At 41.0% G+C, this 72,089-nt stretch overlaps 2 protein-coding genes, 1 long non-coding RNA gene and 2 pseudogenes across 7 annotated transcripts; 4 read left to right on the top strand and 1 right to left on the bottom strand.

The window, feature by feature from the left end:
• Window positions 1–12,425, top strand: part of LOC134221743 (uncharacterized) — a 14,218-nt pseudogene extending 1,793 nt beyond the window's left edge.
• Window positions 1,884–9,533, bottom strand: LOC134221742 (T-complex protein 1 subunit theta-like; annotated as a pseudogene).
• A 932-nt stretch (window positions 12,426–13,357) lies between the features above and the next one.
• Window positions 13,358–14,891, top strand: LOC134228135 (uncharacterized). Its single transcript, XR_009983845.1, has 4 exons — window positions 13,358–13,614; window positions 13,709–14,310; window positions 14,371–14,511; window positions 14,598–14,891. It is a non-coding gene; the product is annotated as an uncharacterized LOC134228135 (long non-coding RNA).
• Window positions 14,892–25,621: 10,730 nt separating this feature from the next.
• On the top strand, window positions 25,622–45,547 carry LOC134224675 (hypoxia up-regulated protein 1). 2 transcript variants are annotated; one of them, XM_062704164.1, is made up of 3 exons: window positions 25,622–25,960; window positions 26,023–26,376; window positions 42,604–45,547. In XM_062704164.1, exons 2-3 carry the CDS (start codon window positions 26,030–26,032, stop codon window positions 45,062–45,064), a joined length of 2,808 nt encoding a protein of 935 aa, XP_062560148.1. In that variant the 5' UTR covers window positions 25,622–25,960; window positions 26,023–26,029; the 3' UTR covers window positions 45,065–45,547. The 2 variants fall into 2 exon arrangements, with proteins under 2 accessions (XP_062560148.1, XP_062560147.1); XM_062704163.1 differs by having other exon boundaries at window positions 25,622–25,964.
• A 12,609-nt stretch (window positions 45,548–58,156) lies between these two features.
• LOC134219420 (uncharacterized) lies at window positions 58,157–63,391 on the top strand. Of its 4 annotated transcripts, XM_062698145.1 has the most exons (3): window positions 58,828–59,229; window positions 59,303–59,663; window positions 59,721–63,391. In XM_062698145.1, exons 2-3 carry the CDS (start codon window positions 59,308–59,310, stop codon window positions 62,899–62,901), a joined length of 3,537 nt encoding a protein of 1,178 aa, XP_062554129.1. In that variant the 5' UTR covers window positions 58,828–59,229; window positions 59,303–59,307; the 3' UTR covers window positions 62,902–63,391. The 4 variants fall into 4 exon arrangements, with proteins under 4 accessions (XP_062554128.1, XP_062554127.1, XP_062554129.1 ...); XM_062698144.1 differs by lacking the exon at window positions 58,828–59,229 and adding an exon at window positions 58,157–58,223 and having other exon boundaries at window positions 59,303–63,391; XM_062698143.1 differs by lacking the exon at window positions 58,828–59,229 and adding an exon at window positions 58,177–58,306 and having other exon boundaries at window positions 59,303–63,391.
• The last annotated feature ends 8,698 nt before the right edge of the window (window positions 63,392–72,089 follow it).

The following is a 72,089-nucleotide window of genomic DNA, read 5'->3' as shown; positions in this document are numbered from 1 at the left end:
CTGTTTGATCGTAATAATGATATTCACTACATGTTTCTTATTTCAGCGTCTCTCGCCACGACAATAAGGAGAATAATCAACTATAATTGGTGAAGCGCGTCAATGAGAACACCCCTCCCCACCAGCAACGATATAACACCAATCGGAATAACCACATGTGCTAGCAGTACCATGATGCTGAAGGATCATCCTCGTCGTCATTCTATCACGACAGCAGCAGCAATAGCAATTAGCTGCAAATACCATAGCAACAGATTCCGCCACAGCAGCACCACCGCCACTCATCTTCATCGTCATCATCGCAGCAGCAGCTGGCACAGTCGCATTTGAAACATATCAGCAGCCGTGGTAGTGGAAATCACAACCATCATCACTACCAGCAGATCGATTCCGGATCGATGGGTGGTGGCAGAGGAAGCGGCTTGAGCGGATTGAACACTACAAATTCACAATTCGTATTCGTCGTACGGGGGCAATGTCAGTAATAGCCGAGGTAATAGCAGCATGATGATGAACAGTGACAGCATAGCGATCACAATCGCGGCGGCGGCAGCGAAAGTCACATACCTACACCTGCTATCATAGCAAACACGATACCATCTTGGATAGTGATGACGAGACTATGGAAGTTAAACATTCCACAAGCAGTTTCAAATGGCAGCAGCACCAATCTACCACCATCACCACATGCGAGGCACCCATCGGCAAGTATCAGTTCCTCATCCACCAACCAGTGTTGTGGAAATATGGGCACTTCGACAGCATGAGTTACCATTAAATACAGCGATGGGAATGATCGGCGTAATACTCCCAAACATAAAAGAGTAAGTTTGATATTTGACCCTTGAGTTTAATTTAGTTGTAATCAATGTCTTATTTTCATTCTAATTGCAGCCATAAAATACGATCACCACGTTGGTCAGTAACAGAAGAAGTGTTTGCTTGCGATGCGAATGTCTCATGTCATCGTCCATGAACCAGTTGCACGTGCCGAAGCAGGAACCTATCGAATTCGTTACGATTCGTACGAGTATCCCCAGGAAGACAAACGTTCGTCGTGTGCTCCACCGGGTTCTTCGTTGCACTACTGGCTTCTTAGACACCAGAGCGTCAGCAGCATTGGTCACGGGAATCGTTCGCCTATATGCCATCGTCAACGTCCCATGTTCCAGTTCAACGAGTTACTTACAACTAAACCTAGACTAGGCTGGAAGTAGCAGTATGTGCAGCGGAGAAGGAAACAGCAGTCAGTCGGGATCCGAGGGGGCAGCGCAAGGGCACAGCAGTGGCGTCCACTTTGACAACATGTGAGTAACACATTAGAGTAAGTTTTACATTTAACTCTAACGTTTGTATTCAATGTTTTATTTTTATTTTTATTGTAGCCATAAAATACGAGCACCACGCTAGTCCGTCACAGTAGAAGCATTTGCTTGCGATGGCCCATCGTTCATGAATGAGTTGCACTTGCCGAAACAGGAACCTATCAAATTCGTTGGGTACGAGTGTCCCCAGGTGGATAAATGTTCGTAGTAAACTTTCGCCAGCTCCTTCGCATTCCGAGATAAATCTTCCAAGTCACACATCTTCAGTGATGGCCTCTAACTCTGCGTCTTAGGCTCGAACGTCTAATTAAAAATTTTCGTGTCGAATAAATTCTCCTGCTGATAACGAGTAACCTCGAGCAGTAACGCAGATTTGTTGGCTTTATAATTACCGTGTCAGGGCCCTTGATAGCCTCATCCCGCTGCTCCTGGAAGTTCTTCAGTGAGCTTTGCGAAATTAACCATGAGTTGGCGAACCATATGAGCGGGTTTTTCGAGTGCTACGCTATTTGTTGTAAATTTTCCAAGGAGACACTAGACGGGAGCTCATATCGAGGTTCATGCCTGGTTGCGGTCGAAAACGTCTGCAAAAGAAAGAATACGGGTTAAAATCCCACCAAAATAATTCGAAGGATTCAGTTATTCCGGAAATCTCTTTAGGAACTCTTTCGTGGATTGCTCTGAAAATTCCTTCATGAATTCCTCTGAAAATTACCCTGGGAATATCTGTAGCTTTTAACTTTTATAGGGCTCGGCAAATGTTGGGTAAAGCGTATCATTGGTGCTTCGCGTACCTGAAGGAATAAAATAGACTCCACTTCGCGATCCTTCCTCTTACAAAGCAGCTCCTATCCCTACCTCCTCGTGACGCTGGTCGGGATACGAGGAACCTTAGAAAAGATCGGGTAAACTACCCCGGGGGGAACTATGCACAATGGTCCCAGAGTCGAATCTAGCAAGACAAAAATGTTTGCGCCAAAACTATTAGTTTTAGATATATAGTGTCTTTGGGAAAAAAAAATCATATTTTTTGACGATTTTTTTCCATGTAGTGAAATTAGGGTGGTACCTATATTTCAGAAGTTCATAATATCAACTTTTTAATTTTTCGGTAAAGACTTGTGCAATGTTCCACAAAGTTGTAGAGCAATTAATTTTGAGCAACTTTGCCGAAGAAACCATTTTTCTATCACTTATGGTTCACAAGTTATGAGCTTTTTCAATAAATACGTTAGGGCGATCCCTAAAAATCGGTATTCTTCACATAACTTTTCATACATTCATTTCTCGCATAAACTTTGTTCCGAGCACTTTCAGGACTTTTGAAGACGCACATTTTTGTTAAAGTACCATGGATCTATCTCTTATAACAAAAAAGTTATTCGAGTTTTTGTATGAAAAACATGTTTTTTTCATATGCGTATATTTCAAAATGGAGCAAACCGATTTTCAATCTATTGGTTCTATTCGAAAGCTCGCACTTTTCTGCGTTTATGGTGGAAAAACTGAGAGAGCGTTTTTTGTTTAAAGCGTTTTATTTCATTTTGAAAAAAAAAAATGTTTTTATCGAAAAACGGCTATAACTTGATAAATAGGTCCATGGGTCTTCAACAAAAAGATGTGCCTTTAGAAGTTCTAAATGTGGTCCATACAAATTAGCCCTCAAAAATCAATACATAAAAATATATTTAAAAAAACGGCTTTCTTAAGGAAATAAACGTTGGATCGGTCGAAGTCGGCTGGTCGACAGAGCGTATGATTTGTTTTCTACGTTATTGTGCCTTGCAACAAAATTACAACTTTCGTGATAATTTTCCAAAGCTCTCATAGATGTGAAAAATTTCTCCGCAGTACAAATAGCACGTGCTATCCAAGCATTGCTATTAAAGCATCCTAGCACTACGTGGCGGCCAAATTTTAAAAATTATCGAAGTATTTTTTTTAACTGGAGGTATGTTTTTCTTAGGCGAGTATCTGGCGCGTATTTCCGTTGCAACCAATATATGGTTCTAGTTTTCTTAAACTTATGGAAGAATGCAGTATTTTTATAATAATTGTTATAGCAGATTTTATATTCTTTCTGAATACTAAGTTCGTTAATATTTTTCTCACTTTATTTAAAAATATCTGATGAGCAATAAATCACGCATTTTTAAATCCATTATTGTGTTAATCATTATTGTTTCGATTTGGTTTGGATTTGGTTTCATGTGTTAATATTCATGTGTTTTTATAAAACTACGATTTAGAAGACCAAAAAAGTTGCCCCCCCCCCCTTCTCGAAATCCTGGCTACGCCCATGCTTGTCAGTTAAAGGAGTTCCTGAACAGTACCACCAAAAGCTGGACGAGCGGATAGGAGATGACACCGGATCTGGCAACGTCAAAAATATTGTGGGAAAATATCCGCGAAGCTGTGACTCAACAACGTAGGAACTGCACAGCGACGCCAATGAAATGGTTGTTTTGATGAGGAGTGCCAGCGAGTGACGGACGAGAAAAATGTTGCTCAAATGCTAGTGCCTCGTACCCGTTCCAATAGAGAGCGGTACAGCGTAGCAAGGGCAGAAGAGAAACGAATACACCGCAGAAAAAAGACAACACGAAGAGAGTGTGATAGCTGAAGCGTAGGAGAACATGGATAGAAATGATATGTGGAGGTTTTACGCAACTGTCAATGGCGCGCGGCATAAGAATGCGCCAGTGACCCCCATGTGCAATAACCGAGAGGGGAATTTGCTGACAGACAAGACTATGGTAGCAGTCAGGTGGAAGGATCACTTCAAAGATTTGTTGAACGGTGAAAATGAAGGTGTATTAGGAAGCAGAATGGACATAGTCGGCGACGATCAAGCTGTGGAAGCACCAACGCTGGACGAGGTAAAGAAGGCTCTAAACGAGCTGAAAAACAGTAAAACGATATCCTGGTCGAGCTTCTCAAACACGGAAGTGAGCAGCTGCATCAATCAATCCACCACATTATCCAGAAAATATGGGAGGATGAAGAACTGCCTGCTGGCTGGTCAGATGGGCTCATATGCCCAATCTATAAGAAAAGGCACAGACTAGAGTGTGCCAATTACATAGGGATCACTCTTCTGAACTCGGCGTACAAAATTCTGTCGCGTACCTGTCGCAGGGCCGCTGTCGCACGGTCGTATATGCTCCGGGATTTGCGGACGGCATCGACCTCATTGGAATCGATCGCAGAGCAGTAGTGGGAACTGAAGAGAGAGACGGCGAGGATAGGCTTAGCCATTAACTATACCAAAACAAAGGACATCGAGGCAGGTAGAGTTAGAGGAAAACCTAGTGGTGTTGGTGCTGAGGTAGTGCTTGATGGGGATGTATTTGAAGTTGTTGAAGAATTTATTTACCTTGAAACGCTTGTGACATGTGACAATGACGTTTCCTGTGAAGTGAAAAGACGTATTGCTGCTGCGAATAAATCAGCTTAGGTACCGCAACATGCACACGGAAACGAAATTTGCTCTATACAAAACTCTAATTCTACTAGTTACCCTGTATGGACATGAAGCATAAACGTTAAAAGCGGCGGACCGGAGAGCTTTTGGGGTTTTTGAGCTAAAAGTGCTGCGTACAATACTCTGAGGAAAATTAGAAAATGGTATGTGGCGCAGACTTATGAATCATGAGCTGTATCAAGTATACAAAGAAAAAAATATTGTAATCGTATAAAATACGACAGACTCCAGTGGGCTGGTCACTTAGTGTGAATGTCGGAAAAAATAATAGCAAAAACAATATTCAACAGAGAACCAGATAGAAGCCGGCGACTTCGTGGAAGGCCACGAACACCCTGGCTGCACGCGGTGGAATCGGACCTGGCGACCCTAAACGTTCGGGAAAACTGGAGGAACATCACCAAAAACTAACGATTATGGAGCTCTACAATATGCCAGGCATAGGTATATCGACGCTGTAGCCACCAGGTATCCAGGTAGGTTAACTTTCTTCGTGAACTATACTGGGAATTCTTCTAGAAATTGCTATGGGATTTTCTCTTAAATATAAAATTCCGGTAGAAATTCCCGTAGGAATTTGCGGAGGATTTTCGGGCGTTTTCCGGGATAAAGAAATTCTTCGAGAAGAAGTTCCAGGAGAAATTCCAGTAGGAATTCGCAGATGACTTCCCATAGGAATACCTGGAGGGATTTTCAGATGAATTCTCGGATGGATTTCCAGAGAAATTATCGGAGGGATTCTCAGAGGGATTTCGTTAAAATTACCGGAGGCCATTTGTGAGAAACCATGATGAAAGAGCTGTTGCATGTCACGTTTTGGCGTAAAAAGGGAAATGTCCCCAACGGCAGGTTCCCCCTCTGTGATTTTCTGGAGATGACCAATCAGGTCAATTTGTCCTCTGCAGTCACTTCAAAAGATCATTTGTGAGAAACCATGATGAAAGAGCGGTCGCATGACATGTTTTGGTATAAAAGTTATGTTCTGGAAATGGACAATGAGGTCGATTGTCTCTCACAAACTCATCAAAAGATCATTTGCAAGAAACCATGAAGAAACCAAGAGCTATTGCATGACACGTGTGGGTATGAAAAAATGAAATGTCCCTTTCTACAGGTTCCACATGGGCACTTCGTGGTGTTGTGGAGACGACCAATGAGGTCAATTGTCTTTTACAGACTCATTAGATCATTTGTGAGAAAACATGAAGAGCTTTCGCATAACACGTTTTAGTCTAAAAAGGAAAGTGTCTCCTCCAACAGGTTCCACGTCACTTCGTGATGTTCCGTGGCCAATGAATTCTTTTGCACTTTACAGGCTTATCAAATTATGTTTTGTGAAAAATTCAGAAGGTAGCGCCGTCGCATGACGTATTTTGGAATAGATACTAAAATGCGCTTTCCTATAATATACTGCTTTCTCGGGTCATCATATAGACGCTCACAACCACGTCAAAAATTATTCTCCACAAAATGTAATAGTATAAAATTCGGAAGACATTTTTGATAATCCGAATAAAAAAGACTCACCCTTGTCCTGCAGAGCCACCGTTCCGAGTTCTGAAACGCTGCGCTTGGTCTTCAAACTTCTACATGATGGATTCGTTTCTGTGATGGTCCCTCCAGAGAGCTTTCCAACAATGGTAACAATTCTGCTATCCGATCCTTCCGAGCGGAAAATGCACACTGAGGTATCTCCAAGTTCATTTACGAACACATTGTCGCAATAGCTCTTCGGAACTTGTTGGAGTCAAACAGGGTAGTATAGTTCCATTAACGGCCTTGTTCAATCGACGTAATCTTGGAATTCAAACGCATCGCCATCACCGCCATCATATTTGTTCATGTAATGCAGAGCCATGTCGCTGAACTTTCCTCCGGCAACGATGACCTTAGTCCCGGTATCAGCAATAGCCTTAATTTGCGATTCCAATAGATTTTCCTCTCCCTAGCTGAAGTTCTTTAACTCATCAGCACTCTTGATCAGAACAGTTCCATTGGTTTCCGTCTTAATAATATCCACCGGACAGGATAACATAGGGATTTTAGCATTCTTGGCCGAAGTGATCTCGCTTTCCAGGAACCGCTTGAACACCATTTCATGAACCACCTCGGACGTATGCAACCCACTTCCCAAAATCTTGCACACTCTAATGTTTTCCACATTGAAGGAGGGCTTTTCCGGCAGAATCGAAGCACATGCCTTTGTTATCAATTCTCAAATGAAGTCCTCGTTACCCAACTGTTTGGACATAATCGAAACCTTCCATACTACCTTGACCTGTTCCTGATTTTGATAATCCTTTACTTCGTGGCAAACCAGGCTTCGCAGAGGTTGCAAAGCCAGATCCAGGGCTTTTTCATACCCTTCAGCAATATCGTTTGTTGTCACTCCCAATCGAAGCAGCTCTTAAGCGACCTCCAGCAACGCCCCGCAAAACACCTCCACGAAGATGGAACACATCTCCCATTTCGGCATCCTGCATCTGGCTGACCTGGATCATCAGTTTGGCCGCCGGATGTTCGACATCTGTCTCATGATGGTGCCCGCATCGGAAGTGTCAAACTGATTCTCGATGTGATTGATCATTATTTTTTTTTGTTTATTCCGGGCGCACCGACCCGGCAAACTCCTTACAGACGTTGATGTTTCGGTGTACTGCTCCTCCTGGCCGGAATAAGCCTACGAGAAAAAAAAAACTCACGAGAGTCATCGCCATCCGTCCGGAAATAAACAATTTTGACTGGAATCCTCCTTCGGACCCAGCAATTTATACTTACATGAGCATCTCCTTTAACATGGAAGCAAATTCAAGTGCTTTCGGGACGTGAAGGACCATTTTGTGCACAGATTTTCTTACACCGCAAGCTCAAACTCGTTATTTATATGGATGAGAGACGAACCGACGTAAATATTTACTAATTTTCTCGTGTGAGGCGAGCGCCAAAAACTCACAGCAAAAAAGTCTACACTTGACATAACACTTTCAAATAAATTTACCCTAAATGTGAGTAAACTACACTAGCGCCTCTGGCGGTGCTGGTCTCGTCAGCTCTTTTGAGGTTGCATGATTTTTTAATCGGTTCTTCGGGAGATCGACGTCCCGGTTATTAGTTCCTGGCGTAATGCCTCATATTTTCTATCGCATCATCAACAACAAAACCAATGAGCCTTGGTGGAAAATGGATTAACGGACGCATGATAACATCTGCCGCCTTATTTGCTATTGCATGTAAATGATGCAACAAAATCAAAGTATAGTAAGTAAGCTTATCTAATCCGTATGCTCCAGAGCTGGAAAAAAATCTTGCTGGGCTGGCCAATTCACGGCAGCGATATCTTTGGCCGGAATTGACGAGGCGTGCTCAAGCAAAGTTCGGATACATAACTTCCCAGTTCTGCATATAAGTTCTTGGTATTATTTTCCACCACCACCACCACCAAGTCCACCATTTTTGCAGCGCAGCTAGCATTTTGCTAATCAGGATTTTTCAAAGGTTAATTTGTAATAAAATATGTGTTTCTGTTTTCTGAAGTATTGTTTATTATGATTTCATTACAGATTCATTTGAAACAGGCGTCGGTAAACCGGAATCACCGACTTAAAAGGAGTTCTTTGTGCCGTCATGATCCAATGGAAGAAGCGACAATCTGATGCAATCATCCAGACCGTTCTGTACCGAACAGGTCCCCAGCCGTGCAACGACGGTTTATGCCGGTTGCAAAAAGTCAAGATTCTCCAGGATGCGAAAAAAAAGTGGTATTCTACTGATTGTGTCAAGCTGCATCCACCGGTGGCTTGCTCCTCTGACTGCTACAAGGACCCATTCGCATCCCCTTGACTTGACAATCAACTTATAAGGTAATAATTGATATTCTTTGCTTTTTGTTATTTATACTTCTACTCAACTACATTTTTCAGATGTTGAAAACATTACACTCTCGGAGAAACGTAGCACAAAATTCTCATCCGCAACTATACCCCAGAATTTGATCAACCACGTAAGCGTACTACTCACCTCTACATCTGCGGGTCGACGGCTCCTAAAATCGGTTAGACATTATTTTTTAAAGCTAGTCCGGAATTTGTGCGTTCACAGATCGGAAGAATTGTAACACATTTGGGTGGAGGACATTGTATAGCAAATTGACCGATCTGTAGATGAACGTAACCAAAAAACTCTTGCAAAACCAGAGCAAATGCTGAACTCCCATCTGAAGAATGTCGATATGTAAGCTTGTACAGCCAAAAAATACAGACCAAGTGTTATACGGTAGAAAGTTTTGGACGAAGCCGATATGCTTCTGAATGTTAACTTCCAGCACTTCTGCATTTGATGAAACGCTTCCCATTTCACGGGAATAAATTATATGCAAAACAATATTTAAGAACCCACGGAACCCATCTCATCGAGGTTGCTAGTCTCGTTGCTGATTGTGGTCGGTAGGGCGTGTCGAAAGCCGATTATATGATTTCGAGCGAAGCGGAAAATGAAGCCATTCGGCGAACTTTGGATGAAAATTCTTGACGTAGTGCAGCAGAATCGACAATTTGACGCCACAATACACGGTTCGAGGCCGCATCTCTCCATCCTCGAATGCGCCCCAAGCTCGCCAAGTCGCTTTGCATCTGGTCTGCCCACCTCGTTCGCTATGTCAAGGCACGCCGTCTCGTACCTGCCGGATCCGAAGCGAACACCATCTTTGCCGGGTTGCTGGTCGGCATTCTTTCAACATGCCCTGCCCATCGTACCCTCCCGGCTTTAGCTACCTTCTGGATACCGTAGAGCTGGGTGAGCTCGTTATTCATGGTGAGTAAAGTAAATTCAAGTGATAATAGTTTATCATTTTTATCACAATCAAATCGAAGAATAATTCTACGAGAAACCGATGTTTAAACTATGTATACCATTGGTGAGCACAACTGTTGTGTATGACTACCGTAGAGTACGTTTTTCGCTTAATCGGATTCACTGAGCTGCTTAAGCTAAAAACGTACTACTGGTACCTACTGATGATTCTGGGAACCTCGTGAGGACCATTTGACAGACATAAATGGGCATGTGCGATTGATGAATTCGAGATGCAAAAAGAAAATGACATGCGATGGTAAGAAACAACAAAATCGTTCATGGTAAAGTGTACGGCGGTGATTTCGAAATGCCCGTATTAAATTTTAAACGAATTCTATAATTAAAAACTAATCAATGGATAGCACTTTCGTTTTGGAAGAATGTGTTCTAAATGTACCTTTCCATTTTTCTCGCACTTTACATTTATTAGTTTTTAATTAGAATTCGTTTTGAATTTTGTACAGGCATTTTAAAATCACTGCCGTATACTTTGTCATGAACGGTTTTGTTGTTTCTCACAGTTTCTCACCATCGTCATTTTCTTTTTGCCTCTCAAATTCGTCAATTCATTCAAATCCTTTTCGATTTTAAATTTTTTTATGGAACTTTATAGGAAACCTCCGAAAGGAATCAATTTGGGATTCCTCAGGAAGTCATTTTGGGATTCCGAAGGGAATCCTTTATGTCTGCCAAATGGTCCTCACGAGGTTCCCAGAATCATCAGTAGGTACCCAAGTAATCAAAAATTCCTTTAAGAGTACGTTTTTAGCTTAAGCAGCTCAGTGAATCCGATTAAGCGAAAAACGTACTCTTAAAGGAACTTTTGGTAGTCATACACAACAGTTGTGCTCACCAAATTATTCTTCGATTTGATTCCGAAGGGAATCCTTCTGGGATTCCGAAGGGAATTCTTCTGGGACCCCGAAGGGAATCCTCCTGGGACTCCGAAGAAAATCCTTCTGGGATTCCGCAGGAAATCCTTCTGGTATTCCGAAGGGAATCCTTCTGGGTTTCCAAAGGGATGTGTTTGGCGTTCCAACGAGAAAGAAATCTATTTGGAATTCCGAAAGGAATCTATTCTGAAGCTGAGTTTCGGGAGAGAATCCTTTTGGGATTCCAAGGGCAATCGTGATTCCGAAGTGAATTCTTTTGTTATTCTGAAGGAAATCCTTTTGGGATACTGAATGGAATCCTTTTAGAATTCCGTCGGAACCCTTTTGGGGTTAAGACAGGATTCATTTTGAGATTTTGACGGGAATCCTTTTGCGATTCCGAAGGAAATCCTTTTGGGATTTCGAAGGAAAGCCTTTTGGGATTCAATAAATAAAAATTAATAAATAAACCGAAAATTCCCCCTTTTGAAAATTAATATTTTTGACAATTTTACATCACATTCAATTACATCGTTTCGATTACATCGTCTTATTTAGTACATCGAAAGAAATTACATCGCTCTTGTTTATTACACAGCAAGGCTTCGAGTACGTCGTGCAGTGTAATATTCAACAAGCGATGGATTGAACTGGTTGCAGCGATTTCGATGTAATATTCAACAACTTTTTTGCTACTATATCATACTTTTTAATATTGCATTGTGAGTATGAACTAACTGATTTTTTTTATATGCTTGACCAGGCAGGATTCGCATGACCATCAACGAATAATCCCTTAGCCACCATCAGCTAAACGGATTCCGCATCTACGAACCTACGAGTCAGAAAATGGACCCTTGGCTAAACGAAGAGTATCAGCCCTGTAGAACTGCGGTAGACATGGTCGCTCCATTTGTAAAGATTGTCAAAAGATGTAACGGAAACCTCATTAAACCAACCATCATACGGCTCGGAGGAATCGATTTGTGCTTAGTAGAGCATCGATAGGAGCAACATAGAACATACAGTTCAAAAAAGGATTTCATGGTACTTGGATATCGAGGCTCATCCGTCAGCTCGATATGCTAATGAAAACTGGTCTCTGTGGTTGAGATAACGTACGAGTACGTGAAAATATTACAAAGATCGAGGTCCTCTACGATTTTCTGATTTAAAATTGGCCTACAGGAGTAATTCGAATGGGTATAAAGGTGTTACAAGAACCAGGAATAGGCTAAAACAAGAACTCTACTACATATTCCGTGCCTAGTTCTAAAAGCACAAATAGTGATTTATGTGAACACGGCAACACCCATATGCAGAAGTCTAAACGCTGTTGGAAACGAACACTGACATCAAAACCATAAAGAGGGAAGGCGTCACGGATCGTCCTGCAGCCCATCTAGTTCCCTACTATAAATATGTCGTCACTCTGAATTCAATCATATACCAATCAGTCAATCTTTGACTAATCAATCAATCAAACAATCATTAACCAATCAATCAAGCAGAGATCAATTATTCCTTTATAGACAAATCAATCAATCATAGATCAATAAATCAATCAGACAATCATAGATTAATCAACAAAAAAATCATAGACCAATCAATTAACCAAACACAGTTCAATCAACTTATCATCGGTCAATCAACCAATCATCGGCCAATCGATCAATTATAGACCAATAAATATAGATTGATTCAATTTGATCAATCAAAATCAAATTGATCAATCGATCAATAATAGACTGACAAATCAATCAATCATAGATCAATTCTAGACCAACATTTGAAAAGGGCGTAACAACCAAAATTTATTCTTTCTGATTCTTCGTCTACATACACGCCCGTTTCAAATCACTCAGAGACTGAGTGAAATTGTATTGCCGTCTCTTTTTTTCTCACGGAAATCTTACTCAATTTTCGTAAAAAGTGGAACTACTCAAATTTTGAGTAGTTCCACTTTTTATGAAAATTGAGAAACTTTTCCGTGGGAAAAAAAAGAGACGGCAATACAATTTCACTCAGTCTCTGAGTGATTTGAAACGGGTGTGTATAAAGCTATATATGTACACGGAGAACTTTGAAAAAGCTAGTTAGCTTATTGTTTATCCCTTTTGAAGCTTTTTAAAATTTTAATCTTTTTGATGCTTAAAAAATAATCATGATTTTATGCATTGCAATGATTTCTTAAAATTTATTCCTTGTATAGCTTTTTAAGTACTAATTTGAAGTCCTGAAACTTGTCAGAATTATTTTTGCTTCGGATAGCTTGGTCCGCGTTAAATAAGTAAATTTTCCACGGATAGGAAAAGTATGGCCATGGCCAATCAACTTGAAGCGGATAGTATACTCTCCTCAGCTCGCTCTTCAGGTAACGCATCAATTTATTTTGTCGCATAGAGAATTTATCTCATTATTAATATTCATCATAACCTCTAACCCAGGATATAAACTTGAAGTCTGCTTTCCGGTAACCAAACATGGTAAAGCATCATTTCGAGCTGATCGCCAACGGATTGCTACACGGATTTTTGTAGTTCCCGCAAAATTATCGTGCACGGTTCTAAAGAAGTGTATCTACTCCCCAAACACAGTCACATTGCGGATACCAAACTTTTCGCATAGTTGGCTCATGGATTTACTCGCAAAACTCGAAGCAGGAAAAGATTGCGCATGCGGCGGCACAATTGATGCCGAACATACCATTCCACTGCCATAACTCTGTATTAACACTTATTTAATGATTAATGTGAAAAAGTGATATTCGTCTTTGAAAATGTACACGCTTAGTTTGGTTCACCTATTTATGGGTACTTGTTCTACGCACATATGGGTAAATTTCATTTGACCTATTTTATTGGTAAAATTTACCTAGAAAATCAGTAATATTTACTCATATTCTGAACAAACCGACTTTACCCATATTTGAGTAATTTCATTTACCCATATTTGGTTGAAAAAATAAACATAAACAAATCCGGTTTATGGCTGCCGTGTCGCTGTCGAAAAAAGTTTTCACTCTTTCAACGTGATTGCGATTACAAACAAAGATGTAGTTCGTAAACAAAAGGAAAATGAGGTAACTATAATGTTATTAACTGTTTTTATTCGCTAATATTGGGTTTTATCCTTCATGCGTTGAATCTTCTAAACGATAATCCACTTGTTTTCAGTTCTGACAATCGGTAGCAGCAGATTGACCTGCTTGCAAACGGCCTCGTCGATGGGACAGTAGATTGCCTGAACAGGAAACAATTTCCGAATCATCGTTATCGTTCCATCATCGTTAATTCCTGGGAACATCGGATTCAACTATAGTATTGTGTATCCGGAATAAATTTATACCGCTTTTTATACCGAAGTTGGATTTTTCTCCAGATACAAGAAACTTTCCCAACTTCGGAAGTAGTGCGCTGGATTCGCCTAAAGATGCGCTAAACAACGCATCAATTAGTTTGACAAAAAAAACTTCGGAAGAAAGTTCGGTTCGGAAGTCCCGACTTCCGAATTCTAACTTGGTGCTACGCCGACAATACATTGTGCTGTCGTCATTGCACCTGGTTGATATTGATCTGATCCGAAGGTCATCGCATAGCCACAAATAAGACGATCTTTCTACGCCATCGCTCCCCATGATAACCACAAAGGCCATCGTTTTCCGCCTTCATTAGTGGGAGGCATTGAAGCTTTTACCAATATCTTCCGTTGTCCGTGCACAAACGACAGCTACTACTATTCCGGAAATCTTTTATATGAATTGAATCGTGAAATTATCGTAAGTAGTTAAAATTTATTATCCTTTTTATAGTTATTAGAGCTTTCATCTCTTCCATAGTTGGTTGACAAGGTGGTGCAAACATGTGCAGAGCCATGGTTAAAGTGCTCTTCAAAATCTACGAGAGTAGCGGACCAACGGTCCTAGGGGCACGGGCCCATAGAATGCAGAAACTCGCCAAATCAACAGCGATCACTACCGGTAAATATTGTTAAATGAGGCCTCTAGGCACTGTCCGTCTTCTCCCTCGAAACAGTTTTTTTTAATATAAATTCGTGTTTCAACAGGCCGCCCGCTTTACCGTGTTCACCACCATACGAATTATAGAAATCTGTTCTGGTTACATGCTGCAAGCAGGAATCAACACTTCATGATGCCATTAGGATATTTTGATTGCAGAGGAATGGCACTTTCATCGCTTGAACCGGGAATCGACCACATTGGATTGATCAATAAGCATAAATTCAAGTCCCCGGGATAGGGAGACAGCGCTGCGAGACCGTAGATTTTTTTTTGAATAGGCAATGAATTTTCAGATGGTTGATGAATATTCAAATAAATTTGCTATTGTTTTTCTTCAGAAGTTCAATTACTTTATTCATTTATTTTATAAGAATAGCATTTGCAATGTCTCAAACAGAAAGACGAGAAAATCACCCAAATATGGGTAAAATTTACCAATAAATCATCACTTCTTTAACTACCTATATATGGGTAACCTCAAGGGTAACATTGGTTTACTCATATTTAGGTAAAAGTCAATTCACCCAAATCTAGGTATGTGCACTTTTTGGCGATTTTAGGTACTCTTCACCCATATTTGGGTGGACTGAACTAAGCGTGTATGCATTTAATAAAATGATAAAAATGATATTCGAGCTGTATATTTTTTAAAACAATGTTTTCCTCTTGATCATAATAAATAAAAACATGAACGTCATCGGAATAAAATCCATTCCCTGTAATAAACGCAGTTTAATCATCGATACATTATTTGAAAATTATTCATTCCAAGGATTAACTGAAATTTATTTAATAAGAGCTTAATCTCGAAATAATCTTTTCGATGAGTGGATAGACCGAATATGCATTTAGATTTAAATTTAAGCTAACTAACTTATTTATTTTTATCCGTGTAGACAAAGAATCAGATGGAATAAATTTTGGCTGTTACGCCCTTTTCAAATGTTGGTCTAGAATTATTCAATTTTAGACCAATTCATCAATCGGAATCAATTGTAGAGCAATCAATAAATTATATATCAATTAATCAATCATATGGGCAAATCAATCAATCATATATCAACCCGAAAAATGCCCAGGACGAACGAACATGGAGGTTTTTAGAGGTTTTTATTCAGAATTTTCACTAGAATCAAGGGAAATAGTTATACTTTCATGTACATGCAAACCCTCCCCTCCGCACCCTCCCCCTTTTATAATTCTGAAAACTAGGTGGCCCAAAAGTGGAATTTTAGGCAATTATGTATAGAACTGGCCATATTTGACGACTTAATGATTCGTTTATTAGCCCGTATGAACAGGCCTCTTCAATATAATTCGATTGTATGAGATTTGTGCAAATAATGTAACAAGAACTTTCATGAGGCGTCCAATACCTCTGGAAGGTGGTGGTGAAATTGATCTAAATAAATGAAAATTTTGTTTGAACCTGCAGTAATCCAACATATCCAAATAAGTCCGTAGAGCCCTTGCGAATGCTTTACCAGTTAAATAAGTCCAATGCAGATGTTCTAGGGTCTCCAAATTGTACGGGAGCTGAGTTCAATTGATTTACCAGGTCAACTACGCCTGGTATCAAACTGATAGCAACCCAGCGTGTCAGCGTGCAAGGACTTTAGGGATTCGCTGGGTTGCTATAAGTTTGATGCCAGACGTAGTCGAGAAGTAGATCAAATGAATTCAACTCTCGGACAACTGGAATACTCTAGAACAATTGCGTTGGACTAATTTGAATGCATTCACATAAGCTTTGCTATCGGTCGTAGTTGACCTGGTAGATCAATTGAACTCAACTCCAGGACAATTTGGAGACCCTAGAACATCTGCGTTGGACTTATGTGAATTACATTATTTGCACAAATCTCATACAATCGAATTATATTGAAGAGCCCTGTTCATACGGGCTGATAAACGAATCATTAAATCGTCAAATATGACCAGTTCTGTATATAATTGCCTAAAATTGCACTTTTAGGCCACCTAGTTTTCAGAACCATAAAAAGGGGGAGGGTGCGGAGGGGAGGGTTTGCATGTACATGAAAGTATAACTATTTCCCTTAATTCTAGTAAAAATACTGAATTAAAACCTCTAAAAAAAACTCCGCGATACATGGTTTTCTGAGCATTTACGGGTTAATCAAATCATAGACCGAACAATCAATAAATCATAGATCGACCAATCAATCAATCATAGACCGAACAATCAATCATAGAACTATCAATCAATCATTGACAAATCAGAGTTTTTTTTATTATTTTCATTTTAATTATACCATTGTCAGGTGGTTATATTTTGCTATGCGCGTGCTGAGTCTTTTCAACGTTGCAAGCAAAGGTGTAGAATTGCCAATTCTTTTCAGAGGATTACTAGTTAAGATTATAAAATATCTTAAATATGTAAAATCAAAGAGCAGAATTTTAAAGACGGCGTTACTGTCAAGGTGGAAATACGTATCTGTATTTACAATCAAGTGGTGGAATTAAATGGGATAGTACAAACTCGTTTTATGACAAGTATGAAGAAATATTTGTGATATGGAGCGACAAAATTTCTTTTTTTTTCAATAATATACAATGATTTCCAATAATGACAAATAACAGTATGCTCGATTGATTGGTCAATCTATGATTAATTGATTGGTTCATGATCAATTGATTGATTGGTCGGTCTATGATTGAATGGCCTGTGATTGATTTAATGATTCATAATTGATTGATTGGTTGGTCTATGATTGTTATATAATTATGTATATTTAATTATATTTATTTATTATTTAGTTATGGAGCAATCAATCAATCATAGATCAATTAATCGGCCATAGGCAAATCAATCAATCATAGATCAATTAATTAAATCATAGACAGAACAATCAATCAATAATAGATCGACTAATCAATCAATCATAGACCGACCAATCAATCATAGAACTATCAATCAACCATAGATCAATCAATGAATCATAGACAAATCAATTAATCATAGATCAGGAAATCAATTATGGAGCAATCAATCAATCATAGATCAATTCTAGACCAACATTTGAAAAGGGCGTAACAGCCAAAAATTATTCCTTTTGTTTCTTCGTCTACATATATAGCTATATATGTGGGCGAAGAATCAGAAGGAATAAATTTTTGGCTGTTATGCCCTTTTCAAATGTTGATCTAGAATTAATCAGTCATAGACAAAACAATCAATCATAGATCAATTTATCAGTCAGTCATAGACCAATCAAGCAATCATTATAGATTATAGATCAACCAACAAATCATAGACCAAACAATATATCAACCAAAGATCGACCAATAAATCTATCATAGATTAATCAAGCAATCACAAACAAATCAATAAATCAATCATAGACCAATCAATCAATCATTTAGATAGACCATCTTATCAATTAATAGTAGATCAATCAATCAATCATAGAACGACGAATCAATCAATCATAAACCAATATAACAAACATAGACCAACCATTCAATTATGAATCATTAAATCAATCACAGGGCATTCAATCAATCATGGACCGACCTATCATTCAAGCATAGATCAGTCAGCGAATCCTGAACTACTCGAATCGATTTCTCTAAGTAAGTTAACTTAAAATCGTTATTGAAATTTCTTTATTAACAAGAATCAATTATTTTTTTAATACTATTATTTGTCATTATTGGAAATCATTGTATATTATTGAAAAAAGCAATTATGTTACGTGTTTACTCCATATCACAAATATTTCTTTAAACTTGTCATAAAACGTGTTCGTACTATCCCATTTAATTCCACCACTTGATTGTAAATACAGATACGTATTTCCCTTTTGACAGTAAGGCCGTCTTCAAAATTCTGATCTTTGATTTTGCATATCTAAAAGATTTTATAATCTTAACTAAGTGCAACTAATATTTGAAATTCCTAAATGTCATGTCAAACTATCAAAAAATGCACGCCAGAGCTACAGGAGCGTAGGCACTGAAAATACACCGCAGTGTTTTCACTGGAGTGCATTTCCGGGGCGCGTGCTTCTCTGGCGAGCGTTTTTTTAAGTTTGACGTGAATATAGCAAATTCAAATATCTCCCCATTAGTGGTACTTACTTAGTTAAGATTATAAAATCATTTATTTTGAGTAAAATCATAGAGCATATTTTTTTCACAGTGTGTAGGACAACACTCTTGTTAAGGTCGAAATACGTATCTGTATTTAAGTAGTGAATTTAAATGGGATAGTACGGGCTTGCCTTATGACAATTGAAGACATTCCGTAATTGAAGCTCAAAATAATTTCTAATATTTCCTTACAATTAACTACAGTTTTCTTCTATTTTATTTGTAACCATTTTTAATGAATCGTCTGCTTTGAGCGTGCTTACAGCGGCACACTAGGAGTTAACTTTCTGAAATCAGTATGGCGAAGGGCATCTAAGGTTCGATTTCTCAAAATTAAGCACTTTCATCAAAAAAATATTTGGTAGGCATGGTAGCGGACACCTTCCTACATAATCGGTAACAAATAGTTTTTCATGCAAAGTTTCTTATTTTGAGAAAACGCGCGTTAGATATCTTTCGCCATACAAATTTCTGGCGGTTAACTCTTGCTGGCTATTTTGCGCATATACTATACTGCCGTTCTACACATAATTGTCCCATGTACATAGTACAGTGACTATAATAACAGTGTCGTCAAGTGTCAGAATTGGAACAGAATCGTCTGTCAGTTCCATACAAATGCGCGTTCCAAACGAGCAGGAGACCTGTCAAACGTGGCACATGACGTTACTCTTCTTATAGGACTCTAGTACATAGGAAATCCCAGCAAACATGGAACAAATATGCGTATGACGGCAGTATAGCGCCTGGAAGTGACAGCGGCGGGTAGAAAATCAGCCACTGCCAATAATTCATTGGTTTGTTCGTTAGCATGAAGCAAGTTTTATTTTTTCCTAAATTACAATTGGATTGCAATACTAAATCAATAGTTATCTTGCTTGCAACGCTGAAAATACCCAATCAGCACGCGCATAGCAACATCTTTCCATGTGAGTCAGGTGACCTGACCACGGTTTAATGAAAATGAAAATAAAAAAACTTCGGTTCATCCGACCTCAACTCGAGCAGACCAATCCTTGGAACGTTTTGGGTCGAGATACAATAAGAATAATTCGTCATCAAAGCCAGCCAAGTTAAAGAACTCGAGTAGCCCGAGTAACGGAAACAATATGTTTGACACCATGAAAGCCAAAGACCACATGCTAATTCCATTGATCGGAATAAAGTAAATAATTATTCTCTTCAACTTCAATATGCCAATTAGAATGCCTGAATTTATTCATACGTTAGTCTCATACAATTCTCATAAACCTTCCAATAATGTTCATCGTTGAACCATAGGTTGCCTCTTCCTTATCAAATCTGTTCGACAATTTCGGCCAGCATTGATTTAAGCTTGTATTGTAATTATATAGCATTTGGACTCAAGACACTGATTTCCTTCTAGAATTGCTGCTTGCCATGCATTTTTTTCGACTTTTCCGACATCCGATGTTTCAAACTGTCGTCGCCGAAGTATGAACTTTCTTGCTCCGCTTCTGATTATTTCGTTTTTGTGCCTGGAACCCTGTCATACATAGCAAATGTAATTATCGCACTAATGAAAATATATTAAGTGTATCTTACCATTTTAATTTGTTTCGGCATTATTTCAGATAAGGATTTTCATTTCCAACCGTTGTCAAAGACACTGTTGAGTTGTAGGAATTTGTTGTGGCACACATTATGGTCGATTCCGGAGACCTTTATTCTGTCGTACACGTACTCGATTGTCCCGAGATTCCTTTTTCATCTTGTACGGTTCCACTTTTGGAACAGAAAAAATCAGAAACGTAAAACTCTGCTTACCAACATTGGCTAAGATGGAACTGGATTGAAGATTTTTTTATTTTGATTGTCGAAGAAGCACCAAAAGTAAACAAAAATTGATGAATAAGAACTACTGTCAAAACGATGTGACTAAAATTGAGGGGCTTCCCAATGGTCAAGTGACTGTAATAACTGTTAGAAATACTAGAATAAGAGATCGGCGAAGACGCCATCTTGTTTCCAATCGAACCGTCAAAAACGGTTCCAAATCGACTTGTTTACTTTTTGCTTCCATAAGAAGCAAGCAAAAAGTTCAAGTGCTGCCAGTATAATTTAAACGATTTCATGCATTTTCATACGTTGCCATTTCGTCAGTTTTTCACTCCGCCGGTCTCTGGTTATAGGGTTGCTAATAACTGTAATCGGTCACTCCCCAGGGGTACTAAGTGGTGCCCGGAAAAATGGCCACCCCTCCGTCTATGTATTCGTCAATGCTGAAAGCGGCCTTACTGCTGAGGTCTAATTACGGTTTTGTAAAGTTACAATCAAGTGGTGGCATTTATTGGAATAGCACTAACTCATCTTATGACAAGTGAAGACATGCTATAAAAATACTCAAAATAATTTTCTACATAATATTTTCTATATTAATCAATATTCTATTTCTATATCAAAATGTTTTTCACGTATCAATAAAAATGGTAATACATAAAACTGTATTGTATTTCTATTGTAGTATTGGAGCAAAATGTATTTTATATCATATTGTACTTCTACAGTAAAACAATAAAAAAAGTAATAGAAAACATTTAAAACACATTGTTTTCTATTGTTTTGTTCTTCGAAATCGTCTCATTAAAGAACCGTAAAATCAATTGTTTTGCTCTGAATTTTGTATGGACAATTTTCAAATATTTTATTGTAAAGATACATAACAACCCCTATTTTTTATTGTAAAAGTTCCATTTACCATTAATTTTATCGTGGAAAACCATTGTTTCTTATGTGATTTAATTGTCAAAATTCCATTACATTCAATGGTAATTACTATGTTTTGAATGGTGTTGTAACCGTAAAATTCATGGTATTTCAATGATATTTTTTATCCGGGAAGCGATCTTTATACCCTTCTTAGGGTGTAAGAAGGGTAAAAACGATCACGGTAACATTGCTTTTTCATTTCAAGAGGGGAGTGAAAGTTATACCAGTAGAATCCCACCGCCGGAGATACCACCAAGAGCTATTCAAACTCGAATCCATGCGCCAGTGAAATTTGCGCCACCAGGTTCCGGCTGGGCATTGCACAATTGGGAGCATCTGCCAATTTAATTACCCAGTGGTTGACTCAATCCTGTAAACGACGCCACCGACATTTCCGGTGCACAGAGATACGGTTATCTTCCCGAAGACGGTTTTGATCAGCAAGCACCTATTATTATCTACCAGTATATTCCAGCGAAAAGATTATCGTAGCCATTCCTTTAATTAAGTTCCTGCTATCCGGCACCAGCCGGGAGGTTACCCATACATGCTGCTCCGAAAGTGAAATTTGTATATCTACGATGTGTTTAATCAATTAATAAATTTAAAATGAATTTGATCACGTTTTTTTTTGTGAAGTAAACGTCAGTCGATGATTAATGTTTTTGCCCTCTTTATTTGTCGGAAGGACTGATGCGAGGACACCCTAAAAACCAAGAAATATTTAACCTTATTCTATGTTTGTACATGCTATATAAATTGTCTTGTTTGTTCGATTACTTCTAAAAATTGTTTGGTCCGTTAAATGTTCGCCAGAAGCAAGTGAGAGTTGACCTTTTTGTAGGTTCCCTTTTTGTGGTCCCAAGTAACAACGGTAAAATTAGAATTTTATCATAAAGGTACCTTTTACTTTGATTTATTCCAATACTCGAAAAGATGTGACGTTTAGCATTTCATTTTGTTTTCATTGTTTTGTAAGCAACGATGAGCTTATACGCGTTGATATGGAAGCAACGGTGCGCCTCAAAGCGTCGATATGTGTCGATATGAAGGCAACGATGCGTTGCCAAGCGTTGCTGTGATAAAATAGTTCGACCGCCATCCGTTGTAGCGCTTGAGTCGTGTTCGCCTGTTTTTACCAAGAGTGGACTATATTGTTAATATATAATATTTGGTGGTAGGGTGGCTCTCTCAATGGACGATTTTGGATGGCGTCCCTAATAACATTTTGGTTTTATGCTGGTTTTATAACAATATTGAAGCGTAAATTATGGAGCGTGATAAAACTTAAAATGTTATTTGGGTTATGCGATGCTTAGTGAACACCACTCTTACTGCTTGTTCTAACGCTTCCAAGTCAGTCTTGGTCCACTTCACCACCCCGAAACTGTACATGTCAATAAGGGCACGGCAACCGTGTCTATCGCTTTCACCTTGTTGTCGGCCGACAAGAAGCTCTTCAAAATACCGTTGACACGATGCAAGAACTTTTCCTGCAGCTCTTTCTTGCTCATCGTTTGGCGATCTTCCTTCAGTTGCAGGAAACCTAGGAACTTGTACGTTTCGCTTTCAACCATGTTTCGAATATCTTCCTGTTCGTTGACGCGGAAACTGTCGGCATCCACCAGTTGACCCCGGCGTAGATGCATGGATCGACATTTATCGATTCCAAACTCTATCCGCATGTCGTTACTGAATACCATTACAAGAGAAATTGGTGCAGCTTCTCCACAGCTTCCGCAAACAACTTCAAATCGTCCATAAAGAAGGTGTGGGTAATGTTTGAACTCCTTTCCCCACTCTTGAAATGATAGCCATTGTTGTGTTGGTTGAGTGTTCTGCTAAGAGGGTTCATGGCAAGGCAAGGCAAAACCATAGAGGACTAAAGGTATTGCCTTGGAATATGCCCCTCCTGATGCTGAGAGTCCTGGTCAGTAACACCTTTCCTCCATCGGTAATGTGTAGTGATGTGTTCCTTATCTCCAGAGCGTGCTGCATCAGCCAGATGACGTTACCGTCTATCTTCACGGATACAAATTTCATCCATTTGCTTCAAAAATATACTTGTTTATTTCCAAAATGGTAATATGTTTGAATCAAACATATTCATTTTTAAAACCAAATTAAATCCCTGTTTGTTTTATACATACACTAGTGGGCAGCACCTCGCTCGTTCTTGCAAAAGTAAACCAAAACTCGAGTTCGGATCGGATCTAGAGATGTCGTAAAATCCCGATTGATCGATTAATTACTAATCGATTAGTCTTGATTCTTGTCGATTATTGAATCGATTAATCATTGTATAGTAATCTAGTAATCGATTCAAAATTAATCGATTATCACAACGATGAATCGATTAATCGAAATAATCAATTAATTTTCGACATCCTTATGATGTCGTAAAATTCTGATTAATCGATTAGTAACTAATCGATTACTCACGATTCCTCTCGATTATTGAATCGATTAATCGTTGGGTAATAATCGATTCAAAATTAATCGATTATCACAACGACGAATCGATTAATCGAAGTAATCGATTAATTTGCGACATCTCTAATCGGATCCGATCAATACGATCGGAAGTCAGCAGAGGAGCAGGAGCAAGAGTGAAATCATATGTTTTTTTTGCTTCCAAATTGATGATAAGGATGTTTTTCAGGTACAGAAAGGTACACACTTAAAATAAATCGCCGAATTCGGTAAAATTTTACCGAAATCTCAACAGCAGAACTGTTCGGTAAATAATTTAACTGATTTTCGGTGATTTTGACAGTTGAGCAATGGAAAAAATTACAAAAAATCTGTAAAATAGATTACCGAACAGTTCAGCTGTTGAGATTTCGGTAAAATTTACCGAATACGGTGAAATGAGTTAAGTGTGTAAGTACATGAAATATGAACGTTTGGAATTGTGAAATCTGGTAGTCAAATGCTATGAAAATTGGTAGAATTGATAAGAAAGTATTATGAGTGGTCGAACCAAAACAATAATATCCATGTTTGCTTCAAACATTTAGCTGGTTGAAACTATACTTTGAGGTGATTATAGAATGAAGCCCGTGGTGAATTTCAAATTCACCACACGTTTATCTATATAAACTTCAAAAAGCCCAAATCTGGCGAAATAGTTTTCGTAAAGTGCCGAAACTCAAATTATGATTGTTCAGCATAACTAAGCAAACGATCTACCATTATTTCAGCCCCATATGCGTTATTGTTCTTTCATCTCGTGCGCTTGAAAAAAATATTGGAAAAGCACGTGGTTTACAAAATGGCCTATTTCTGGCTTCATTCTATAATCACCTTAAGGTGATTATAGAATGAATCCCGTGGTGAATTTCAAATTCACCACAAGTTTATCTGCATACATTTCCAAAAGCCCAAATCAGGCGTAATAGTTTTCGTACAGTGCCAAAACTCAAATCATGATTGTTCAGCATAACTAAGCAAACGATCTACCATTATTTCAGCCGCATACGCGTTATGGTTCTTTCATCTCGTGCTCTTGAAAAAAATATTGGAAAAGCACGTGGTTTACAAAATAGCCGATTTCTGGCTTCATTCTATAATCACCTTAAACGCACATTTGATTTAATAAAACGTTTTCGTTCGCTTTAAATGCAACAATATGTTTGATGCCAGAACAAACTGAATTTATGTTTGGATTTACCTAGAATATGTTTGTTTTTAACGTAGTTTTTTCTGCGTGTACGCAGAGATATTAGCATTTTACTGGAGTGTTGTAGGGGTGAATTTATTTCTTTTCAAAGGTAAAAGAAACGAAATTTGCTCAAACCCAAACTCAAACCCCAATCTCTAATCTTCTTGCGGTTTTCTGCATAACGTTCTATATTAAATTCTCCAAGATCTGAATAAGATCATAGTTCTTCATCGTAAGTTGTGTAGTCCAGCTGCAATTTACTGTTTTTGGATGTTTCTGCATACATTCTTCCATATAACCTTTGAACGAGTTTAGCAACGCCCAAACGTTGACCGATTTGTCTGAAATTTTGTCCAGAGCATCAGGGCATTGAATAGAACCGAATAAGAGGGCGGCCCATCAAAAAAAAAAATGAAATTTTTTTTTCCCATACTAATTTGAGCCACCCTAATGTCTATACTAAACTGGATCTTTTTTTTTTCCGTGTTGTGCAGATTCCTGAAAATTGTTATTGACATCCCTGTCGTGGTGTCGGAGTCGGACTCTTTGACAGCCCGGAGACTGACGGCTGGCCTGGCGGTGACCGCGAGCAAAAGCAAAAACGAAACACGTCAGTATTTCGGATCGGTGACCAAGCGGAGGATAAAAAGTGTTTCTTTTCGGAACCCTTTTGTGCCGTGTGTGCCATCTCCGTTAGTGCCCTCTACTTCTCTCATGGAGAATCGATAAATTAATTGCATTGCATCAGCGTGGTGGATAATCGATCCTGACAACGATCGACCGACAACAATCCTACGTGTCGTTTTCGTTCAAAGCAATTTCCGGGTGCGGGGGAAAGCCACCCCAGAAGTGAAAGTGCCGAAAATTGCTCTGTTTATAGTGGAAAAAGTTAATCGAAAGGCAGGTAAGTAATGGGTTTCTTTCATTAGGACACTTGTTCTAAAATAATTTTATTCCCAAAGCTGCTAAATGATGAAACAGCAAAATTGGTTTGGTGGAGGAAGCTCGGCTCTGCTGCTTTCTGCGGTTATGTTGGCCACATTCCTGAGTCCTAGTCATGGTGCCGCCGTTATGTCGGTTGATTTGGGCAGCGAGTGGATGAAGATTGGCGTCGTGTCGCCGGGCGTTCCGATGGAGATTGCCCTGAATAAGGAGTCCAAGCGGAAAACACCGACGGCGATTGCTTTCCGAAATGGGGACCGCCTCATCGGCGAAGACGCACAGACCCTAGGCGTTCGGTTTCCAGCCAACAACTATGGCTACCTGGTAGATTTACTGGGCAAGACAATCGATAACCCGATGGTGGAACTGTACAGGTTAGTGTAACTCTGCGTATTTGTTTTAGAGTGAAGCTTTATGGGTCAAATTGTTTAGGTTCTGAATAAGGCGTGCCGTATTTAGACTGAAGGGGCACTCGAATCTGTAAAAGAAGGTTGTTATGGATGGCAAATTTTGTTATGGCCCGGGTCTATGACCCCACTTCGGCCCATCACCAAAATGTGGTCCTGTGGGTAATTTTACGATATCATTTATTTATTTTCAACTTGAAGCCGAAATGACTTGCTTGATGTTTTCGATCATTTATTACCTAGGGTTAGTAGCGTCAATAACTCATTCTTGAGGCTGAATTTCAAAATGTGTTGTATGGTGGACCTTGAACCCAAATTACTACATGATCAAAAACATGCTCAGTAAGTTGTGCCGCATGCAAAAGATTTCTCCATTCTACTCAGCCCAAGAGTGTATGTAATTAAGAGTGGCGACATGTGCCGCATTTGACAGGTCTTCTGCTCGTTTGGAACATGATTTTGTATGGGAATGACAGATGAATTTTGGTCCAATTCTGACAATGTCGCCACTCTTAATTACATACACTCTGCTGAGCCCATGGCTGTGTGAACAATGCAACGATAGACTTATGTAGACGCAAATTTTGTGCGCAAATGTACAGTCATTCACAAACTCATACTCACCTACTTGTACCTGCGGGTCGGAAGCGAACATCATCATTGCAGGGTCGATGTCCGGCATTCTTTTAACATACCCTGCCCATCGTATTTTTCCAGCTTTAGCTCCTCTTGCACACCGCCAAAGATGTTCCTTAGCACCCGTTTCTCACATATGTACAGTACAAACTACGAATGCTTGCAAGTTCTCGAGCATGGTTCAAGTTTCATGTCCGTAGAGGACTACCGGCCTCATCAGCCTTTGTATCTTACGACTAACATTATTATCAGCCGTTAGCAAGTATCCAAGGTAGACGATTTCCTCGACTACCTCGAAAGTATCCCCGTCTATTGTAACATTACTTCCCAGGCGGGCCTTGTCGCATTCATTTCCGCTCACTCTCATGTACTTTGTCTTCGACGCATTCATCTCCAGTTAGGGTGACCACATGGAATCTTCCCAAAGGAGGACAGTCCATTAAAATCAGGGCAAAAAAGGAGTATGTAAATTTCGTTTCATTTTTCTTTATTTATCTGCTAATGCAGTTGTATTATTGCTATCCACTGTATTGTTATATGCTAAAGCAAAACTGTCGGCGAACAATTCAGCTTTACTTTACGGAGATGCGACTAGAACTTCACATTTAACGTGATGAACTTATAAATAATAAAAAATCACGATAATGAAGATTTAAAAATAAGATAAAAAATAAACTTCACCGTTCCGCAGAGGCGGAGTAAACTTGCTATCATTACAAAGTGCTCTGCTTGTTTTCCACAATTTATCTTCACCAGGAGCTAAGTTACTAATAACATCACCAAACTTATCGAAACGGGACTGCGCGCATTCTTCCCGAACTCTGTTGCTGCGTGCTTCAACAACAATCCTGTAGGTTGGGTCTTTTGATCATCCACTGGCGCCGGCGCACGTTACCGAGTCCATATTCGATTTTATGACGTAGGTATCAGAAAATCAAAGAATTCAATTTGCTTGCGATGAATGGATGTTCCATTCCAATTGGGCATTCTTAATTTTGCTTGATGAAGCATTACAGATGTATTTCAACTTCAGCTCCGATAAAGCTGTAAATTGTTCTTGCTTGTTTTTGCATGTTTGCAGACGGTGAAATACGCCATCGCGCCAGGCAATGAAATTTCGTTATTGAGAATAGGTTCGATTCCGTAGCCTCGTTCATCGGTTCGCTACTACCACGGGCCACTTCCGAGTAGAGAGGACGATCTTGGTTTGGCGATTGTAGGTGAATGTTGAGCGGCAGTAGAGTACTGATGTTTTTGTACTCGGGTAGACGAGACATGTACTGCCGTAATCGGGAAAAGTTACGTAACAGCCATTTGACAACATGCATGTTTTCCATTTTTCTGTTAAAGAGCTCGATGAGTAGTACTCGTTAACACCATTTTTGGAAAATGGCGTATACGGCACTTTTCCAGATTACGGCAGTGTAGCTTACGATTAGCACATGGACGTTCCTCAATCGATTTCATGTTCCAATCATCCAATGGTAGTTGTTTGTGGTATGTTCAAAATGTGTAAGGTACACCGGGGCAAGTTGAAATGCGAGGTAAGTTGAAACGGAAGCTGTAATTTGGATCGGCAATGACCCAATGCCCTGATTATTTTTTACAACAAACTACTACCCTGAACGCACCTTCTGACTGCCATTCCCGGAAGATTGCAGCTACAAAAACGCAATCCCTGTCCCTACTTTTTGACGTACCAATAAAACAGGTCTCTATAATAATGTTTGGAAGAGTGCTTTTCTCAAATTTTCACGGTAGGTAATCATTCAATGTTGACCAAACATAATGATTATGAAAAATCGATGGGAGATTCGTTTTAATTTTTGTATTTCGGTCGTTTGAAATTGCTCCGCAATTTAAACCCATCGGGGCAAATAGAAATGTGTGGTGCGGGGCAAGTTGAAACAACGATTCAAAACGTCTCCCTCGCATTTTTTTTTCTAAAATTCAGATAGGGGAACAGACGGCTTTGGCAGGTTTTGTTCTATTATTGGTAGGGGGTTGTTGTCGACCGAATTTTATGAAATTTGGCCACAATATTCTTTGATATGCAAAGATTTGAGCATAATCAGTCATAAATAAAACCCCTGACAATAATAGAACAAAACCTACCAAAGCCGTCATTACCCCTACTTGATAGTAAGCTTTTGGGGCACTGAAAAGGAAAGTAGGCTTTGAAATTAAAACAACAAAAAATCAAAAACAAGTCGCCACCCACCAAACGCGGAGTTTCTGCCGCCATTGTTCTACGGGTAGAGCATAATTGCACCAGAGGTAACTGTTTTTATTTGCTAATTGCGAATCATTACATAAGATAAGTGGACTACAAATCGAAAGGATCGCTTTTCAAGGTGCGTATTGAACTATTTACAATGGTAGTTTGTTTAATCAGTCTGCTCCAATTTAAATATTTAGTTTAAAAATACCTGTACGGATTATGATCCTTTGATTCAAAATCCGTGCGCGGTGGACGGATTTCGATTCAGGAGTAGTTGATTTAATTCATAATATTCTCATGTTTTTCGTAGTTTTTATGTGTAAATGTGAAACACTTTAAAAGTAGAAGCCTTCATGTTCCCTTGTCAATGACAAACGTTTCATTTGCATTCGATTTCTATAGTCTAGTCTAGAGTACGGATTCCGATGTCCCACGGTATATATTGATATGAGACAATTGAATGGATCATATTTAAGTTTATTTTTTGAATAAAAGAATATCAATATCTGGAATGTGACTTTTATGCGAGTAAATATCAAGATGAGGCGACACAATTTGGGATTTGGTTTTAAAATTTTGTTATCAGTTTTTCTTAAACAGGAGACAATTTTAGGCTAGTTTCTAGAAAGAAAATAAAAATCATCAAAAAATTACATGGGACTCTTATGCGAATTTAGTCACCTTTACAACCTCGTGCATCTTGAGTCTCACTGAGTGCATATATTGTGATTTTAATACGGAGAAAATAGCTTATCTCTGTATGTACCGCAGTGTTTCAACTTGCCCCGATACGCGGGGCAAGTTGAAACGATGTACATAAAAAAGTAATTTCAATATACAAAATATTTATAAAAAAGTTTGGTGAGGTTGCTTATTTTTTACGCAAACGGATTCAAAATTTATTAAAAAGCGATTTTTTTAAAGCAATTCGAAGTTCAACTTTGAAAAAACCGTTTCAACTTGCCCTGGTGTACCTTAGTATAGTAGGTGGTCTCGAATTTTGTTTAGAACATGTTCCACGATTGACGTTTACTCCTCAAACTGTCGTAAACAAGAACTTGTTTTTTAATTCGACCTATTTATTCACCAAACCACACTCACCGATCGATCCAAGTCTGATCATCTCAGACAAGGAGCTAGCAAAGAAGAGTAGGGATACCCATATTTACTAACTTACTTTTTACTTATGGGTTCTGTACATACCGAGTGGGGCAAAGCGCTTAAAAGACTTAAAAGATCTTCATCATAAGTGACGCCCAGCTTAACATGTTGCCAAAATATATTTCACTCGACTTTTTTTATTTCTTTATGGAGGCTACATTTCCATGAATCTCTGCTGTCCAGCTGGGTTCCGGATTAATGCTTGTTTACAGATTTCGTTTGTGACATGTGGCCAACCCAGCCAACTTTTGTTCCCGATTTACAATTGCTGTTGACCTCCAGTGGTGAAGCAGAGCTAGGACACGTGATTCACCGTATTGAAATCCGTTCCGAAAAAATCCGAAAAATGAACATTTCGCGGAATAACATTTGCAGGGCTGTTACAACAGTTGCGGATTTCGCGATTTTCGCGAATTTCGCGAATTTCTCGGATTTGTAGCGGATTTACGGATTTGTCGCGGATGTTAAATACAGTCGACTCTCCACATCTCGATGTTCTATATCTCGATATGTCTCCCTATGTCGATGGTATCCTCAGTCCCTTCAACCTACATACATTTGGGCTTTCTACATCTCGATAATCTCCCTATCTGGATGGGTTCTGTTCATATTTTGTTCAGGATTCACTCTCCCTATGTCGATATGGTCAAATTTTTAGGCTACTAGACCATCTTTGGACAATAAAAAACACATCAACAACAGGAAACGACATTTGTTTTGTTGTTCATTTTCATAGCAACGAGCTTTTTTGAATCTAGTACCCATTACAATTTTCCTTCCATTCCTTGATCTCTCTTTATCTCGATGGTCCCTTCAATATCGAGATGTGGAGAGGCGACTGTATATCATATTGCATTTCTGGATTACCGAAATTCCGAGAATCTAAGTAACATTTTTTTCATGAATTAATTTGAATAGCGCAATCAACAGACCAATATGAATGCTTTTGATTGCGGTACTGAAATTAATTCATGAAAAAAATGTTACTTAGGTCCTTTTGAAAAGTTAAGCGAGATTTGGTTACACGACGAAAGCTAACGTGCGTCGTGCGCGTCATTGACGATGTGTAGAGTAACAATGAAGACACTGCAACTCGTCACTACTGTGGCATTTCGTGCTATGACGATGACTATTGTCAGCCCTGGTTCAACACCAATGAAGAAAGGAATTAGAAAGATTAAGGACATAGTTGGAAGAGTACCACGATGGCAGTCAATATGGCACTGGACCTTCCACTGGTCAACCCCACACCTCCCGCACTCCTCTCCCACCAACATTTGAATGCATCGAACAGCATCGAACAAAACTTTAATATTTAAATTACTAACCTGTTCACAGCATATTTATTCACTTCCCGTGATAATAAACATGTTTCTTCACAGTCCTATGTATTTCGGCTCGAATAATATCATAAATCAGTAGTTTCGTGCCAATTTAATAGCCGTTTTCGATTTGGTGGGTTTATTACTGCACTTCATTTATCTCAAAGGGCATTGAAAAACTCAAGTTTTCACTCACTTCTCCGCACATGAGCAGCTTGAAATGTTGATGGAATGCAAATTAAACATCACTTTTTAAAATCAGTCACTTGTTTGAAGCGAAAACTCGATATAAACTGCTATTTTTGCCCGAAAACAACTATGAAAAACTGATCGCGGAGCAAATGTAAACACCGGCGACGATAGCAGCAAACTAATAATTAGGGTGGCTCAAAAATTAGTTTTCTCCGCCACGATCAGTAGATTATGTTTCATATTTTGGGTGTCGTTCTATGGTTTGGGCTGGTTTGAATAGGGGCTTACCGTGGACAGGTCGTTTCAGGTTTATATGACAGCTGATATAACGAGGTTGAATTTTACGTTATTCTGATTGGGGTACTGTTAGATTATACCACCTGCCGATAGAGTACGTCCCATCATTAACGACAACTTCACTTGACGCTGCGAGAGAAATCAACCGTGTACCTTTTTCGCCTTTATAAATGTATTTCCGTTTCCTTTATCGATCAATCGCGACTGTACAAAAACGAACTACAGATCATAATAAATACGCTCTTAGTGAATTCTCGTTTTTTATTAACTTACTGTTCGATTTTGCCCAACAGGTTATGGGCCCAGCGTCGCGAGTGCACGTATGAGTATCGCGGACGGTTTGGAGTAGTAATCGGGTTGAAGTGTATCGCGAAAAATTGTTTCTTCGGCGTGTCATCGTTTTTTTTTCATTGCAAAGCAACATGGCGGCGAACATGAGCTTGGGCGTAGATAAGTTGAACGACTTTAACTACGAGCTCTGGAAGTTCCGCATGGAGCTTGTCCTGCTGAAAGAAGGATTGAAAAATGTAATCGATGAGCTTCCGCCGCAAGCGCCAACTTCCTCTTGGCAGTATAAGGATGGCAAGGCTCGTGCTCTAATCGTCGTGCGAAAATGCCGGTGTTGGGAACGAACAAGCAATGAAGATGGAAGTGAGTGTATACAAACAAGAAAAGAAGAAGAAGGAAAAAGTGTGCCACTACTGCGGCAAAGAAGGACACCTTCGGAGAGAAATTGGTATATGATCGGAAGAAGAAAGAGAAGGAAAGTGCATGTGGCCAGAAGGCAAACGTAGTGATTGACGAAGAAGAAGCTGATGAAGTGTGTCTGGCCACGGGGTTACCCGGTGGCGAATCTGGCGACGTGGTGTGGTGCCTTGACTCGGGGGCAACATCGCATATGACCAGTGACGTATCGCTCCTGGAAAATGTCAAGCAAATTAGCACAACGATTGGCTTCGCTAATGGAAATAAGATCGCTGCAGTGGGAGTAGGTTTGAGCCGGTTCCGTTCGCTGGATGGATGTCGTAAGACTGTTCCTGTGGCAATCAAGCAGGTTTACCATGTACCGGCGTTGATCGGTAATCTACTGTCGGTAAGTAGGCTGACCGATGAAGGTTGTTCCGTGAAGTTTAGTCAAACTGACTGTGAAATAGTAAAGGAAGGTAACATCATACTCCGTGCTGAAAGATGTGGTAACTTGTATCGCCTGAAGACATCAGCACAGAAGGCATATTCGGCGGCTGTGGGTCACAATAATGATTGCATTCATGCATGGCATCGTCGTCTTGGTTATCGAGATGAACACGCGATTGAGAAAATCGTTCGGAATGACCTGGGGATTGGACTGAAATTAGAAAAGTGTTTGGTTAAATCCGAGTGCGTTGTGTGCTACGAAAATAAAATGGCTCGAGCACCGTTTCCTAAGAAGTCTGGATCAATATCGAATGCTGTGGGAGATCTCGTCCATACTGATTTATGTGGACCCTTGGAGGTGGCAACGCCACGCGGGAATCGTTACCTGATGACTATGGTGGATGATTACAGCCGGTATTGTGTTGTGTACCTGCTGACTAATAAATCGGAGGCTGCTGGAAAAATAGTAGAATATGCAAAAATGCTGCAAAATCAGTTCGGACGGCTGCCCAAGATTTTACGCTCGGATGGAGGAGGTGAATATTCTGGTACTTCTCTGAAGAAATTCTTGGCTGACAATGGAATTTTGTTGGAACAGACTGCGCCTTACAGCCCTCAACAAAATGGTACTGCGGAACGGAAGAATCGCACTTTGCAGGAAATGATGCGATGTCTTTTGTCGGAAGCCCGTTTGCCAAAACAGTATTGGGGAGAAGCTGTGACAACTGCAAATTTTCTTCTGAATATGTCACCGACTGCTGCGATTGATGTGACGCCGTTTGAACGCTGGTGGGGTAAGAAACCAAACTATTCGATCCTTCAAGTGTTCGGAGCCGAAGCGTACGTGCATATACCAGATGTAAAACGACAAAAGCTAGACCCCAAAGCAAGAAAAATGATATTTGTCGGATATGCCGAAGGAAGGAAAACGTATCGCTTCATTGACCTCGCAACAAACCGTATTACCGTGAGTAGGGATGCAAAATTCCTTGAGTATACGAGTGGTTGTAGTGAGGATTGTGACAAGCCTAATGACTCTGAAACTGGAAAAGTGAAGCATATTCAGCTGCCTGTGTCTGAAGAAGAAGAAAATGTTGAAGAACAAAGCGTGAATTTACCGGAAGTAGATTCGAATCCGGAGAATGAAATGGATGACAACGATCCGGATATCAACAATTCAGCAGAAGTAGGACAACTTCGTCGTTCGTCGCGCATCAATAAAGGTATTCCTCCACGGCGTCTCCTGGAAGAAATTTTTTAAGTTCGTGCTGCCGGTGACGAGGAACCACATACTTTGCAAGAAGCTCTGTCATGTCCCGACGAAGCAGAGTGGCGTGCCGCCATGGAGGAGGAGATCGAGTCCCACATCAAAAATGGACCATGGGAGCTATCGGAATTACCAAAGGGACGTAAAGCGGTTGGTTGTAGGTGGATCTACAAAATGAAACGTGGCGCATCGAACGAGATCGTAAAACATAAGGCTCGTTTAGTAGCTCAAGGCTACACTCAGAGGTACGGAATAGATTTTGAGGAAACATTTGCTCCCGTCATCAAACAAACAACGCTGCGAACATTGTTAGCTGTCGCATCCCAACGTAACCTTATTCTTCGCCATTTAGATGTTAAAACCGCATATCTTTTCGGTAATTTAAATGAGGAACTGTATATGAAACAGCCACCGGGTTTCATAACTGAGGGAAAGGAACATCTCGTCTGTAAGCTTCGACGAAGCATCTACGGCTTGAAGCAGTCGGCCAGATGCTGGAACCAACGCCTTCATACAGTGTTGCAGCAGCTGGGTTTTAGACGAAGTGATACTGATCAATGTCTTTATACCAAAGTCGTTGGAGGCCAGCGAATCTTTCTGCTTGTGTATGTTGACGACTTACTCGTCGCCTGTCAGAGTGCAATTGAAATCGATAAAATAGCAAAAGCGTTGAACACGCAGTTTGACATCACCGACTTGGGAGAACCGGGCTACTTTCTTGGACTAGAGATCAAACGCCTCGAAGGAAAATACAGTATCTCTTTAGAAAGTTACATTGATAAGATCGCAACATACTTCGGACTACAGGATGCAAAACCGACCAAAAGCCCAATGAACACAGGGTTTGTTTCGACTTCGGATAATAGTGCGCCATTTGTTGACAATTCTGCTTACCGGAGTCTCGTGGGTGCCCTATTATACATTGCGGTGTGTGCTCGACCGGATGTTAGTGTCAGTGCATCAATTCTTGGCAGAAAGGTGTGTTCACCAACAGAAAGTGACTGGAACGCAGCGAAAAGAGTGCTTCGTTACTTAAAATCAACCAAGGATATTCGATTGGAATACAGAAAAGAAACCGGTCTTATTGGTTTTTCTGACGCCGATTGGGCGGGTGACATAACTACTCGTCGCTCAACTACTGGATTTGTCTTCATGTATGCTGGGGGAGCCATTTCTTGGGGAATCAGACTCCAACATTGTGTTACACTTAGTTCAATGGAATCCGAGTACGTGGCATTAGGAGAAGCAGCCCAAGAAGTGATATGGTTGAGAAGATTGTTTGGCGATATGGGCGAAACTCCGAACGAACCGACATGCATTATGGAGGATAACCAAGGATGCATACAGTTCGTACAGTCTGATCGAATTAACCGTCGCTCGAAGTACATAGAGACGAAGGAGAGATATGTACGTGAGCTGTGCGACCAAAACGTTATCCGGCTGGAGTATTGTCCCACCGAAACAATGGCAGCTGACCTGTTAACAAAACCGTTAGGAACATCTAAACTTAGACAGCTATCCGGTTTACTTGGACTATCTACCGGCATTTGATGAGGAGGAGTGTTAGATTACACCACCTGCCGATAGAGTACGTCCCATCATTAACGACAACTTCACTTGACGCTGCGAGAGAAATCAACCGTGTACCTTTTTCGCCTTTATAAATGTATTTCCGTTTCCTTTATCGATCAATCGCGACTGTACAATAGACTGGCCCAGATTAGTATGGGGAGAAAAAAATGTTGTCGAATTCCACGGGGCACCCCCCAGAATTGTGTCTTTGGGTGAGAAAATCAATCTCTGAAAATTTCAGCTCAATCGCTTGTTGCATAAGCTGGCGCATTTGATTTGAAGTTTGTATGGGGATTTCAGCCAAAATGTATAGGAAAATACACCTCCGTCACTCATTCGATCTGGAAATTGGTTCTGATTGCTCGATTGACCTCAGAATTGCGAAAACGGCAGTTGGTATGCTACATAACAATTTCACAGAACATTGCATGATGATTAAATGAACTTTTATATAGTTTTCGGCTGATTTATTAGGAGCTGATTTGTGTATTTTTGGATTTTTTGATCGAATCGCATCAGCCGAAACCTATATAAAAGTTCATTTAATCATCATACAATGTTCTGTGAAATTATTCTGTAGCATACCAACTGCCGTTTTTGCAATTCTGAGGTCAATCGAGCAATCAGAACCGATTTCCAGATCGAATGAGTGACGGAGGTGTATTTTCCTATACATTTTGACTGAAATCCCCATACAAACTTCAAATCAAATGCGCCAGCTTATGCAACAAGCGATTGAGCTGAAATTTTCAGAGATTGATTTTCTCACCCAAAGACACAATCCTGGGGGGTGCCCCGTGGAATTAGACAACTTTTTGTTTCCTGGGCCAGTCTACTGTACAAAAACGAACTAAAGATCATAATAAATACGCTCTTAGTGAATTCTCGTTTTTTATTAACTTACTGTTCGATTTTGCCCAACAGGTACTCCATCATTGGTCGCTGGGAGAGACCATATACAATGTCAGCGAAACGGCAAATTTGACAGTTAGCTTATATATTTTCTGTCAAATTTGCCGTTTCCGTTCCGCTGACATTGTGTTTAAGGCTTTCAGAAGGCATCAGTGAAACGTGTAATAATAATGTTCAATATATTTAACTCCATGGACAATGCATATTGAATGGTCGTTCCAATAGTTTGGAGTCGATTTTAATCGAGGTTGCGAATCTTCAGCATGATAATTAGGCTTCTATGAAGGCATCAGTGAAACGAGTAATTCAACAAAATAGCCAGAACTTGGCTGTGATATTTTTACCACCAGGGGCAGATACTTCATACAAAAACTGTGACATGGTGATGAGCGAGGTATAAAATGCTGTTTTTCCCGTTACGTAATCAATAGATCATTCCTGTGGTGCGGTTTTCGTTCAGTGAAGTCTCTGGAATGTTGGTTTTAGCTATGTAGGTTCTCTTTTCACCAGCGTTTCGAAAGAAGGCGCTGTAGCCAGTGTAATGAAAGGTTTAGTGTCCCATACTACAGGCCTGGTAGCGAGTCACTTTTTAGTGACGTGGTCACTATTTTGAGTCTAGTCACTAAAAAGTCACTATTTGCATTCAAAAGTCACTAAAGTCACTATTTTTCGGAAAATGGTCACTAAAGTCACTATTTTTGCATTGCTTGTGGTAAAAAGTTCAAAATAAAAATCATTTGTAATTTGTATTTGTATTATTATCAACCAAATCAAATTTGAATCTGGTAGCAATATATTAAATTTGGGAAGTATGCACCAAAATCGTATGGTTATTTCCGATTGATGTCAATTATGATCTTCTTCTTCACGAATGGATTTTTTTTATAAAATGCGAAAGGCTAACCTCTAGTAAAGAGTACATAACTGAGGAGTATTGGAACCAGAATCACGTCTGTTGGTGAGCGTCAATACCCTCCGGTATAAAAGATACGGAACAGCCAAAGTTTCATCACATGACAATGATATTTTATGTTTCTCAACGTCAGGGAGAATAATTAGCAATAAGGGCGTCATTGAACGTACATTATGATTATTAAATGGTTGTTGAATCCATTTATAATTGGTTAATCCGTCTTGCGACCCTTGGAGATAAGTCGTGAAAAAAAAATTGTAGAGCAAGTTATGTCAGAAGTAATTCTGGAACAAGCCACATTTTATAAAAAGATTCTGTTTTTGTTATTAACTTACTCATTTTTTCACCTATTTTTAATTAACTTTAATACTAAAGTCTGCCATTAAGAAATTAAAGTTTATTAGATTTTCTTTTCTAATAAAAGACCATAGTTTTATTGGATTTTGAAAACATTCCTCTCGTCGAGTTCCATATCTCAAAACTTCATTTAAATTTGTTATTAAACCAGGTAACAACGTATTTTTTAAATGTCTTTACTATTTTATTATTAATATAATTTTAATTTTTCAAACAAATGGTCCTACCAAAGATTTATAAGCTTTGTGAGTCCAAATAGTTCACCATCTAGGACTCAATTAGATAATTTTATATTATTCTTTTTATACAGAAATTTTCGGGCTCATATTAAACAAAAAATGTTGTAGTAATTATCAACATTATTTTGTGACACAACTTGTAATTCACTACCCGTTCCCGGGACGCCCGGTAGATACCTTCTCGTGGTGTGTTACTTAATATGAGGTACCACCATGGTCACATTGCTAGTTTCTGGCTGATCCAACGAATAATATCTTTAATATCCAACTCCGTGGTACTTATGAGAGTGTCACTGACCTCTTGCTTCCATCCTCTCCCTCTTTACGATGTAGATGGGCGTGGCCAGTAGCAGTAATCCTCATGCTTTTGATCTATATACCCGGTTCAAAACATCATAAAAAAGTCACTATTTGGTCACTTTTTCTGCAATTGAAAGTCACTATTTGGTCACTTTGTCGTCATCGCTGGTCACTACTACAGTATATGACAGTTTTTATTGTACCAATACTTTCAAAGATTTGTTTTGGTACTCCACCCACCTTCACCTTAAGCAATTTAAATTAAGATGAGGGCCGGTTGCGCTCCCATCGCACACAGTTTCTAATCCGACCGAGTCACTCGGGGCGTTGAGGCGAAGCGGTAGGGAGCGTTTCGTTCCAGGCAAGTACAAGCCATTAGATGTAAATGGATTTATAAAACAAAACTCGACGCGGATGGTAAACCAACTCGATATAAAGCCCGGTTGGTATTCGCAGCGAAATTGGTAGACTATGAAGAAACATACTCTCCCGTCGTGCGTCATAGTTCCCTACGACACCTCTTCGCGATGGCAGCACGATTTAATTTGGATATCGATCAAATGGATGCTGTCACTGCTTCCCTCCAGGGAGAACTATCCGAGGAAATTTATATGGAACAACCGCCTCACTTTGAAGACTATCGTAACAAATCCAAAGTCTGTCGGCTCAATAAGGCTCTGTATACGGTTTGAAACAGTCGAGCCGTGTGTGGAACAAAAAAAAAGGCAATACAATTCTATTTGCCGTAATCTACGTCGATGATGTACTTATCTTCCCCAATTATCGACGATGGCGAAAGCAGCTGAAGGATAACTTAACTAAGGAGTTTCTTATGACAGATATTGGTCCAGCAAAGCACGTTTTGGGAATGCGTATCACTAGAAACCAAAGAAACATCTTTCTTGATTAAAAAAAAACACATAAAGTAAAAACAATCTCTCTTGATTAAGAAGCGTATGTGTAAACTATTCTGGGGCGATTTCAAATGTCCAATTGCAATCCTGTAGCAACGCCACTGAATCCGAACGACAAGCTGACGAAATAAATGGGACCCACTGACGACGAAGAAGCTGAACGGATGAAGTGTGTTCCGTACTAGGAAGCACAGGTTGTCCTTTATACTTGGCACAATGTACACGTCCAGGAACATCTGAATGGCGCTGAGAGTACAGGCAGTGAAAGTCAAGGCAGCGGAGGAGATGACTACGTCAGTTCAGCGGACGATGGAAGCGAACCAGCCCCCACCTTGAGGGAAGTTAAGGATGCCATTCAACAGCTAAAGACCAATAAAGCAGCTGGTAAGGATGGTATCGGAGCTGAGCTCATCAAGATGGGCCCGGAAAAGCTAGCCACTTGCCTGCACATACTGATAGTCAGAATCTGGGAAACCGAACAGCTACCGGAGGAGTGGAAGGAAGGGGTTATATGCCCCATCTACAAGAAAGGCGACAAACTGGAGTGTGAGAACTTTCGAGCGATCACCATCCTTAATGCCGCCTACAAAGTGATATCCCAGATCATCTTCCGTCGTCTGTCACCATTAGTGAACGAGTTCGTGGGAAGTTATCAAGCCGGCTTCGTTGACGGCCGCTCGACAACGGACCAGATCTTTACTGTACGGCAAATACTTCAAAAATGCCGTGAATACCAGGTCCCAACGCACCATCTGTTCGTTGATTTCAAGGCGGCATACGACAGTATAGACCGCGTAGAGCTATGGAAAATTATGGACGAGAACAGCTTCCCTGGGAAGCTTACCAGACTGATCAAAGCAACGGTGGATGGTGTGCAAAACTGTGTGAAGATTTCGGGCGAACACTCCAGTTCGTTCGAATCGCGCCGGGGACTAAGACAAGGTGATGGACTTTCGTGCCTGTTGTTCAACATTGCGCTAGAAGGTGTCATGCGGAGAGCCGGGTGTAACAGCCGGGGTACGATTTTCAACAGATCCAGTCAATTTATTTGCTTCGCGGATGACATGGACATTGTCGGCCGAACATTTGCAAAGGTGGCAGAACTGTACACCCGCCTGAAACGTGAAGCAACAAAAGTTGGACTGGTGGTGAATGCGTCAAAGACAAAGTACATGCTTGTGGGCGGAACCGAGCGCGACAGGGCCCGCCTGGGAAGCAGTGTTACGATAGACGGGGATACCTTCGAGGTGGTCGAGGAATTCGTCTACCTCGGATCCTTGCTAACGGCTGACAACAACGTTAGTCGTGAAATACGAAGGCGCATCATCTGTGGAAGTCGGGCCTACTACGGGCTCCAGAAGAAACTGCGGTCGAAAAAGATTCGCCACCGCACCAAATGTGTCATGTACAAGACGTTAATAAGACCGGTAGTCCTCTACGGACATGAAACATGGACAATGCTCGAGGAGGACTTGCAAGCACTCGGAGTATTCGAGAGACGGGTGCTTAGGACCATCTTTGGCGGTGTGCAAGAAGACGGTGTGTGGCGGCGAAGAATGAACCATGAGCTCGCCCAACTCTACGGCGAACCCAGTATCCAGAAGATAGATAAAGCCGGAAGGGTACGATGGGCAGGACATGTTGCAAGAATGCCGGACAGCAACCCTGCAAAGATGGTGTTCGCTTCCGATCCGGCAGGTACGAGACGGCGTGGAGCGCAGCGAGCGAGATGGGCAGACCAGGTGCAGAACGACTTGGCGAGCGTGGGGCGTATCCGAGGATGGAGAGATGCGGCCTCGAACCGTGCATTGTGGCGTCAAATTGTTGATTCAGTGTTATCTGTTTAGATGTTAACTAAATAAATGAAATGAATGTACACGTCCTAACATTTGCTATGCAGTTAACGTCCTCAGTCGGTTCAACGAAAACTCCGGCCGTCAAGCATCTACAAAGATACCTCTGAGGAACATCATAGTTTCGTTTAACCTACAATAAAGACGCAAAACCGAAAAAGCAGGATACTCCGATGCAGATTGAAATGATGAAGATCGCAAATCTGGTGGAAGCGTCTAATAGCCATTAGTACCAATATGCAAGTCGCTGACTGTTTGACCAAGCCACTACATAAACCGGAGATAGAAATCCAACGAGCCTTTGTGAACAGTCTGTAGAATTAGTTTAGAAATAAAACTTCACTTTTGTATCATCCATGAATGTTTCACCACGTACATTCATTTACCTCTGCTAATTATTTTGCTGCAAAAATCTATATTTGATACGTTTGTTTTTACCTGTAAATTGATGTGAAGCATCTGGAAAATTCAGGGAATTTGTTTTTACAGATGAGTACACACCCTGAAAATAAAAACATACACTGACGGCTTGTTTTCATAAAACAAAAATTGCTGACATTTTTAAAATGTAGGGCAATTTTTCATCAAATACCAAAAATCCTTTTTTATTCAATGAAATCATTGGCAATAAACTTATCTCTATTTGTGTAAAAATTTAATATTGTGAATAAAAAAATCTAAATTGTAGATTTGAAAGGTGACCCATTTTGCTCCGCTGTTTGATCAATCTTAACTCGGCATTATTTGATTGACAAAAAATAGACTTATTTGAATGAAATAAAAAATAATTTTTCGTTATTTCATACCTTTGGCATACCGGCGATCCATCTTGCCCCATCCTACCCTACTCTTTAACCACCACAATTGATCAGAATTTCTTTTTATCAAATTTCGTCTATTGCAGGAAACGTTTTCCCTACTATGACATTATCGAAGACCCAACGCGCAAAACGGTCGTGTTCAAAAATGGAGATGAACAGTACACAATCGAAGAGCTGGTCGCTCAATTACTGCAAGTGGCCAAAGGATACGCCGAAGACTCCACCGGTCAGACAATTACCGAGTGCGTCGTTGTCGTGCCTGGTTTCTTCGGACAAGCTGAACGGCAAGCGCTGATTACCGCTGCCAAGCTGGCGAATCTAAAAGTGTTGCAACTAATCAACGACTACACGGCCGTTGGTCTCAATTATGGCATCTTCCGGCGGAAGGAGTTCAACGAAACGGCACAGTACTTCGTGTTCTACGATATGGGAGCGTCCAAGACGACTGCTTCGGTGATTAGTTACCAACTGGTCAAGGACAAGGCGACCAAGGAAATTCTGCCTGTTGTTCAAGTGCTGGGAGTTGGTTACGACCGAACCCTCGGTGGATTGGAAATGCAAGTTCGATTAAGAGACTACCTGGGGCGGGAATTCAACAAAATGAGCAAAAGCGACGTATTTTCGAATCCTAGAGCAATGGCCAAGCTTTTCAAAGAAGCTGGCAGACTGAAGAACGTACTAAGCGCCAACAGCGAGCACTATGCCCAAATCGAAGGTCTTTTGGATGAGCAAGACTTCCGTTTGTTGGTGACTCGGGACCAGTTCGAGGAGTTGTGCAAAGATCTTTTCGCTAGAATCACTGCTCCAATTGACAAAGCGCTATCTCAGGCGGGATTATCGCTAGATATTGTCAATCAGGTTGTTTTGTTCGGAGGTAATACTCGTGTCCCCAAGGTACAGGATATATTGAAGGCGCATATAAAGCAGGAACTGGCGAAGAACGTGAATGCCGATGAAGCTGCCTGCATGGGAGCGGTTTATAGAGCAGCGGATTTGGCCACCGGGTTCAAGGTGAAGAAGTTCGTTGTCAAAGATGCAGTACTGTTCCCCATTCAGGTCGTGTTTGCTCGAGAGGGAGAAAGTGGTAGCACCAGATTTGTTCGGAGGACACTTTTTGGTGCAATGAATTCATACCCCCAGAAAAAGGTGATAACATTCAACAAACACACGGACGATTTTGAATTTGCCGTTGATTACGCTGAATTGGATTTGGTTGTTGGTAAAGACGAGATTGCAAACTTGGGTTCGTTGAATCTCACTAAAGTAAGTCTGACGGAAGTAGCAAAAAAACTTAATGCTAACAAGGCTGATAATGTGGAATCCAAGGGAATAAAGGCTCATTTTATATTGGATGACTCCGGTTTGTTCTCGCTGGCTAACGTTGAGTTAGTTTTAGAGAAAACAGTTAAGGAGGATGATGAAAGTACTTTACAAAAGTTAGGCAACACAATAAGCAAGCTGTTTTCCGGAGACTCTGATGAGGAGAAATCGACTTCAACGGAGGAAACACCCAAAGAAGAAGAGCAAGAGGAAGAGAAGAAATCTGGCGATGATAAATCGGCCAATGCCACCAACGCTGAGAACGCTACTGTTTCGGGTGGCAACGACGGAGCTAAAAACAAAACGGAGAAACCGAAAATAGTAACTATCAAAGAACCGATCCCATCCAACGTAGAAGTATTGTACATTTCACCATTAGAAGGATCCCAATACGACGCCTCTGTTAACAAAATTAAGAGCCTCAATGAGGTTGAACAATCAAAGAAACGACGCGAAACTGCATTGAACGCTTTGGAAAGCTTTGTCATTGACGCCCAGGTTAAATTGGACGAGGAAGAGTATTCTTCGTGTGCCACTTCAGAGGAAGCCGACTCGATACGGAAACACTGCTCTGAAATCTCAGAATGGTTGTACGAGGATGGATCCGATGCAGACGCCGACACCTACGAAAAAAAGTTGGATGAACTGAGAACAGTGGCAAATGAGGTTTATGCGCGGCACTGGGAGCACAAAGAAAGGCCTGAAGCTTTGAGCGCCCTCAAGAAAATGATCGAAGGTGCTGATGGATTCCTAGATAAGGCGCGTAACTTTACAAAGGAAGGCAATCCAGAAAAGGATGTTTTCACTCAGGTGGAGATTGACACATTAGAGCGAGTGATCAAAGAAACTATCGAATGGGAGAAAGTCGAAACCAGCGAACAAAAGAAGTTGGCTCGTAATAAGCCAGTGCGTCTGACGGTCAAGGATATCACCGACAAGATGGCCTTATTAGACCGTGAAGTTAAGTACCTAGTGAACAAATTGAAACTTTGGCGGCCAAAGGTGAAGCCAACCCCGCCACCTAAGGTGGAAAAGAATTCTAGTAAGCAGGAAGAGCAACAGACAGATGAACCTGTGGTCGAGGATGAGGAACAGGTGATTGAAGAAACGCCAAAGCAAAGCAACGAAGAGGCAGCATCCAGCGAGGAGCAGCAGTATGATAATCAGGACATAAACCCCAGTAAAACGGAAGAGCCTAGTGACGATCAGCACACCGAGCTGTAAGGTAAGACAGCTTCGTCGATAAGGTTAGCACAAATTCATCTATCCTCCACTTCACGATTTGCTTAATCCGTTCCGTTAGTTATTTATTAAACAATAATTTTGTTGATTAGTACCTCAACCATCCGTTACCGTTTCTGTTTCTGATCAACTTTTTTGCACTGAATCAAATATTTTGAGATAAGTGCAGAGATTTCGAATTTCTTTGGACTCCAAATTTAAAAATGTACCATTCCGAAGTGTGATGGTTTCTTGTTCTTGTGTTATGGTGCAACATGGTCGGAATAATCAACAACCAGAACACGAAACGATGCTAGGAGCTACCGCTTTGTATTCAATTGAAGCTGACAAGAAAAAGTGATATGCTATAGGTAAGGCTTATATAATTGATTGAAACACTGTAAATGTCGAGTCGACAAGCCGAAGCTGGACGGCAGAATATTGACTTAAAACAAAGGAATACGAAATTTCTCTAGAAGGACTGAATTGTTTGTGTTATAAATGTTTCCGAACTATGTCCCTACAATTCCACATAAATACATATAATGATTTCCCCTTACTTGATACTTGATGGGCTACAGCTCTTCGATGAACCTATGCCGAATGGAGTATCCTTCTCCACTGGACTCGATCCTGGGCCAATCGCTTCCAGTCGCCCTGAACATTGAGCGCCCTCAGGTCCTCTTCAACTGCAAAAAGCCATCGTGTACGCGGCCACGAAGCCTCTACTAAATGATTTCCCCACAAAGCCTAAATTTAGGCAAGATTATCACCATTTTAATCGTTGGCGCGTTTGCAATCTAATCTAATTTGAAACTCACAGCTTGCGTTCGAGCGTCACTAAAGAGGTGCGGCTTTAATAGCATTTGCACTGGCATCAAGCGGTAGATTATGAAATGCTCTTCGCGTGAAACTAGAACTAACATGGCAGCCCCTTCAAGAAGTTTAGGAGATTCCAAATGGCTGGAGCGAAATGCGATGACAGCAGCTCTCCGTCGGTGCGTGTGCACGCCACGGAGATCTGACAAGAAGAGGCCGAGCCATGGCTTGCTGCTTACCGATTGACACGCTGAGGTGGTAATATATCTAGACCATCATTTGAAAAGGGCGTAGTCGACTGCTAGAATTCTAGATCGGTTCAACCCTGCTAGCTAATTTTCCCAACACTTCCAACAACCCCACCTCCAGCTCACCAAATCTTCTCAGAAATTCGGTTCCTCGATTTTAGCAGTTTCCCAAAGATTCAATTTAACAACGTAATTAATTCGATTATAAGGCAAACCATTTATTGATAATTCCCTCAATTCCTTGAAACTTATTCCAAGCCTTCTATAAAATTAGACAAACACCTAGATTTAGCTTTTTTTAAAACACTGTCTTTTAAAACTATTTTCATACGTAAGTTGTATATTTTCGTTCATAACGTTTCTCCCTTACTTAGCAAGCTACTGGCTATCTGACTGCAGTCTGTACGGTTTCTACTAATGACGTCAAATGAATTTCTATTTCTCTTGCATGCTAAGGTGTGGTGAGGCTGACCACTTTTTCAATCTTACTCTAACACTTCATGTTTCAACGGTTTTTGTGGGTATGAGTGCTTTGAGGTATTTACAGCGGTTCCACACTGTCGGGTTACCTGGACGATCGGCCTATCGGTGTTGGTTGAGTGGCCGAGAGCGACGTCTACTTTTGTGCTGTGATCGACGACCCTGCCATACGCTTTTGGGCTGAGGCCGACCAGCGACGTAGCAACTGTTGACACTGCGATCCGGTACCGATGATACCTAGCGGGGATCGGCGAGAGTCGTCAGCGGGCTGGGCTGGCTTGTATCCAGAACGACGTCTGAGTCTTCTGCCGTATTGGTACAACACCGCGCTGATGGAGGTTAGCATCACCTGCACGGCCCGTATGACGCCGACGGGCGGGAGGAGGATTCGATCGACTATTGTATACTTGTTTTACCCGGGACGTGAGTGCGGGGCGACTCGCTGGCTGTGGCGTTCTTTCCCGAAACAGACAACTCGCATGTATTGATCACCTGTGATGTGGTGGCGAAGCCGAATCTCAAATCTATGACCACGCCCTCTAGGGGCATTCTCGGCGGCGCGCAGCCACGAAACGAAGAGTGCTCTAGGGAGATCGCCCTAGTCCGATCGGAATAGCATACCGAGGTTAGCGACTGGTGCTATAGGCAGATGGCTGAGCGACGAGGCGTTCGGTTCACTGGCTCATCGAGTAGTAATTCCTCTTCTATCCTCCACAGCCCAACTCTCCAAGCGGTCACAAACGGCGACTATTTTGATTATTTTGCACAAATCCTTTTTTACTTCTGCTAGTATAATTTAGTATAATTCTCACTCACGTATTATTCAATTTTCATAATTTTCTTTAGTGCACCACTCACGATTTTTGGCGAATTTCTACAACTTATTTCTGAAAATAGTTGTTTCAAATAAGTCTCAATTCACTTCGAGAAATTCACTTGGTTATAAAACTTTTAATATCTTCACACTTCGGCGGTCTGAATTGGAAAACCCAAATACAGATATTTTTTCGCCAGCGATATGTTCGATTTCTTCTAAATTCTTTCCATTTCCGTTCACTAAGTTTCTTGATTATTTTTATCTTGAAATAATAATCTTGATCGGCGTGTATAGTCTATATATCTTATCCAATACAGATTCGAGCCCTTGATTTTAGATTCCCAGACCAGCAGGCGGAAATTTAAATAATATTTAGGGATGTCTATGAAACGACGAGACTGCACTCGTTTCACTTACTCAAACCCCAAATATCTATCAGCTAGTCAGTTTGTGCCGAATATATTTAAGTTTTTATCGTTTATGCAGCTTTAATATAGTCATAAAACAGCTCTGTCTGAATTAGAAACCCAGCTTATCGGTTAAGAGCTCATGTATGCCACTCTGTTGCTTGTTAGCCACTTCCCATATTACGGTACGGTGAGTAGCATTTACATTGAAATCGTTTTCGCTCTTCTTAGCGTTAGCGTTAGCGTTGTTACGGTATACTTCGTAGATTGGACACTAGTGATACTCATGTTTCTTATGGAATCCTTATCCAGATTGCTATCGGAAGTCAAGGTGGGGAGTTACCCTTGATTCCAATCTAAGATAAAAATGGCATAAGCATGAGGATTACTACTCCCGGCCACGCCCATCTTTACCGTAACTAGGGATAGGGAAGGAAATGTTGATGTAGAACTTACTTAACGAGAGGCCCCCGACTTGGCGACGCCCTCATAAGTTCTACGGAGTTGGTGGTTTGGTAGGGTAAGGTAGGTCATGGAGGTTTGCCTCAAGCTGGCAATTCGACCCACAGACTATGTTGTTTACCTGTTTTTATTTAAACTCTTGCCAGCCGGCTGTCGAAAGAGTATGCTAATATCAATTTTATTTACAGTTTATTCTTTAAATAATTTACAGACGATTTCTTAACCTCAATCTATCAACAAATATCCGTTGAACAAATCTAAATTTACCAAATTTGTACTTTCTGCTCAGTGAGCAAAACGATTCTTCTAGGTTCATCGAATACAAAAATCAAACCATGCCTTTTAAAGATAATTATACTAAACATTTTACAAAGTTTTATTTCAAGTATTTTTGCGATTTCTGATATAAAATTCAATAGCAAACAATCAAACAAAATTAAAATATTCTAGCTAAATTTTACTATTTTGGTCGAGCATGGGTCAGCCGCCTGACACACGCGTTGAAAAATATGTTCCATCCTTGCCCCCCACATAAAATAATAACGTGTGCTAATCACTAATGATACTAAAAGATTTAAATGAAATTAGGCATTGTTCCCGCTTATCATTTTAGCACCGCCAGGGGGAACTTGGCCAGTACCCACTGCACTTTTCTTTCCCTTTCCACAAACAATTACCATCATTTGTGATATTTCAACGGAATTTTATTGGGAATTCTGAAAAGGCAGACAATCAATGCAGTTAGATTGCCAGGTAATACGTGCACATCGTAGCACTGGTGATGCATCACAATCGTATATATACAGGAGTATATGCACTATATGATGACATTGACCGGAAGATTAGATAAGCATTTCCCCCCTGAAATCGTTTTCGCTCTTCTTATAGCACTAACAATATAGCGTAATGGGGTTATAAATAAACTAACGAGGCTTTTAGGCAACTTCTGTATCTCTGGAGATTGCACAACATTTAATTAAACCTTATAGGGTGAAAGCACTATATTTCGCCACCCTAAACGTACGTTTATCTCTCGAATTGTCGCAAAATGCTTTCTTGTCCTATTGAAATGGTGGTTTGAACGGATATTGAATCTACTAACGCCTGGAGCTTAGACAATACGCATTGCGTGCTCATAAAATCTGTTTGAAATAAACGAATCCAAATAAAAATAAGAAGAAGTCGATGCTGTTGATGGTGGCGAAAATTAACTCAGGTTTAAATTTCAGAACTATGAATGAAATGTTGCCAGTGGTGATAATTGAAATCACCAAATTTGATGTACTAAATTTCGCCACCTTTTATTTAACTAAATTAAGACAAAAATCTCAACTCATGTATAAAAAACCGTTAGTAATCGCATTTTTTAATAGTTCTTATGATTGTGTCAGTTAGTGCTCAACTTCCGATCCGATCAGTCGACATCGTTTCGAGCGAGCGTATTTCGGAAGTCACACACGGACTATTTTCTACGTTTATTAATCGTTTCAACGTCGCAACAGGTGCCAAAGTGACATTTAACGCGTCGCGATAGTCGTGATGCCGCGTCGCGAAAACACGTTTCGCGTTGATTATTCGCAATTTCCAAAATTGCTCTCTCATGAAGACATTCATAAATTCGTCGGAAAAGAGCTCGGTCTTTCGCGAGAAAACGTGCTCTTGCTACAACCAAGCAGACGGCTAGGTTGTACTTTCGTTGAGGTTAATACCCTCCATCTAGCCGAAACGATCGTTTCTCGACACGACAACAAGCATGAGTTCGTGTTTGATGGAAAAATCTACAAACTGCGCATTACAATGGAGGACGGAGCCGTAGAGGTACGGTTATACGATCTATCAAACGAAATCTCGAACGATCGAATCGCCGAGTTTCTAACCGAGTTCGGAGACGTTCTCACCGTTCGCGATCTTCTATGGGACGAACGATCTGCCTTCGGTGGCGTCAAGACTGGTGTCTGCATCGCATGAATGATCGTAAAAAAAAAACATTCCTTTTCTCGTGTCAATTCTCGGGGAAGAGACGGCGGTGAGTTACAAGGGGCAACGCCAGACGTGTCTACACTGCCAAGAATTTGTACATGTTGGGATTCCATGTGTACAAAACAAAAAGTTACTCGTGCAAAAGCTAGCAGCCGATCAATCGTACGCAAGTGTTGCGAAACAGCAAGCGCTGACAAAAAACCTGCAAAGTCAAACCATCCATCATTGGAGCATCACGATCTTCCCAACTCGTCGCATCGACCAGATGCGAACCAAACTCCCGAGCACGGTATACAGTCAACAAGAACTGCTTCGGCAACGCAGCAAAAAAACTCGATGGCGCCTCCTGCAGCACCCTCTTGTCAACCGAAGGCTAACGCAACCCAAGCTGTTATCCACCTCACTCCGCTGCCGATCTCGATCAGCGACAATGCACAACGCAAAACTGATGGCAATGAAACAGATAATTCGCAAAATTCTAACACCAGTTGGCGAACTCGCAGCCGGCGCTCCCCTCCCCCAGGAAAGAAAATGCGCCACAACGAAACGACCGAAAATCACAGCCGAGCCTCCGGGGACGAATCACAACAATAATGGATTACACCTGAGAGAGAGAAGCCAGCTCACTGACAGATCGTTTATTTACTATGTCTTCTTCTTCTTTATTTGTGTGGAAACAGTTGAAACTCAACAAATCAAAGTAACATTTTATAACTTCGGAAGCAACATTTTTCACTCCAATAAAAACTTGTTCGAATTAGCTGATTTTAATGGTTATGAACTTCCTAACGTGGAACAAAACCGATTACTCATAATACGGGATCATTCACATGGATAATTACGGGTTCAATTCACTGTAGCGGATATAAGAAAAGTAGTATAAATTGCTAAATAAATAATTTTGGTTACGACTATTTGAAGTTGCATCGCAGTGTTTACTTTTTCGGTTCGCAGTGACTGGATCGCGGTGACATTAGGATGAATGTAAATAAAGCGAGCTGTCTTCTCTCTCTCAGGATTACACCAGTGTCAACATAGCCACCATCAACATCAACACAATCACCAATACAACCAAAATGAGCGCCCTCCGCACTTTTGCTACCACCTCTGATTTAGACATTATCTTTCTCCAAGAAGTAGAAAACGATCGGTTCACGTTGTCAGGGTACAATGTCATCTGCAACGTAGACCATACAAGACGAGGAACGGCTATCGCTCTTAAGGAGCATATCAAATACTCTCACGTGGAGAGAAGCCTGGATGGAAGACTGATTGCCTTACGGATCGACAACACCACACTCTGCAATGTATATGCACCTTCAGGATCCGTCCACCGTGCTGAGCGCGAACGTTTCTTCAACAACACCATTGCGTATTATCTTCGCCATCGAACCGAACATATCATCCTGGGAGGCAACTTCAACTGCGTGATTCGGCAGAGCGACGCGACAGGAAACAACGACAGCCCTGCTATCAAAGTCATCGTTCAACAAATGCGTTTTCATGATGTGTGGCCCTTAATCCGCTCGCGAGAGACAGGGTTCACCTGCCACAACTCATCGTCCAGGCTCGATCGGCTGTTTGTGAGTGCCAGCCTTCGAGAACAACTAAGGGAAACCGCTGTTAACGTCGTCTGCTTCTCTGACCACAAGGCTCTTACAGCGAGATTGTGTCTTCCCCTGCCCGATAGAGCTCCCGGGAGAGGCTTTTGGTCGCTTCGTCCTTATCCCATAACCGACGAACATATCAGTGAATTCCAAACGCGGTGGCAATATTGGATTCGCCAACGTCGAAATTACTCGTCTTGGATAGAATGGTGGTTGCACTTTGTGAAACCAAAAATCAAATCGTTTTACCGATGGGAATCAAAGATTGTTTTCGAGAGTTTTCACCGGAGCAACAGCGACTATACACTCTATCATGTTAATCGAAACATGTTGACTACAATCAATCGGGTGAAAGCCCAAATGCTCACGCATCAGCGAAATTTTCCGAAATGTTTGTACGGATTAACGAAACATTCGTAGCTGGAGAACCACTGTCCACTTTCCAGCTAGGAGAAAGGACTCGCAAAAAAAAACTATTATCGAAAGCGTGCAGAATGAGAGAGACGAGCTAATCGACGACAGCGATGGGATCCGCAATCATATGGTCCAATACTATACCAATCTCTATGCCCGAGAAGATGTGGAAGAAGTGAACGACAGAAGTGCCTTTCGATGCGAGAGGATCATTCCAGAAAACGATGTCATCAATGAAACCTGCATGAATGAAATAACGACAACTGAAATTTTAATCGCCATCCGAACCAGCTCATCCAAGAAGTCGCCGGGACCCGATGGTCTCCCGAAAGAGTTTTACTTGCGTTCATTTGACACAATCCACCGAGAGCTGAATTTGATCATTAATGATGCCATCAAATTAAACTTTCCAGCGCAGTTTGTCGACGGAGTGATTGTATTGATTAAGAAGCGTGGAACGGGAGATACCGCTCGTTCATTTAGACCAATAAGTCTTGTCAATTTTGACAATAAAATCCTGTCCCGCATAATGAAGCAAAGACTAGAAAATATTCTGAGGGGTCACCGTAATTTAAGTGATGCACAAAAGTGTTCAAACTCGGGACACAACATATTTCAGGCCACACTTGGTCTCAAAGACAGAATTGCGGAATTGAAAGCAAACAGAAGGAATGCCAAACTCGTTTCTTTCGATCTTGACAGTGCTTTTGATCGGGTTGATCAAAACTTCCTCTTCAACACCATGATTGGTCTTGGATTCAACCCAGAGTTAGTGGCCTTGCTGGGTCGCATAGCATCAGCTTCCTCCTCTCGACTGTTGATCAACGGACACCTCTCGTCACCCTTCCCCATCCAACGATCAGTCCGCCAAGGAGATCCCCTTTCGATGCACTTGTTTGTCCTTTATCTGCATCCACTGCTACATCGTTTAAGACAAGCATCACTGCCAAGATGACATCACTGCCATAATCACCGACGTCAACAAGCTAAACGATATGCGAAACTTGTTCAGAGAATTTGGGCGAGTATCAGGAGCACGTCTAAACGAAGCAAAAACATCTGCGATCGACATAGGTGAACGAAACATAATCACTCTGCCGTGGCTTCGCAACGAGAATAACATTAAAATTCTTGGTGTGATATTCTCCAATTCGGTTCGAGAAATGACTACCTTTAACTGGGATTCGCTTACAGCAAAGTTCGTGCAACAAGTTTGGCTTCACTCCATGCGCAGTCTATCGCTGCATCAAAAAGCAACACTGCTCAACACGTTCCTGCTATCAAGAATATGGTATATCGCTGCGAATCTAGCCCCTACGGCAGCACACATCGCCAAGCTTATAGCCACCATGCGGAGTTATCTCTATCGTGGCGTGAGTGCAACCGTTCCGATGCCACAATTAGCACGCCGTACGGAGGACGGGGGAATCAAAATACACCTCCCAATGTTCAAATGTCGCGCTCTTCTGATCAATTCTCATCTAAGAGAAATCGAATGGATGCCTTTCTACAGTTCCTACCTAAACCAAGCAAACCATGTTCCTGCGAATACCATAAAAAGCTTTCCATGTCTCAAACAAATTGTAAATAATATTGCACACCTTCCCTTCCAAATTCGCCAACACCACTCTGCTGACATCATATATCGTTTCTACCGGGTTTCTACGTTAGAGGTACGGATAAACCCAAAGTAGAATTAGGCAATAACACCACCAACTGGAAGCGTGTATGGAGGAACATTGCAGATCGTGCTCTTCTTCCTCATCAACGCAGTGAATTATTTCTGTGGGTTAACCAGAAAGCTGAGCACAGGCGACTACTTTTTATTATGAGACGTGCCGATGGAGAACAATGCACTCACTGTGGAGTTCTGATAGAAACTATCCAACACAAGTTTTTAGAGTGCCCCAGAGTACGAGACGCGTATCGACTACTGCAACAAAAACTTCAAGCGCTGACGGATGATCGACGCGATTTTCAACACGATGATCTGTTGCGGCCCACTCTTGTAGATATTGCTACACCAACACGAAGAAAAATTCTTAAAATTTTAAGCGAATATATCGCATTCATTGACAAGTGCAATGGATTAGTAGATGTGAATGAGCTGAATTTTCTTTTAGATATCGTGCTTTGAACAATTATGTATATATTTATTTCTAATTAACTAAACGACAAATAAACGTTAAAAAAAAATTGTGTACGTATTCCAGTCATAATTTAGAAGGTTTGGTAAGTTTTTCCGGCATTTTTTATTTTGGCCTGTTCTTCAAACGGACAAAAGTTGCAATGGTATCGAGCCAACTATTTTTTAGATGCGTTTTTTGAAAGTGGATTCTCCAGAAGTGCATTTCGCATAGATTATGGTCCGAAGAAAAAAATTGGAAAAATTTTTGTAAGGCTGTATGAATTGTAATAAATTTGTAAAACGAAGTTGAAAATGCAGCGTCAGCGACACGTCGGTTCGTCGCTGCGTCAAGGGCCACGTGCCACAGCCTGATATGTGTAAGGACATAAACGGGAACTTTCTTACGAACGAGCGTGAGGTGATCCAAAGGTGGTGACAGCACTTCAAAGAACACCTGAATGGCGATGTGGCAGACGAATATGGCGGTATTGTGATGGACCTGGGAGAACGCGCGCAGGGCATAATTTTACCAGGAAATCCAGGAGGAGATAGGCTGGTTGAAGTACAACAAAGCCCCTGGGGTTGACCAACTACCTGGAGAGCTATTTAAACACGGTGATGAGGGTGATTACCAAGATTTGGGAGGATGAGGTTCTGCCGCACGAGTGGATGGAAGGTGTCGTGTGTCCCATCTACAAAAAAGGCGATAAGATGGATTGTAGCAACTACTGCGCAATCACATTGCTGAACGCCGCCTACAAGGTACTCTCCCAAATTTTATGCCGTCGACTAGCGCCAATTGCAAGGGAGTTCGTGGGGCAGTATCAGCCGGGTTTTGTGGGCGAACGCTCCACTACGGACCAGGTGTTCGCCATTCGCCAAGTACTACAGAAATGCCGCGAATACAACGTGCCCACATATCATCTATTTATCGACTTCAAAGCCGAATATGATACAATCGATCGGGACCAGCTATGGCAGCTAATGCACGAACACGGATCTCCGGATAAACTGACACGGTTGATCAAAGCGACTATGGATCGGGTGATGTTCGTAGTTCGAGTTTCAGGAGCATTCTCGGGTCCATTCGAAACCCACAGAGGGTCTCGGCAAGGTGATGGTCTTTCGTGTCTGCTATTCAACATCGCTTTGGAAGGGTAATACGAAGAGCAGGGATTAACACGAGTGGTACAATTTTCAATAAGTCCGTCCAGCTATTTGTCTTCGCCGACGACATAGATATTATGGTACGTAACTTTGAGAAGATGGAGGAAGCCTACATCAGACTGAAAAGGGAAGCCAAGCGGATCGGACTAGCCATCAGCACGTCGAAGACGAAGTACATGATAGGAAGAGGTTCAAGAGAACACAATTTGAGCCACCCACCTCGAGTTTGCATCAGTTGTGACGAAATCGAGGTGGTAGAAAAATTTGTGTACTTGGGCTCACTGGTGACTGCCGAAAATGATACCAGCAGAGAAATTTGGAGACGCATAGTGGCTGGAAATCGTAAGTACTTTGGAATTCGCAAGACGGCTCCGATCGAATAGAGTTCGCCGCCGTACCAAACTGACAATCTACAAAACGCTCATACGATCGGTAGTCCTCTACGGACACGATACCTGGACGATGCTCGTGGAGGACCAACGCGCACTGGGAGTTTTCGAAAGGAAAGTGCTGCGTACCATCTATGGTGGGGTGCAGATGGCGGACGGTACGTGGATGATGCGAATGAACCACGAGTTGCATGAGCTGCTGGGAGAACCATCCATCGTTCACACCGCGAAAATCGGACGACTGCGGTGGGCCGGGCACGTAGCCAGAATGTCGGACAGTAACCCGGTGAAAATGGTTCTCGACAACGATCCGACGGGCACAAGAAGGCGAGGTGCGTTAGTCTGAATAAATAAATATAAATCTTTCTGGTCCTTAGAATAGAAGATCACTAGATATGTTCTACGTTATCCAAGAAATTTCAGTAGTAAGGCCTTAGAGTCTACACGCGTAATCAAAGGAGCTGAAATTTCGCATAGGAACTTTTTTCGAGTAGATGAAACTTTTGAGCACTATCCGTTTTGAAATTTGAAAAGTCGATTTTCATTGTCACTCTAGTGTAGCTGTAGACCCTATAGCCTTTCTTTAGGGATTTCTCGTATGACTGAGGACTTATCCGAGAGGTTTCTTGGATAGCCCAGAACATTTGTAGTGATCACATTCGATTTTAAGGAACACAAAGGGCATGTACCAATTTTGAAACAAGTCGATAGACCCGAACCGAAGGTTACAAATGTAGTCCTTAAGGCCTTACTCCATAGATTTCTTGGATGTCCCGGAACATATACTGTGAACGCATTCTATGCTAAGTACCACAAAGACCATGTATCGTATTTGAATTTGGATAATAGGCCTTTGGTTACGCGAATAGATCCTAAGGCTTTACTCCAGAGATTTCTTGGATGACTGAGATCTCACTTCATGACCAGAAGCATATACTGTGAACACCTTCAATTCTAAGAAGCGCAAAGAGCATGTAGCATATTTTAAACTGGTTGAATGGCCTTCGGTTACGCGCGTAGACTCTGAAGCCTTACTTCAAGAATTTCTTGTACTACCATGAACAAAAGCTGTGAACCTTGAGAGTGGACAAAAAGTATATGAGTTTGTGTTTCCAAAACTGTAAAAATTATCCAAATCGGTTGAAAATTGTTGAAGTTATGAAAATATCAATTTATGGGAACACGAGTACCCTGTCTGCCATCCACGTGTGTTTTTTTGGGCCGCATAAGGGTTAACTATCAGGGATCGTAGTTCTTACTCATTCTCCCGAGCAGAGAATGCTCCCTCACGTGATTTTTGCCGAGAAATCGTTTTGCGGTAAAAGGAAGCAGGTCTGATGAGAGATAGCCATTTCTCCCTTATTAACAGTGCCGCAAAAAGTTGATTTGCTTGTTTTCTCACTTCTCCCTTCCTATTCGTGCCATTACCAATTGCAAAAAGAGTAGCCAACCCTACAGGCAGTCAATGTGGTGGTATGGCGCTATAGCGAGCGCTTGAAATTGCCTTTTGCGTTAATGTCAGGCTATTGACATCCTATTGTTTAGCCCATCGCCAGATCGTAGCCAGGATGCCCCGGGCTATATTTTTTTCATACTGCGTTTCATTGATGACAGCGGGCTATGTCTATTGATGATGATGACACCGCGCTTGTCACCGGCTCGGTTAATGTTCTAGGATCGAACCCCGTTGCGGTCATAAACATTTTGTATTTGCGCACCGAAAATTTACGCGAAAAGTGAGGCGTAAGAGTGATAAAACGAAAAAAAGAAATTCTTCAAGTAGGAATGATTTTCGTTTATCTTCCAGGTTCGCTCTAGAGAAATAGGGGTGGAAGAAAGAAGTTTTTCACTACAAACTCCGAAAAAAGATTCTCCTCCGATCGGTAAATCGCTTGATTTCGTCTAATCGAAACGAAAAGTACGAATCCTACAACTATTACCATAATATCATTAACAACTAAATAAATTATAACAATCAAGGTATGTATAATGTAGATAATGAAAAGTCTAACCTTGTGCTCTAAATCATTTTCAAAAACATATTATTTCGAAATTTTTAAAATTATTTGAAGAATTGCATCTCATATCTCGCTGTCGGATTTTTTTCGTGATCCTGCTTTTTTGACTTTGCTTCTAGCGTATTAGTCACGGTAGTGTAAATCCTCTATATAACTAGTGACAGTCCGTCTCATGCTACATTTGACGCTGTTTTTTCCGCTTATCAAGTGTTGATCTGAGTTTCAGGTAACCATTCTTTAGTATCGAACACTAACATATCTACCACAAAGCCCATCATTGTGCAGTAACAAACCCAGTTTCTCGAAAAGGTAATTTTTTAAAGTTTAATCATTTTGCGAAACAGCTTTGTAAAGATGCTGATTCGACTGAATTATGACTAGGGTAAAATATTCTATAGTAGTGGAACTGAACAACTTTTATGTCATCAACAAATTTTCTGGGCTACCTGTTGACTACCACGTCGGTGGTGAAGCTTTTTTTTTTTGCAAAATTCATACTGAGGGTCGTGGGTTCGAGTTCCATCGAAGGGAAAGTGGTTACCTCCAATACATTTTTCAAATCAAAATCTTCCACATAATGTACATTATCACATCTGAGTTTCAGAACATTGTTAATAAATGATTTTCATTATTTAAACTCAAATCGAGTCTTTTTCTCGTGAATACGTATGCATCATTCTACTGCAGTAAGAAAAGCTTTCAACTCTTACAGAATGCGTATTTAATTGCAATCTAAAACGATTCCCGCAGCTATATGAGAACTCAATTGAAGCTACAAAGGCAAAGGCAATATAATACTAAATAACATAACACTCATCTGTTCTGATATACTCCATTCGATATGTGCTGCTACTTTGTGTCATGACGTATCTGATGAATTACATGATTGAGCATGAATGCCGCTGTAGTCGAAGCAAAAGAAATAAACTTATCAATCGGTATAATTAAAAATAGATATTTCGCAATGTAATGAAATTAAACACCTCTATCGAGAAAATATCGGGTAGGAGGTGAGTAGTAGCGAGCACTTTCCTACAAAACTGGCACAGAAAATGTTTTCGATAATAGCTCCCACTTTTGATGCCTTCATACACATTTCTTTTCGCTGCTCTTCGGTCAGTAGCCGCTGAATTAGTTTATTGTTGCCGCATTCAACTCATTGATTCCGCTGACAGTACAGTACCACAACTATCGGATCGGTTACCCTACTAGCTTGCTTCTGGTTGTCATCAGTGCGAATTATTATGTCCATGGTGCTGTGGAATGGACTTGTAGGATATTTAATCATTTTCATTTTTATTCCAGCAACGATGCTCACGGATATCGACAAACATCAATCCGAGATGTGTCTCTCCTTGTTTCGGATGTCAAAAAGGCATTCAAGGGAAATGCATTGCAGTATAGGCCGACGTATTCTGAAATCGAATCATTTCAATGACGTATATTGTAGTATGGAGAGTGAAGAGCGATGCGTACTCTACCTTATCGACACAAAGCAACTTTCATGCAATACCACGATGTTTGGAAGTGAATCTGCTTTGATAAAATATTTCAAGGCTTACCTTAAGCTACGAAAACAGGCAGCTCATTTTATAAAGGAGGTAGCAGTTTGGACTAGAATGAATGCTGATTGGGAGAAGAACCCTGCTTCGAAAACTCAGCTGGAGTATGTTATCGAGAATAACGTGAACGATTTATTTGATCCATATGAGTTTGGTATCAGCAGGTATCGAATTCGGTTAGGAGTATCGACTGAAAAGCAGCTGATAATGTTGTGTCATCCCTTATACCAATTGGCTTCTAAAATAGCACATACGATGTTCAAGAAATCTGTCATAAGCCCGTCAAGAATATCGAAAAGGTTTTTCATGATATTACTGAAAGATGTATTCAAGGATCAAAACCATTTTAAAGATGATTTTTTGCAATGTAGTGAAGACCTCTGTTGGGAAGCAAAACAATTCTATGGTTATTTGGAGCACGTTCTGATTGAAAAATATCGACAAAGAAATATTATGGGTTTCTATAAATTGCTTCAAATTGAACAAATGCCCTATGCAAAGTTTATTGAATTACAGGTTGTTGATAGTGAATGGAACGACGAGTACATCAGCAAAAGTGCGTGGAATGTCGTTAACCATGTCAGTCATGAGGACGTTCAACAGTTTCTATCAACATTTGCGTTATATACAAATATTCCTATGGGTAATCAAATCAATATATTGCTACCAAGGTACTATAACCTACGAACTAAAAACATGATGGAGAATATTTATGCATCTGGTGTGCTGGTGCGAAGTGCTGATATAGATGATCTATGGGCATTGATGAATACGGAACGGTATGAAGACGTGTATTGTTTCGAAAACTTATTGTTCAAACCAGACACTCTAAAAGATTTAGCAAAGGTTTTGCTAACGTACGTTGTTTATAAGAAATCATATAATAAAATCATAATAGAGGCTTGTAACGATGTGCACATATCTGTTAGTAGAGTTATAAGGATATTAGAAAAATCAACCAATAGGTATATTTGTGTGAATGGAACCCAATTTATGGAGAGGCAAAAAAACATATCTCATTTAATACAAATATTGCTGAAGTATCATCTTGATTGGTGGATTGTTCTGGTCATAGAGGAGAATTTTTCAGCATTCGATGATTTTTGGAAACAAGATTATCGCATGATCATAATTGTTGCCGAAAGCAACAATTTTCACAATCAGTCTGCTTTTGCTTACAAAGATCGGTTCGTATACAGTGACCTCGTAGATTCTGCCAAAGACAAGATTTTGTCAACGCCAGTGATCCTGCAAGGACGTCAAAGTAAGTTGGGAACTTTATTGAGCGAAAATGCTTTGGCGATGATTCCAATTAGTGCTCTAGGGTACTTATCGCGAAACTATCATCAGAATATTGTGATTGGAAAGCAACTTGACGTACTAGAGTTAAAACTGTTTATCCCCAGATATTGCCGAACAAACAGCCATTTTAAAATTAATCCATTCGAAACGGATCTCAGCTCTATTTCGATTTTGTGTGGATTGCCTGGAATAGGAAAAAGCCAATTATTAATGCGACTGGCTATACATTTTTCTAAACAATTTAACGATAGTGTTGTTCTGTTAGTGGATTTCAAACGTATCGTTGATTGGCTCGACGATTCCTTCAACATAACAACATTAGTTCTTAGACTAATGAACCTCAGTTGTATCGATAATATCCAAAAATTCATAGTTCAAAGAATAGTAGCAGATGAGAAAGTGATTTTATTACTGGATGGGTTCGATGAAGTTTGCTTATTAAAAATGGAACACGCAAATAGAATTATCAATCTTTTCAGCAAATCTAACCATCGGCTGATTATTGCTACCCGACCACATAGACTGGATGTCTTACAACAATATTTAAATGATTCAATAGTTTATAATATACTACCGTTTACGGAAGATGAACAGTTGCAGTTTCTGGAACAACGTTTGAGTAATGTTCTTTCAAATGAATGGCAATGCACTGACCTAATCGAAACAGTTAAAACAGTATTCAATGGAGAGAATCCTTTGGGCATTCCACGACAAATTGAAATAATTGCATCAATGTACGACAATGTAAAATCAACTAATTTATTTTCTCTAAGAAATGCCGCTGAAGTATTACAAATATTTGTTGACAAGTGGATTGACATATATTTCGAAATTTTTTTCGATCGACATGATGAATCTCACGACAGCATCATAGAGACACTGAGATTCAACTTTGAATGTGATCATTCGGAAATAGCATTCCGTTTGGCCACCAATCAAACCATCAGACCTACGGTATTTTCAAATGCAGTACAATATGGATTACTTCGCATTGATAACGGGAAGGTGTCATTTCGTATTAGCTCGCTTACGAGTTTCTTTTCAGCTCAATATGTGATACGTCATCAGATTGGTCAACACCAGTTCAATCGTTATATGTTAGAACATTTCTGTAGACCTAATGATCGATTTGATATTTATTTGGAACACCATTTAAGCAAAACAGATTTTCATAGAAAACCTTTGGGCACAATGCCTGCGATTCAAAACATAAATCTATCAGAGCTTCGCATTTTACAGAATCATAGGATCCATGCGGACAAAATCAAACAATTGCATTTGTTTCTCGTAGAATGCAGTTCTGTCGAACAACAGCTAGGATACATAAGAAAAGCCATTGGAAACGCCCATTTATTCACATTTCAGGTACTGTACGAAAGTCTTCCGAAAAGTTTAATCCAAGAACAACGTTTCAAATTCACTAGTGACAAAGTTGATCCGTTCAAGATAGATATTTCCGGCGTAAGCGAGGAATATCTTGTTCTGCTTTTAAAAATTCTCTATCAGGAACATTCAAATGATTTCGTGACAAAAATCATGTCTAACTTTGAACGAAACGAAGACGATTTCGTCAGTGCGGCAATCAAGCGCGATTATCGTGGGCTAATAGAGGAAATGTTCCACATCGAGCAGGATTTGACCAACGAGGAAGAAAGTGATCTTATGCAAGAGTATTTGTCCTCTAGATGGTCGCATTATTTAAGGCTCGCGGTTGAACATCGAAGGAATGCTCTCCTAAATCTGGTGTTAGGGTTCATAGAAACGAGGTTTCACTCAAGAGTGATTAAGCGGTTTCTAATTAATTCTAACATATTGCGGGTTCTATTTGAGACATGTAATAGCGAACAAGTGGATGTGTCAGTTATGAAACGAGTGCTGGATTTCATTGAGCAACATTTAAGTAAATACGATTTGAAAACTCTATTGAATCGAAGTGTGGATGGTTGGATTTTTATTGAACGGATAAAAACATTGCAAAATCCGAGAGCTTGCGAATTATGTGAATCATTGTTGAAGTGTTATGGAACCTTTCAACGATAGCCTCAACATTTTTATTTGCTGAATAGATTTTTTTATTCCTTTCTTTATTTACTAGGTACTCTGTGTTACTTAACCGCTACTGTGCCGAGATCTACTGTGATATTCTGCTGTACAGAATCTATTTTTTGATTTCCATCAATCATTATTGTTGTTATTGCCAGTCCATCTCGTCGTGAGTCTATTGTGTCCGTTTGTCCTTGTCGTGTATTAAATTTTAATTTTTTTATTAAATTTTAATGATCGATATTGAGAAGAACAAGCCATGACGACAAGGCGCGTATCCCAAAACGCCACCTCATGGACTAAATCGATTCTTTAATTTAACTCTCAAAAGAAATCTAACTTTGCTTTGCTGTTTCATTACTGAAATATTTAGAATCTTGATTACGGGAAAATATGGACAAACAATTGTGTACTTGAATTGTTCGCTCTAACGGTTAATTAATGTTGGCGCAGTAGAACACTTGAAGAGTCCTTCGTCGGCGAATACCAGGCAAATCCTTGATAAATTCCGTGAGTACAATTTGCAGACACATCTGTTTATTGATTTCAATGCGGGGTACGATTCATTGAATCGGAATGAATTATGGTAAATTATGCTAGAACATGGTTGTCTGGCGAAACTTATACGGATTATTCGTGTAACGTTGGACGGATGGGAATCAAGTGTAAGGGTTGCGGATGAAATATCGAAAAAAAAAATAAAAAAAAATTAAGTGTGTAGAATATTACCAGAATTTTTTCAACATAGGATCATGTATCCTTGACCGATGCACTATTGTTTGCAACCATAAACGAGGTAGGGTTTTAGGACCCAATTGTAGAAGAATTTGTTTACCTTGGAACTGTAGTGACGTGCGATAATGATGTTACCCGCGAGGTGAAAAGGTGCATCGCCGCTGCGGATAGGGCCGTCGTCGCATGAATCACGAGTTATACCAGGTGTATAAAAGGCTGGCTATTGTTAAGCTTATACAACATGGCAGACTACGGTGGCCTGGACACGTCGTTCGTATGACGGAAGAGCGTCAAGCGAAGATAATATTCGGTAGAGAACCCGGCAGATGCCGCAGGCTTCGTCGAAGGTCGCGTACATGATGGCTTTTTGCAGTAGAAGAGGACCTGTGGGCGCTAAACGTTCATGGCGACTGGAAGCGTTTGACCCAGGTTCGAGTCCAGTGGAGCAGGATACTCCAGTTTCTACTTGTTTCAACCGGCGAATTTGTTTAAACAAACGTGGATATTATTGTTTTGGTTCGGTTCTACCGCTTATAATATTGTTGTATCAATTGTACCAATTCAAGTTCTATCTGGAATAAAGGCGAATGTCGCAAGAGAGGATTCGTTTCATCGACTTCCCCTCTTTTAAATAAAAGTGGTAGTGGTAATTCTGGTAGCATTTGATTACCAGATTCCACATTTCAAACGTCCCTACTTCATTTACTTACATTTATGTACCTGAAAAACATGCTTCCACTTCTTTGCTGGCTTCCGATCGGATCCGATCCGAACTCGAGTGTTTGTCTACTTCTGCAGGAGCGAGGGAAGGGCTACCCGCTAGACAAGCATAAAACAAACAAGTATTTAATTTTATTTCTGTGCGCCTATGTCGATCTTAGTATCACCGTCTGACGTCATTTGGCTACCAAGATATTGTAAGCTTTCAACATGCTATCAATCGCACCAATATCTCGTCGATTACGATGAGGAACATTAAGGTCTGAGGGAAGGGTTTTCCGTTAAAAAAGCACGTGGTAGCACTCTCAGAGAGAGAAAATTGCCCAATTCAGCGCGCCAGAATGATGCTGTCAGTGTCGCCAAAATTATTTCATCATTATGCAGCTTACAATTGCTTGAGAATTTGCCATAAACGGAGAACAAAAGGAATTGGCAACAATGGGGAAGAAATTTATCACTCATGTAGTGGTTCGGCGAGAGAACAGCAGCAGCGCCGACCAATCACGCAATCAGGAAATCAAAATAAACAAACCCCAGCTGGTTTTGTAAAATGAAAACATGAACCGTTTCTAGAACAACATTAGAAAATATCGTGAGAGGATTACTGTACAAGGTTTCCACACAAGCTTTGAAAAGGATTTGGGTGATAACAGTGGTGCTGGTGTAAGTAAGACAAATAAGACAAATAAGACAAATAAAACAAATAAGCCAAATAAGACAAATAAGATAGATAAGACTAAGAAGGAAAATAAAGTAAGTTTCTCCAGGAATTCCTTCGGAAGTTCCTCCAGGGATTCGTTCGGAAGTTCCTCCTTCGGAAGTTCCTCCAGGAATTCTTTCGGAAGTTCCTCCAGAAATTACTGCGGAAGTTCCTCCAGGAATTCCTTCGGAAGTTCCTCCGGGAATTCCTTCGGAAGTTCCTCCGGGAATTCCTTCGGAAGTTCCTTCGGGAATTCCTTCGGAAGTTCCTTCGGGAATTCCTTCGGAAGTTCCTTCGGGAATTCCTTCGGAAGTTCCTTCGGGAATTCCTTCGGAAGTTCCTTCGGGAATTCCTTCGGGAATTCCTTCGGAAGTTCCTTCGGGAATTCCTTCGGAAGTTCCTTCGGGAATTCCTTCGGAAGTTCATCCGGGAATTCCTTCGGAAGTTCCTCCGGGAATTCCTTCGGAAGTTCCTCCGGGAATTCCTTCGGAAGTTCCTCCGGGAATTCCTTCGGAAGTTCCTCCGGGAATTCCTTCGGAAGTTCCTCCGGGAATTCCTTCGGAAGTTCCTCCGGGAATTCCTTCGGAAGTTCCTCCGGGAATTCCTTCGGAAGTTCCTCCGGGAATTCCTTCGGAAGTTCCTCCGGGAATTCCTTCGGAAGTTCCTCTGGGAATTCCTTCGGAAGTTCCTCCGGGAATTCCTTCAGAAGTTCCTCCGGGAATTCCTTCGGAAGTTCCTCCGGGAATTCCTTCGGAAGTTCCTCCGGGAATTCCTTCGGAAGTTCCTCCGGGAATTCCTTCGGAAGTTCCTCCGGGAATTCCTTCGGAAGTTCCTCCGGGAATTCCTTAGGAAGTTCCTCCGGGAATTCCTTCGGAAGTTCCTCCGGGAATTCCTTCGGAAGTTCCTCCGGGAATTCCTTCGGAAGTTCCTCCGGGAATTCCCTCGGAAGTTCCTCCGGGAATTCCCTCGGAAGTTCCTCCGGGAATTCCCTCGGAAGTTCCTCCGGGAATTCCCTCGGAAGTTCCTCCGGGAATTCCCTCGGAAGTTCCTCCGGGAATTCCTTCGGAAGTTCCTCCGGGAATTCCTTCGGAAGTTCCTCCGGGAATTCCTTCGGAAGTTCCTCCGGGAATTCCTTCGGAAGTTCCTCCGGGAATTCCTTCGGAAGTTCCTCCGGGAATTCCTTCGGAAGTTCCTCCGGGAATTCCTTCGGAAGTTCCTCCAAGAATTCCTTCGGAAGTTCCTCCAGGAATTTCTTCGGAAGTTCCTCCAGGAATTGCTTCGGAAGTTCCTCCAGGAATTCCTTCGGAAGTTCCTACAGGAATTCCTTCCGAAATTCTTCCAGGATTTCCTTCGGAAGTTCCTCCAGGAATTCCTTCGGAAGTTCCTCCAGGAATTTGTTCGAAAGTTCCTCCAGGAATTTGTTCGAAAGTTCTTCCAGGAATTTCTTCGGAAGTTCCTCCAGGAATTCCTCCGGAAGTTCTTCCAGGAATTGCTTCGGAAGTTCCTCCAGGAATTCCTTCGAAAGTTCCTCCAGGAATTTGTTCGGAAGTTCTTCCAGGAATTCCTTCGGAAGTTCCTCCTTTGGAAGTTTTTCCAGGAATTCCTTCGGAAGTTCCTCCTTTGGAAGTTCCTCCAGGAATTCCTTCATAAGTTCCTCCAGGAATTCCTTCGGAAGTTCCTCCAGGAATTCCTTCGGAAGTTCCTCCAGGAATTCCTTCGGAAGCTCTTCCAGGAATTCCTTCGGTAGTTTCTCCAGGAATTCATTCGGAAGTTTCTTCGGGAGTTCCTTGGGAAGTTCCTCCAGGAATTCCTCCGGAAGTTGCTCCAACAATTACTCGGGAAGTTCCTCTGGGAGCTCCTCCGGGAGTTCCTCCAGAGATTCCTCCGGAATTCCTCCAGGAATTCCTCTGGAAGTTCCTCCTGAAATTCCTCTGGAAGTTCCCTCGGGAATTCCTCTGGAAGTTTTCAAAGAAACTTTTGAAGGAATTCCCAGGGAAACTTCCGGAGGAACTCCCGGGGTAACTTCCGGAGGAATTCCCGGGGGAACTTCCGGAAGAATTCCCGGGGGAACTTCCGGAGGAATTCCCGGGGGAACTTCCGGAGGAATTTCCCGGGGGAACTTCCGGAGGAATTCCCGGGGGAACTTCCGGAAGAATTCCCGGGGGAACTTCCGGAGGAATTCCCGGGGGAACTTCCGGAGGAATTCCCGGGGGAACTTCCGGAAGAATTCCCGGGGGAACTTCTGGAGGAACTTCTGGAGGAACTTCTGAAGAAACTTCTGGAGAAATACCAGGAACAACGTCCGTAGGAATTTGTCTATTTGTCTTATTTGCTTTATTTGTCTTATTTGCTTTATTTGTCTTATTTGTTTTATTTATTTTCAACTGTTTATCTGATCTTATTCCCATATTTGATTTCATTATATAATATATAATATTTGGTATCCTCGTGTTCACAAATAGGAATACGCTTTTTTCTTGTGTCACGCTAGATACAAAGTTGACGGACTTTCTATCGCTCTCATCGCTCCTTTTCTGCCGTGCGCCATAAGAAAATATGCTGTTGGCTGCTCTCCCGAAATGGTAACTTTTGTATGGAATTTAAAAAACTTGGTGGAAGTAAAAATAGCTTCCTGCAAAATTTATCGCGGTGACATATACTTTTTATTACATCAAAATGATCGTTGAAAAAATTCAAAACTTTTGTCAGATGGGTTTTGCGAATTTCGGTTCCCTTGTGCTTCAAATCTTCGAAGAGAGGTAATGAGAAGCGAAAATTTCAGTTCTACAATAGTTCAGTATTTAGAGCTTAATTCAAATTTGGGAAATAGTAGGTCCATGAAATTTTGTAGGAACATTCCTTGATAAATTTCAAAGAGATTGTCAGTTGGAATAAGCGAAATTCGTTCCCCATTCCGAGTTATAGACATTTTAGTACGAAAATAGCGCTCTACCACGAGAGAGCTTCCCTCAGACCTTAATGGTGATAGAATACATACTTGCCTCATAATAGTTACCACCCGGATATGGTCGGACAAGACCCCATTGTGAAGTATTTTACACGAGAAGGCCTCGTACTGTGCCTCGTTGAGGCCGATGATTTCCTCAGGAACCACCTTGCGTTTCAGGGCGCAATATTCTCGTGATTAAGACGGTCTAAAGTTTTTTCGTAGTCAATGAATGCACCCACGTTAATTGCTAGCGACCATGTACTTTGTTAACCCTTATACTTTATTTCGATTTATACAACCTTACACAAATCAGGCGTTGTAGTTACACCGGAGAGTTACAATGGAGAATGCATTTACACACTAACCCAGCACACGTGCATTGTAGTTGCCAAACTATCACACGGAAGTGTGCTGGAATGTCGGACTCGACCGTACCGGTAATACCGACTAAACTCCCTTGGGCTCCGCCATCGTTTCCCCCAGCAACTACCTCCCAGTATTACTTCTGGGGGATGGCAGTACTTAACGTAATCGCTCATTCTCGCTCACACAGGCACCCGTCCCATGCGAGTCTTACTTGGGTGCTCGCTCTATCGCACCCTCTAACATACCCTACATGCTCTGTCGCACCCTGTGAGTCTGACTTGTATGCTCACCCTTATCATGCCATGTGGGTCTGACTTGTATGCCCACCTCTATCATACCGTGTGAGTCTGACTTGTACGCTCACCCAAACACCTGATACACGCTCATGCACTCCATGCTTGCACTCGCGCTAACGCTCCTGTGAATCTGACTTGTGTGCTCACCTCTATCATGCCATGTGGGTCTGACTTGTGTGCTCACCTCTTTCATTCAGTTCGCGGTAACACATACTACTCTAGTCATTCGACCTAACTCTCGCTCTGGCATCCCTTGTGGGACATTTTACTTAGGTTCCCACTTCTGACATGCCATGTGAGTCTGACTTGGGTGCTCACCTCGCTCATACCATATGAGACTAGCTGAACTCAAACATACCGTGTGAAACTGATTTGTATGCTCATTCCCTTTCGTACCATGTAAGACTGACTTGGATGCTCACCCACACTCCTCTGCCACGCCGCGGGGTATCAGTAGTCGTAGGAACCAACATTCCTGCGCTACTCCCAGCGCGGCGTGTGCAGTCCATACATACACCTATTCATTCACACTTCTGCCATGCTTCGAGGTGACGATCTCGGTTGCCACCCGCTACGCCATTACCTCTGCATGGGCAGACCATTCACACACTTCTCCGCGTTCGGCACTTTCGCTCTAACTAACCAATCACAAGTTAGTCATGCTTGTCGATTGTTGCTCGGCGCGCCAGATTCTCTGCAAGCTGCAGGCAATCTGAGTGGTTGCAGTCGAGGCTGCGTTCCACTTCTCCACCGCTTGACACATCCTCTGGATAAGGTTATCCGGAGTTGTGTCCCGGCCGCAAACGTCTAGCATTGCTCTTCTTTCGACGTCGAAACGAGGACATACGAACAGTATGTGCTCTGCAGTTTCGTCAACACCTGGGCAGTCAGGGCAGACGGGGACCTCCGCGTGCCCAAACCTGTGGTGGTACTGTCGGAAACAGTCATGGCCTGACAGGATTTGTGTCAGATGGAAGTGAACTTCCCCATGGGGTCTCCCCACCCAGCTTGATATGTTAGGAATCAGCCGGTGGGTCCACCTACCTTTCGAGGAGTTATCCCACTCGCGCTGCCATCTGGCAACCGAAGTCACCCTGGTACGCTCGCGGGCTCCTCTGGTGCCACGTAGCTTAAAACACTCCTCGTCTTCCTGGATGACCAGCCCGACTGGCATCATACTCGCTATCACGCAGGATGCGTCGTGCGATACCGTGCGGTAGGCCGATATCACTCTGACACACATCAAGCGGTAGGTGCTCTCCAGATTCCGCAGGTAACTGGTTACCCCAGTGCTTTTGCCCAGAACGGCCGCCGTACCTAAGGATAGATGCGGCAACGCCTGCCAGTAGCCTACATCTACTGGCGCACACCTTGGAGCTGTTGGACATCATCGTCGATAATGCCGCCACAGCAGTCGAAGCCTTCTTGCACGCATATTCGACATGGCTACCGAAGGTAAGCTTGTCGTCTATGATGACCCCAAGAATCTTCAGACTCCGCTTTGAAGTGATCGCGACGTCTCTCACGTGAACAACTGTATGTTGTGCCGACTTACGGTTACTGACGATAACCACCTCCGTCTTATGTTGAGCGAGCTCAAGGCCTCTCGCACTCATCCAGTCCGCCACAGTGCTGATCGCGTGTTCTGCGGTTAGTTCTACTTCGGGGATTGACTCCCCGTAGACCTCTAGGGTTACATCGTCAGCAAAGCCGACGATCTTCATACCAGGGCCCTGTAGCATAATCAGACTAATAATATTAGCTACAAGTTACAAATTACAAGTACTTGTAATTTGTGTTGCATAAAAGTGATTCGCCAACTAATAATATTAGTACTTGTATTATTGGTAAGGTAGAAATGACAAGTCTGTCAGGTTCATTTACCTGTCAACATTCATCCGACATTTCACTCTAAATGCGGCGATAAATGATTTGTTTATGTTTTTCTGCAAGTTTGTGCATAGAATACTGCGATAGATATACACGGAACACGAATTTATTATCCTTCTCTCTTTAATTTATTGATTCCGCGGTTCAATCCGATTTCGTGGTATTGGCATTTTTTACGAAGATAAAGTAATGCACTTTTTACGTGGTTTTATAGGTGGATTTTGAGATTGACATGGGTTTTAATTTGGGCGGTTTGTATTTGCGGGTTTCAATTTACGTGTTTTGCGGGACTTATGCGGATTTGGATTTTGTTTTTAGTCCAATAATTGAAATTGTTGAAATTATTATGAAATTCAGGCAATTTCTTAAAAGATAAATCTTCTCAAAATTTTAGTTTAAAATACTTACTGATGATAATATCGTATCAAATTTAATTTTAATATCAGTACAACAACTCACATTTGAGTTGAATAAAGTCAACTTTAGGTAAACTAAAGTTACTAAACTTTGCTATAGGTAATATGTTTTTACGTGGTTTAAGGTAAACTATGTAGTGTTAGAAGAGTCATTTTACACAAAATTGGGTTATTGGGCCAAAGTACGGTTTTAAGCGTCGCACAGACTGAACACTTAACATCTAGCATGAGACAACGGACAAGGACATTTACACAACACCCAGTGGACCAGTGGAGAACTTTTCGTTTTACGAAAAGTTTTCTCCTTACCGGGGCGGGAATCGAACCCACACTCCACAGCATATGCGTTTAGACGATTGACGTCGCTAACCGCACGGCCACGAAGCCCACAAACAACCCACTTTTGAGTTAGCGCCTCAACATTTGAATACTTGATGTCAGCACTTAAAGTATTTCTGCTTTCTCCAGAGTTATTTGAAAAATTTCATAATTCTCAGTTTTGTATTAGAACGAGAAATTTATTTTTTTTAGTATTTCACTGTATGGTAATTTAAAGCACTTTTAATTGTAGTTTTTTCTCTGTTCAGTCATTAAAAACAATAAAACGATGTAGGTATATTTACTTTGAACAGCAGAAATAATAAAATAAAAGCTACTTGTAAATTAAATTACGGCACCATTCATACTTGTAAAAGAAACTACAATCCAACGCTAATAATTTGTACTTGTATTTTCTTTATGCAACAGTTACTTGTAAATTCTGCTAATATTATTAGTGCGCTTAACTTGTAATATTAGACTTGTAAATTGATACTTGTAGATTCATTATGTAACGGAAAAATACAAGTTACAAACTACTCTACTAATATTATTAGTAAAATTTCGATTATGCTACAGGTCCCAGGAGGGAACTTTAGCTTTAGAACCCCGTCATACATCAGGTTCCATAGTACCAGGCCCAGGATTGACCCTTGCGGGACTCCTGCGGTGATAGAAACACTTTTCTGACCGGCATCGGTCTCGTATAGCAGCACACGGTTCTGGAAGTAGCTTTCCAAGATCCGGTACAGTCCCACCGGTAGGCTAAGCCGGTGTAACGAGAGCGCGATGGC

This window comes from Armigeres subalbatus, chromosome 3 (assembly GCF_024139115.2).
Source record: "Armigeres subalbatus isolate Guangzhou_Male chromosome 3, GZ_Asu_2, whole genome shotgun sequence".
Lineage (NCBI taxonomy): Eukaryota > Metazoa > Arthropoda > Insecta > Diptera > Culicidae > Armigeres > Armigeres subalbatus.
This window is presented reverse-complemented; position numbering and strand designations above follow the sequence as displayed.

Coding starts and splice junctions, on each gene's coding strand:
- LOC134224675 (XM_062704164.1), top strand. CDS start 26,030: ATGATGAAACAGCAAAATTGGTTTGGTGGAGGAAGCTCGGCTCTGCTG. Junction 26,377..42,603: donor CCGATGGTGGAACTGTACAG/GTTAGTGTAACT, acceptor CGTCTATTGCAG/GAAACGTTTTCCCTACTATG.
- LOC134219420 (XM_062698144.1), top strand. CDS start 59,308: ATGCTCACGGATATCGACAAACATCAATCCGAGATGTGTCTCTCCTTG.